General features: G+C 55.9%; 2 protein-coding genes and 1 long non-coding RNA gene across 6 annotated transcripts in view; 2 read left to right on the top strand and 1 right to left on the bottom strand.

Annotated features, from left to right (window-relative positions):
• Positions 1-22,796: 22,796 nt before the first annotated feature.
• On the top strand, positions 22,797-23,783 carry Ins (insulin). The gene is made up of 2 exons (XM_076847778.1): positions 22,797-22,983; positions 23,638-23,783. The coding sequence occupies exons 1-2, from the start codon at positions 22,797-22,799 to the stop codon at positions 23,781-23,783; spliced, it is 333 nt and encodes a 110-aa protein (XP_076703893.1).
• A 14,106-nt stretch (positions 23,784-37,889) lies between these two features.
• Positions 37,890-55,102, top strand: Igf2 (insulin like growth factor 2). Of its 4 annotated transcripts, none has more exons than XM_076847776.1 (4): positions 37,890-38,014; positions 49,793-49,955; positions 51,381-51,529; positions 51,711-55,102. In XM_076847776.1, exons 2-4 carry the CDS (start codon positions 49,799-49,801, stop codon positions 51,945-51,947), a joined length of 543 nt encoding a protein of 180 aa, XP_076703891.1. In that variant the 5' UTR covers positions 37,890-38,014; positions 49,793-49,798; the 3' UTR covers positions 51,948-55,102. The 4 variants fall into 4 exon arrangements, with proteins under 4 accessions (XP_076703891.1, XP_076703890.1, XP_076703889.1 ...); XM_076847775.1 differs by lacking the exon at positions 37,890-38,014 and adding an exon at positions 47,169-47,246; XM_076847774.1 differs by lacking the exon at positions 37,890-38,014 and adding an exon at positions 48,115-48,183.
• A 13,161-nt stretch (positions 55,103-68,263) lies between these two features.
• Positions 68,264-69,168, bottom strand: part of LOC143641400 (uncharacterized) — a 2,548-nt gene continuing 1,643 nt past the window's right edge. Inside the window, exon 3 of the long non-coding RNA XR_013155322.1 lies at positions 68,264-68,444. This is a non-coding gene — a long non-coding RNA (uncharacterized LOC143641400). The remainder of the gene's footprint in view (positions 68,445-69,168) is intronic.

Below are 69,168 nucleotides of genomic sequence, written 5' to 3' on the forward strand. Positions count from 1 at the left end.
TGTAGGAAAAGGTATTGCCATCACATATGGCTGCACATGAGTGATGATTTGTGTTGGATTGGAAGGGGCAGAGCATTGTGACCACAGGGAGCTCTTAGACACCCATTCATTATTGCCTCCTATGTCCCAAACCAGAGTTGCCCTTTGAAGGGGCCAGGTATGAGGCCATACCAAAAAAGGTATGACAGTGACATTAGCACCTGTGTCCAATAATCCCATAATTGGTTTTTCATGTAAGTAAAAAGTCAATTTAGGTCTACTTTCAGTGACCAGTAAACATGCTCCCATGACAGTAGACCAAACCTTGCATTTCCTCTTTTGTTTAAAGGCTGTTGAGCTGTAACCTAGGGAATCACAATTAATTGAACAATAGAGGATCCTTTGGGGAGGCTTAAGAGCATATGGTATCACATTAGGACATATATTATACTGGTATAAACAGAATCAATTACCTCTGGGATAACAAATTTTCCTCTTTAATACTATGAGAATGGGGGAGGGGGGGAATCCAAAAGCATTTTTGGGTAAAGTCTTCTGAATTTTTTAAATTGCTTTTATTTTTTAAATACATGACAGTGGAATGCACCACAATTCTTATTACACATATAGAACACAATTTTTCATCTCTGTTTGTATATAATGTCTGTTCACACCAATTTATGTCTTCATACATGTTCTTTGGATAATGCTGTCCATCACTTTCCACCATCATTGCCAACCCCCTGCCTCCTCCCTGCCCCTCCCACCCCTCTGCCCTATCTAGAGTTTGTCTATTCCTCCCGAGTTCCCTCTCCCTACCCCACCATGAGTCAGTCACCTTATATCAGAGAAAACATTTGCCATTTGATTTTTTGGGATTGGCTAAGTTCACTTAGCATTATCTTCTCCAACTACATCCATTTACCTGCAAATGCCATGATTTTATTCTCTTCTATTGCTGAGTGATATTCCATTGTGTATACATGCCACACTTTTTAAATTCTTTCATCTACTGAAGTCTCCTGAATTTGAGTGGCAATTTTATACACCTCCCCAGGAAGCCACACCAGGCTTCTTCAGTAGTAATTAAATCTATGCCAGTGCTCCCTCTAGGGGCATGAAAGGATTTCTGGAAGGATGCTGTGTTTGAACTGGCAGAGAAGGCTGTGTCTGGACTAGGGACATTTGTGTCATGGGATCTTGAGGGGACTGGAAAACTGGACTCCCCTCCTTTTTCCACTTTCCAAAACAGTACATAAAAATTCTTATTTGTTTATTTTTTAATTTATGTATTTATTTTAATTAGGTAAATATGAAAGCAGAATGCATTTTGATTCACTGTACACAATTGCAGCACAACTTTACATTTCTCTGGTTGTACACGACATAGCCTTGCACCGTATGTGCAGTCATACATGTACCTAGGGTAATGATGTCCATCTCATTCCCCCAGCAGCTCTTTTTTAAAAAATTTTAAACTGTTTTAATTAGTTATACATGAATGTATAACTAATAGAATGTACTTATGTAGCAAAAGGAAATTGCTTATGCTCTGGCTGGCCAGTGGGATTTACCCCAATAGGACAAACAGCTAAGGTGTGAGTTTCTCTCTCCTCCTTCACTTGCCATAAAAAATTTAGCCAAACAAGATCTAACCAGTGGTGGTGGTGGAAGAGAAGGAGGTGGTGAAGGCAGAGGGAACACCTCCATAAAGAATGTCTGGATCACAAGTGGCAGCTGGGTGGTAGCAGACAGAGGGGGAGGTGTTCGCTGGGAGACAAATAGCATTGGACAAGGATGACAAGCATGTAATGGGAGCTCCCAACTTCTCATGAGCTTCTTACCTTCATCTTCCCAATCTTCTCCACTTAAATAACCACTTTCTGGGTACCAAGTGCAACGAGAACTTACTTCTGCCAGCAAAGCAGCAAGGTCAGCATTACATATGGCATGACCAGCCTTGTAAAATAAATAGGAGAGCTCAGCCCAATGACATCGTTGAGGGTCAGATAGGTAATTTCCCATAGCTTACCAATGGGGATCAGTACCAGCTGATGAAAGACATGCATCAGCCTGCTCCAGGTGATAAGCTACTCCCTTCCCCATTAACACATCCAGAAGGGTTCCTGTTTCAGATGTTCAGACACCACATGGGCACCAGCTGTAAGAAAACAAATGAAAATGAAAGCAAGATGCAGATTCAAAATGGCTGCATGTCTAAGCAGCTGTCTTTATTTATACCATTAGGTTACAGTAGCTCACTGCACCATTAGTACATTATTGTTCATTATATCACTAAGTTGGATGCACTGGGTTATAATGTAAGATGTTCTCGTTAATGATCAGATAGGAGTTCTGGCCAAGCATGCATTAGTTATCTTAATAGTTTCTGGAAGAAACTGCAGAACGTTCCAGCTGTGAGAAATAAGACACCTAGTATTCTCTGGGAGTTTGTTCACCAGGCAAATTTTCTGTCTTTACATTTCCACAGTCAGAACCCTTACATGAGACTCAGCAAGAGTCTTCAGAGGCACCAGGTCCCTAGGAAATGGCCTGAGTCTCAGTAAGATGCTGGGGAGGCCCCAAGAAACACTGTGACCCTGGGAATGACACTAAACTCAACTGAGAACCTGGGAAAAGTGCTGAGGGTTACTGAGACCCTGGCATAACCCTGAATCCAGTGTGTCCTTGGGGAACTATCTGAGCTCCACTGAGACCCTGGCAATAGCACTGGACATGACTGAGACACTGCAAACGGCCCTGAGAGAAAGAGAAATCTTGGTAAAGGCCATTTTCATGCCCATCCAGAGTGGAAGACTGAACTAAGGTCCTTTGTGTGAATTTGGGGTGATGTAAAATAAAACACAGACACAAGCTTCAGTATGGCTTTCCCCAGCTCTCAGCCTCAAGCTCCCCGAAAGGGAGAGCAAGAGAAAATTACCAGAGGCTGCAGAGAGAGGGGGAAGCAGGTTGGGAAGTGGACTTTTATTTGGGGGATGCTGTTTTCAGAATTCTATCCAAAAAAGGGCAGAAGGGGTAGGACTGCCAGGGAGCAGGTGAGTGTGCCTCCACCTTAGCGGGTGTAGCTATAACTGAAGCCATGCCTTGCTCTCTGAGGAGGGACAACACCCAAGTCACTGTGAAATGTAGTCACTGGTCAGAGCCCCCTGCCTCAGGACTGGACGGTGTGTCCATTCAGAGGGACTTCCCACAGGCCATGAGTCCCACTGAGGCCCTGGGCAAAACCAGCAGCTTCTTGAAAACCTGGAATATCCTGAACCACACTGAGATGCTAGGGATGTCCAAGAATTCCACTGAATGCCCAGGAAAAGGAAGGAAAACACTAAACTCATGGGAATCATATTTTTGAGACCAGAGAAGACCCTGAAGCTTATTGAGTCCCTTGGCAAGGCCCCACAATCCATGAAATCAGTACAAGAGACTGAGCCTCATTAGGGGCCTGGAGAATCCCTGAAGCCCAATGGTACACTGAAAAAAGAACAGAACACAACTTAGAAACCCTGGAAGCCCTGAAACCCAAGAGACACTCTTGAAGACCTTCTCATGAAAATGATGTGAACACACCTGAATTATGGTGGACCACCCTGAGCCTCAGTGAAATCCTGGGAAAGGTCCTGAGACCTGCTGATATCTTGGGGAAAGTACTAAGGCCCACAAAGAAAATACAGAAAAGCCATGAAACAATCTATTGATTTGGAAAGCCGTGGAACACAACATAAACTGTGAAAAATCTACAGTTTAACATAGACACTGGTGGAGGCCCTAAAACCCATGAGGAGATAACGAAGACCTTCAGCCCAGCAGAAGCTCTCTGGGGGAATCTGAGACACAATCATACCTAAGAACCCCCCACCCTAAACCCACCGCCCAAAAAAAAGACGCTAGAGGATACCCTGAGCCACTCTTCACCAATAGGGAAAGCACTGGAGCAGACTAGGACCCTGGAGAAAGCCCTGAGTTTACCCTCAGAAACTTGGGCTGGCCCTGAGGGCTGCTGACACAGAAGGGAAGACCCAGAGCTCCACTGTGACAATGGGAATGTCCCTGAGTTTCGACGACACACTGAGCAAGGTACTATTCCCCTTTGAGACACTAGAGAAGGCCATTATTTTCTCAGAATACTGTGGGAGAATCTAAGCACCACTGGATACTTTGCAAAGTCCTTAAACCACTGAAATAATAGGCTAAGCCCTAGGCCTATTCAAGTCTCTTGGGAAGACCCTGACACAAAATCACACTCTGGGGACGATGCTGAGGAACACAGTCATGTGGGGGGAGGGCACTGAGCTCCACAGACCCTGGGCAAGGCCTGGGATTCAGTGAGAAACCCTGAAAGGCCCTGAAACCACTATTTTGTTGGGAGCAGCTCAGAGGCTAGCTCTGAGTCTAGGAGAAGAAGAGAGCATTACTGAGACTCTAAGAATAGCACTGAGCCTCATTGGAGAAGCTGGAAATGAGCCTGAAGACAAGAAGACTCTGAGGATGGAACAGAAACTCAGTGAGCCTCTAGAAAAAAGTAAAAAGACCTGTTGAGAGCCTCAGGAAAGTCCAAGTACTTGCTGACCTTGGGAATGGAGCTGAGATGCACAGAGATCCTGAGAATAAAATGAGACCACTAAGACTCTTGAGAATGTTGTGCAAACATTTGTCAACCTAAGGAAGGTCCTTGGATTTCTGAAGACTCTGAAGAAGATTTTGAATATCATTGAGACAATTGTGAATGAACTTAACCACTCTGACACCGTTACTGAGGACCTTGGTCTCTTAAATACTGTGGAATATGTTAATGACCACAAACACCATGTGGAACTTTCTAAACAAGACTGAAATTCTGGGGAAAGCCTCTAGCCCTCCTGAGACTCTAAGGTAGGACTGAGCCCCACTGACAATAGGAAAAACCCCTGAAACCCTCTAATGCCCTGAAGAAGGACTTCAGGATCACTAAGACTCTGGGGAAAGCCCTGATCACCAGTAGAACCTGAAAGAATATGATTTTAGTGAGTGCCAGGAAGGCTGGGAAGCCACTAAGATACTGGAGAAGGCCTTGGCACCATTGTGGCCCTGTGGGATGCCCTAAGACTCAGTAACTATTAAATATAGAAAAAGAAATACCCACAAAGAAAATAAAATAGGAAAAGAAATAGGAAAGAAATCCATACACTGATGACTTTCTTCTGTCCCATGATAAATCCTTCCCAGACACTGATTACAGGAAGAGAGAGAGTCGCAGCAAACCTAGAAGTGATAGTCTCTAGGAAACAATGATTTCCTTTAATACAACTCCTCTCCCAGTACTGGCTACCAACACTCCAGCACAAGGATTCAATCCCTAGTGCCCACACTGACATGCTTACTAAATCACCCACGACCTATAGAAGCCCATTTCCCTCCTGTGTAGCTCATGTTCCACCAGTAAAGTGGGTGCATTTTCATTGGTGAAGTCCTGTTCCTGAATAAGGGATAAAATGATCTGGGAAGATTGCCTCCAGCATAGTCTCTTTGTTCTAACAATAAGGGTCTGGGTTGGCCCTGAGCAGCACTGTGACCCTGGGTATGACAATGATCTCCGATGACAACATGGGGAAGGTGCTAAGATATTTCTGAGACCATGGCAGGAACCCTGAATCGAGTGTGTCCTTGGGGAGCTATCTACTCCAAGCTGACCCTCTGGGAATAGCACTGAACATGACTGAGACACTGGAAAAGGCCCTGAGATAAATGGAGAGCCTGACCATGGCCATGAGTTCCACAGAGGCCCTTGGCAAGGCCTTTGGCTCTTTGAAAACCTGGGGAATATGCTGAACCTCACTGAGGAGCTGGGGATGTCCAAGAGCTCAACTGAACGCAGGAGGAAGGGAAGGAAAACACGGAGACACTGGGGGATGACCCTGAGCACAACTGTGAGACAGGAGGAGACCATGAAGCTCAGTGAGACCCTGGGCAAGGACCCACAATCCACTGAATCCGTACCACAGTTCCTGAGCCTCCTTAGTGACCTACAAACCCCTGAAATCCAGCTACACACTGAGAAAGTCCTGAACACCAGTTAGACACCAGGGAGGTCCCTGGATGCCAACAGGCACTTTTGAAGACCTTTGAATCACACAAACTCCTGGAAAGCATCTGAACTCCAATGAAATACTATGGGCAGCCCTCAGCCACACTGAAACCCTGGAGCTGGTCCTGAGAACTACAGATACACCCTGGAAGCACTGAGGCCCACGGAAGCCCATGGGAAAGCCTTGAGGTCATTGTTGAGCTGGAAAAGCACCGAGACACAAGGATATTCAGGGAAGGGTCCACGAGCCTGCTTAGACCCTGGTGGAAGACCCAAAACACACTGAGAAGCTTTTGAAGGCCTTCGGTCTCACCAAAGTTCTACAGAGAAATCTGAGGCCCAATCAAACCTGAGATCACAAAAAATAACCTAGAGAATTCCCTGAGACTCTCTGAGCCTTTGGGGAGAGCTCTGAGCCAGACTGCAACCCTGGAGGAAGCCCTGAGCTTACACTCAGAAACATGGGTTGGCCTTGACTGCTGCTGACAGAGGAAGAGTCCCTGAGCACCATTATGACAATGGGAGTAACCCCGAGTTTCAATGACAACTGTGCAAGGCACTATTTATTCTCCTTTGAGAATCTAGTGAAGGCCATTGTTTTCCCAGAATACTGCAGGAGAATCTCAGCACCACATGTAGAGAGCAGAGTTCTTAAACCCACTGAAATAGAAAAGTAGGCCCTAGGACTAACTAGAACTCTTGGGAAGTACCTGACACAACAATCCAACTCTTGGGAAGTTGCTGAGCATTGATGACCTGGAAAATCCCTGAGACCCAGCGAGGTACTGGGAATGGCCTTGAGCCCAATTTAGATCCCAGGAAAGGTCCTGAAGCCCACTTAGACTCTAGTAAAAGGCCTTCAGTGTCACGAAAACACTATGAGAAAGTCTATGCCCCGTTAGGGTTCCATGAGAGCTCCTAGTCTGACTGAAGATATTGGGAAGGCCCTTGAGCCCCACTGATACTCAGAAAAAAATCCTCATTACCAGTGAGACCCTAGGGAATGCCATGAGCCTCCATAAGACTTATGAAAAGTCCAGAGCCAGCAGAGATCCTGGGGAATGCACTGAGCACCAGTAGATTCTAGTGAAGGCGTTAGCCCTCTGGACACCCTGAGGAAGTTCTGACCCTTGCTAGATTTTGTAGAGAGCCCCAAGCTTACTGAAATTCTGGAGAAGGCCTTGAGACCCACTCATATCCTAGGAAGGCCTTGAACTGACTGAAAACCTTGGCTAAGAGCCCCACTGATGACCTAGAAAATCCCTGAGACCCAGTGAGACACTGGGAAGTACTAATTGAAACTCAGCGAAGGCCATGAACACAACAGGCCCTCTAGTGAGTGCCTTTAGCTTTGGGGATAAGAATTCCAGCCCCACTGACATCCTGTGGACAACCTGGGCCTCACAGAAATTGTGCAAAATGTCCCCAGCCACAATGCTACTCTTGGGGGAGGTCCTGTATTCAACGACAGTCCAGGAAATGTCCTGCGCCCCTGTGAGAACTTGGGGAAGGCCCTGAGCCCCACGGAGACAGAGGTTAGAAACATGAGCCCCACTTAAAACCGCTGGACACCATGGTCTCCACTGAAAACCTGAAAGACCTAATGAGCTTCAGTGGAACCACAAGAAAGGCTACAAACTTCCTGAAATGTCGAGAAAGCCCTGAGCCCCAGAGACCACAGGCAAAGCCCACAGACTCACTGAGACCAATGAAGGTCCCGAAGCCACCGAGAGACTAGGCAAGCACCTGAGACCCACTGAGACCCTGGACAAGGAACTGAGCCACTCTGACACCCTGGAGTAGACTCAGAACCACCTCTGATGCCCTGCTGAAGGCACTGAGCCACTGCGACCTGGGAACGGTGCCAGGCTCCGCTGAGAACCTGGGCAAGGCCTGTGATTCACTGATACACTGGATAAGTCCTTAAACCCAGTGAGTGTCTGGCAAAGTTTCTGAGCCTCCCTGAGCATCACCGAAAAACTGTAAAATTTCCTGAGAAAATCTGAGACCACGGGGATTGGCTTGAGTCCCACTGAGACCATGGGATTCACTGAGACCCTGGCAATGTCCTGAACCCAGTGGTTCCTTGGGGAATATTCTGGAGTCCACTGAGAAACTGGGACTAGCCCTGAGCCTCACTGAGACACTGGGCAAGGCCCTGATCTCCTTTGACAGGCTGGACAAGGCCATCTGACACACTGAGAACCCGGGGAAGTGGTTCAGCCTGAGGGAGATTCTGGGGAAGGCCCTGGATCCCGTAGACACTATTTCAGAACGTGAGCCTCACTGAAACTATGGAAAATACGCCGAGCTTCACTGAGACCACGGGGAAGGCCATAAAACGTCCTGAGCCCCAGTGAGACTCTGGGCCAGGCCCTTAGACCCAACGGTGCATTAGGCAAGGCCGTAAGACCAACTGAGATGCTGGGCAAGGAAATGAGCCACACTGAGACCCTGGGGGAGACAGAGAATCACCATGGACACCCTGAGGAAGGCCCTGACACCCCGTCATATACTGGGGAAGGCCTTAGCCCCCACTGTGACCTGAAAATGGTGCTTGTCTCCAAAGCCTACCTGGCCAAGGTCCTGGGAGTCACTGAGACACTGAAAAAGGACCTGGACCCGGTTCCGAGCCTGAGATTCTAGGAAGAGCACTGAGCCACGTTGAAACACTGAAAAATATCCTGAGGTGAACCAAGACTCTGTAGGTGGCTGCAAGTCTCACCGAGACCCTGGGCCAATTACCGAGACACTTTGAGGACCTAGGGAATGTTCTGAACCCAGTAAGGACTGAGAATTACCATGAGCCTCACTGAGGTCCTATGGAAGACTGAGTCTACTACAAAAACACTGGGGAAGATCTAACCCCTGCTAAGATTTTGTAGAAAGCCCTAATGCCTGCTGAAATTCTGGAGAAGGCCTTGAGCCAGTTCATACCTTAGGAAGGCACAGAGCCCCACTGATGGGCTAGAAAAGCCCTGAGACTCAATGGGACAATGGGAAAGTCCTGAAACCCATTGAGAACCCAGTGAAGGCCATGAACACCACGGACGTTCTAATGGAGATTTTTAGCCTCATAAAAACACTGCAAAAGAATTGAAGCCCCACTAACCTCCTGTGGACAATCCTGAGCCTCACAGAAATTCTGCAAATGGTGCCTAGCCCGAGTGATGCTCTTGGGGGAAGTCCTGTATTCAATGACAGCCCAGGGAATGGCTTCAGGCCCTGTGAGTTCTTCAAGGAGGCCCTGAGCCCCACAGAGACAGAGGTTAGGAATATAGCCCCACTGACCACTTCTGGACGCCCTGAACCTCACTGGAAATTAAGGAAAGTTCATGAGCTCTGACAAGATCATGGAAATGGCTGGGGCAGTGGGGAAGGCCCTGAGCACAGTGAGACTCTGAGCAAGACCCTGTGACCCAACAAACATCTAGGCGGGCCCCGAGCACTGCTGAAATGCTGGGGAGGCACTTCAGTAGTGCTCAGGGAAGGCCTGCTGAGACACTGGGCAAGGCCCTGAGTCCCACTGGGAACCTGAGCAAGGAAATGAGCAACACAGAGACCGACTGTTGCTTATCACCTGCAGGTGGCCCTGAGCTCCATGATAGATGGGAAAGCCCTGAGACTCACAAAGGTTCTAGGTCCCTAAGCATCACTGAGACCCCGGGGAAGGCCCTGAGCAACACTGATACCCTGGGGAAGGCCCTGGGACCAACTGTGAACTGGAAATTGTTCTAGGCTACACTAAAAACCTGGGCAAGGTTCTGGGACTCACTGAAACACCAGTGAACTCCCTTACAGATGCAGGTTTGGGGCTGAGATTCTGTGAGCAGCACTGAGCCACATTGAAACACTGGGAAATTCCATGCAAATATCAGACCCCGAGGATGGCCATGACACCCTGGGCCAGGCTCTGTGGCCCACTGAGTACCTATGAAATGTCCTGAAACCCCTGAGACACAGAATGACCATGAAATCCTGGTTGCCTGGGAAGGCTCAGTCTACTACACTTCTAGAGCGGGCCCTGAGCACCACTGTCACCATGGGGGAGATCATAAACACACTGAAACACTTGGAAGGACCACGAGGGCCAGAGCATGGTGGTACATACCTGTGATTCCTGTGGCTCGGGAGGCTGAGATAGGAGAATCACAAGATCAAAGCCAGCCTCAGTGAGGCCCTGACTCTAAATAAAATACCAAAAAAAAAAAGGCTTAGGGTGTGTTTCAGTAGTTAAGTGCCCCTGGGTTCAATCCCCGGTACCAAAAAGGAAGGAAGGAAGGAAGGGAAGGAGGAAGGGAGGGAGAGAATAAAAGACCATAAGGCCCACTGCTGTCCAGAAAAAGCTCTGACACACGAGTCTGAGATCCTGGATAAGGCCCTGAGTCCCGGTGAGATTCTGGGGAAGTCTTGCATCCCACAGAGATACTTCTTGAAAATATGAGCCCCACTAAGAACTTCTGGACACCTTCAGCCTCATGAAACTAAGGGGAATATCATGAGCTCCACTGAGACCATGGGGAAACTATGAAAATTCCAGAGATACGGGGAGAAAAACTGAGCATCACTGAACACCTGGGCAAGCTCTAGGACCTACCCAACCCCTGGAGGGCCCTGAGCCACACTGAAATTTTGGAGAAGTAACTGAGCCCCAGTGAGAACCTGGGCAAAACTCTGAGAAACTGTGATATACTGCGAGAGACACTGAATCCTTACCAATAGCCTGGAGGAGGCCATGAGCCCCACTGTGAGCCTGGGGAAGGCCACGAGCCCCACTGTGAGCCTGGGGAAGGCCACGAGCCCCACTGTGAGCCTGGGGAAGGCCACGAGCCCCACTGTGAGCCTGGGGAAGGCCACGAGCCCCACTGTGAGCGTGGGGAAGGCCACGAGCCCCACTGTGAGCCTGGGGAAGGCCACGAGCCCCACTGTGAGCCTGGGGAAGGCCACGAGCCCCACTGTGAGCCTGGGGAAGGCCACGAGCCCCACTGTGAGCCTGGGGAAGGCCACGAGCCCCACTGTGAGCCTGGGGAAGGCCACGAGCCCCACTGTGAGCCTGGAGAAGGCCACGAGCCCCACTGTGAGCCTGGGAAGGCCATGAGCCCCACTGTGAGCCTGGGGAAGGCTATGAGCCCCACTGTGAGCCTGGGGAAGGCCATGAGCCCCACTGTGAGCCTGGAGAAGGCCATGAGCCCCACTGTGAGCCTGGGGAAGGCCATGAGCCCCACTGTGAGCCTGGGGAAGGCCATGAGCCCCACTGTGAGCCTGGAGAAGGCCATGAGCCCCACTGTGAGCCTGGAGAAGGCCATGAGCCCCACTGTGAGCCTGGGAAGGCCATGAGCCCCACTGTGAGCCTGGGGAAGGTCATGAGCCCCACTGTGAGCCTGGGGAAGGTCATGAGCCCCACTGTGAGCCTGGGAAGGCCATGAGCCCCACTGTGAGCCTGGGGAAGGTCATGAGCCCCACTGTGAGCCTGGGGAAGGCTATGAGCCCCACTGTGAGCCTGGGGAAGGCCATGAGGCCCACTGTGAGCCTGGGAAGGCCATGAGCCCCACTGTGAGCCTGGGGAAGGTCATGAGCCCCACTGTGAGCCTGGGGAAGGTCATGAGCCCCACTGTGAGCCTGGGAAGGCCATGAGGCCCACTGTGAGCCTGGGGAAGGTCATGAGCCCCACTGTGAGCCTGGGGAAGGTCATGAGCCCCACTGTGAGCCTGGGGAAGGCTATGAGCCCCACTGTGAGCCTGGGGAAGGCCATGAGGCCCACTGTGAGCCTGGGGAAGGCCATGAGGCCCACTGTGAGCCTGGGGAAGGCCATGAGCCCCACTGTGAGCCTGGGGAAGGCCATGAGCCCCACTGTGAGCCTGGGGAAGGCCATGAGCCCCACTGTGAGCCTGGGGAAGGCCATGAGCCCCACTGTGAGCCTGGGAAGGCCATGAGGCCCACTGTGAGCCTGGGGAAGGCCATGAGCCCCACTGTGAGCCTGGGAAGGCCATGAGGCCCACTGTGAGCCTGGAGAAGGCCATGAGCCCCACTGTGAGCCTGGGAAGGCCATGAGGCCCACTGTGAGCCTGGGGAAGGTCATGAGCTCCACTGTGAGCCTGGGAAGGCCATGAGGCCCACTGTGAGCTTGGGGAAGGCCATGAGGCCCACTGTGAGCCTGGGAAGGCCATGAGGCCCACTGTGAGCCTGGGGAAGGCCATGAGCCCCACTGTGAGCCTGGGAAGGCCATGAGGCCCACTGTGAGCCTGGAGAAGGCCATGAGCCCCACTGTGAGCCTGGGAAGGCCATGAGGCCCACTGTGAGCCTGGGGAAGGTCATGAGCTCCACTGTGAGCCTGGGAAGGCCATGAGCCCCACTGTGAGCCTGGGGAAGACCATGAGCCCCACTGTGAGCCTGGGGAAGGCCATGAGCCCCACTGTGAGCCTGGGAAGGCCATGAGGCCCACTGTGAGCCTGGAGAAGGCCATGAGCCCCACTGTGAGCCTGGGAAGGCCATGAGGCCCACTGTGAGCTTGGGGAAGGCCATGAGCCCCACTGTGAGCCTGGGAAGGCCATGAGGCCCACTGTGAGCCTGGAGAAGGCCATGAGCCCCACTGTGAGCCTGGAGAAGGCCATGAGCCCCACTGTGAGCCTGGGAAGGCCATGAGGCCCACTGTGAGCTTGGGGAAGGCCATGAGCCCCACTGTGAGCCTGGGAAGGCCATGAGCCCCACTGTGAGCCTGGGGAAGGCCATGAGGCCCACTGTGAGCCTGGGAAGGCCATGAGCCCCACTGTGAGCCTGGGGAAGGTCATGAGCCCCACTGTGAGCCTGGGGAAGGTCATGAGCCCCACTGTGAGCCTGGGAAGGCCATGAGGCCCACTGTGAGCCTGGGGAAGGTCATGAGCCCCACTGTGAGCCTGGGGAAGGTCATGAGCCCCACTGTGAGCCTGGGGAAGGCTATGAGCCCCACTGTGAGCCTGGGGAAGGCCATGAGGCCCACTGTGAGCCTGGGGAAGGCCATGAGGCCCACTGTGAGCCTGGGGAAGGCCATGAGCCCCACTGTGAGCCTGGGGAAGGCCATGAGCCCCACTGTGAGCCTGGGGAAGGCCATGAGCCCCACTGTGAGCCTGGGGAAGGCCATGAGCCCCACTGTGAGCCTGGGAAGGCCATGAGGCCCACTGTGAGCCTGGGGAAGGCCATGAGCCCCACTGTGAGCCTGGGAAGGCCATGAGGCCCACTGTGAGCCTGGAGAAGGCCATGAGCCCCACTGTGAGCCTGGGAAGGCCATGAGGCCCACTGTGAGCCTGGGGAAGGTCATGAGCTCCACTGTGAGCCTGGGAAGGCCATGAGGCCCACTGTGAGCCTGGGGAAGGCCATGAGGCCCACTGTGAGCCTGGGAAGGCCATGAGGCCCACTGTGAGCCTGGGGAAGGCCATGAGCCCCACTGTGAGCCTGGGAAGGCCATGAGGCCCACTGTGAGCCTGGAGAAGGCCATGAGCCCCACTGTGAGCCTGGGGAAGGCCATGAGGCCCACTGTGAGCCTGGGGAAGGTCATGAGCTCCACTGTGAGCCTGGGAAGGCCATGAGCCCCACTGTGAGCCTGGAGAAGGCCATGAGCCCCACTGTGAGCCTGGGGAAGGCCATGAGCCCCACTGTGAGCCTGGGAAGGCCATGAGGCCCACTGTGAGCCTGGAGAAGGCCATGAGCCCCACTGTGAGCCTGGGAAGGCCATGAGGCCCACTGTGAGCTTGGGGAAGGCCATGAGCCCCACTGTGAGCCTGGAGAAGGCCATGAGCCCCACTGTGAGCCTGGAGAAGGCCATGAGCCCCACTGTGAGCCTGGAGAAGGCCATGAGCCCCACTGTGAGCCTGGGAAGGCCATGAGGCCCACTGTGAGCCTGGAGAAGGCCATGAGCCCCACTGTGAGCCTGGGAAGGCCATGAGGCCCACTGTGAGCTTGGGGAAGGCCATGAGCCCCACTGTGAGCCTGGGAAGGCCATGAGCCCCACTGTGAGCCTGGGGAAGGCCATGAGCCCCACTGTGAGCCTGGGGAAGGCCATGAGCCCCACTGTGAGCCTGGGGAAGGCCATGAGCCCCACTGTGAGCCTGGGGAAGGCCATGAGCCCCACTGTGAGCCTGGGGAAGGCCATGAGCCCCACTGTGAGCCTGGGGAAGGTCATGAGCCCCACTGTGAGCCTGGGAAGGCCATGAGGCCCACTGTGAGCCTGGGGAAGGCCATGAGCCCCACTGTGAGCCTGGGGAAGGCCATGAGCCCCACTGTGAGCCTGGGGAAGGCCATGAGCCCCACTGTGAGCCTGGGGAAGGCCATGAGCCCCACTGTGAGCCTGGGGAAGGCCATGAGCCCCACTGTGAGCCTGGGGAAGGCCATGAGCCCCACTGTGAGCCTGGGGAAGGTCATGAGCCACACTGTGAGCCTGGGGAAGGCCATGAGGCCCACTGTGAGCCTGGGGAAGGCCATGAGCCCCACTGTGAGCTTGGAGAAGGCTATGAGCCCCACTTAGGGCCTGGGGAAGACCATGAGGCCCACTGTGAGCCTGGAGAAGGCTATGAGCCCCACTGAGGGCCTGGGGAAGACCATGAGGCCCACTGAAAGACTTGGAAATTTCACAAGAACCATTGATGACCTGCAAGAGTCCTGAGACCCAGGGATACTGGGAAAGGCCCTAAACCCAAGGTACACCTCAGTGAAGTCCCCAAATACCACTGAGATGCTAGTGAAGGCCTTTGGCTTCCCAGAAACACTGGGGAAGGTTCTGTGCCCAACTAAGATCTTGTAGGCAAACCAAGTCCCACTGAAAATGTGGGGAAGGTCCTGAATCCCAGTGATACTTAGAGGAAGGTCTTGATCTACAGTGAGAACCTAGGAACACCATGAACCCCTATGAGACCTTGTGGAAGACCCTGGAAAAGGCCCTGAGCACTGCTGTGACACTGGAGATGACCCTGAACCTCACTGAAACCCAGTGAGGGTTTCATGACCCCAATGATATCCTGGAAAATCTCTGAGATCAATGAGATGCTGTGAAAAGCCCTGAAACCAATTTAGGTCCCAATGAAGGCCCTGAACCCCACCAAGACAATAGTGAAGGCTTTTAGCTGCACAGAATAACTGGGAAGATTCTGAGACTCTCAATAATTTTTTTGGACAGCTCTGATATCTATTAAAATTCTGGGGAAGGTCTTAATCCTAGTAATAGCCATGAGCCCCATTAATGACATAGAAAAGCCCTGAAACCCAATGAGAAACTGAGAAATGCCCTGGAATCCATTTAGACCCCAGTGAAGGCCAAAGACAACTGACACGCTAGTGAAGACTTTAGCACAGAAACATTGGAAAATAATTTCACCCCATGAACATCCTGTGGACAATAGTGAGCCTCATTAAAATTTCTCATAAACCCCCAAATCCCAGTAATAATTTGGGGAAAATCTAGTACTTATTGACACTCTAGAGAATGTTCTGATCCTCTATGAGAGCTGGGGCAAGGCTCAGAGCTCCAGTAAGACACTGGGCAAGATCCTGAGCTCAACTTAGACACTGTGCAAGGGAATGAGCCCCATTCAGACACTGAAGAAGGTCCTGAGCATCACCGTAACACAGGGGATGGCCCTGAGTTCCAATACGGCTCTGGGCAGGGGGTGGGATTTACTTAGACTCTGGCAAGCTTTGGAATCCAGTAGCTGCTTTGGGAATTTTATGAACCCATGGACACTGAGAATAGTACAGAGCCCCTAGGAACGGCCTTGAGATACCACGTGACACTGGGGAAGGACCTGAGCCCATTCAGTTCCTGAGGAAGGTCATCAACCCCACTGACGAGCTGGACAAGGTGGTGAGACCTGCTGAGAACTTGAGGAAGCTCTGAGTTCCACAGAGACACTGGTTAAGAATATGAAGCCAGCTGGGAACTTCTAGGCATCCGGAGTCCCACTGAGATCATGGAAAACGTTTAAAACTTGCTGAAATAATGGAGAGATCCCTGAGCATCAGTGAGACTTTAGGCAAGTCCTTGAGATTCCACTGAGAACCTAGGAAGGGCCTGAGCCCACCTGAAATGCTAGGGAAGGCTCGGAGTCTGCTGAAACCCTAGGCAAGGCTCTGGGCCTCACTGAGACTCTAGGAAAAAAGAAAAGAAACCCTTTAGGAGACCCAGAGCCTTCAGTGAAATTCTGGGAAGGCCCTAGACCCCACCGATACCCTGAGGAAGGCCTAGAGCCTCACTGAGACTGTAGGGAAGACCCTGAGCTCAACTGTGACCCTGGGAACAGTGCTGGGCCCACTGAGAAACTGAACAAGGTCCTGCTAGCAAAGGCCTTGAATCCATGGGCTTGGGACAAAGCTTCTGGGCTCCCCTGAGATTCTGTGAAGCACTGAACCACATTGAAAGGCGAGAATATTTACTGAGAAGACTTGAGATTCTCAGGATGGCAAAGGAAAGGAAGCACTGCTGGGAAAAGCTCTGAGCCCCATAGAAGACCTAAGGGGTGCCCCGAACTCCACTGAGACAGAATGGCCCTGAGCCCACTGGGTGCTCCTAAGAAGGCTAAGTCCACTAAGATGCTAGAGAAGGCCCTGAGCACTACTGTGACCCTGGGGAAGGCCATGAACCCACTGAACACTCAGAGCCCATGAAACTTACCGATGACATGGGAAAGCCCTCGGATCCAGTGAGGCACTGGGAAAGGCCCTGATGTCCACCGAGAACACTGTGAAGTCCAGGAACACCACTGACCTTCTAGTGAAGGCCTTAGGCCTCACAGAAACACGAGAAGACAATCTGGATCCCACCAAAATCCTGTGACAGCTCCAAGCCTCACTCAATTCTGCATAAAGTCCTGAGCCATAGCGATACTCTGGGGAGTATCCTGAACTCTGTGACACCCTGGGGAAGTCCTGAGATGGTGAGAGATCTTGGGGAAAGCCCTTAGCACCACTGAGACCCTGCGGAAGGCCCTGAGGTTTACTGAGACACGGGATAAGGGACACTCAGACCCTAAGAAAGGCCATGAGCCCCCAAAAGACAATGGAGAATTTCCTGAGCCCCGCCAAGTACCTGGGGATGCTATGAATTAATAGGCTTCTAGGAAAGGCCACTGTGGCCCTGGGGAAGAGCCTGTGCCCCACTGAAACACTTGGAAAAGCTATGAGCCCCAGTGAGAAATGGAGAACTTCTTCAGCCCCACTAGTACCTGCGGAAGACCATTAGTTCACAAGGTTCTAGAGAAGACCGTGAGAACCGCTGACACCTGTGGGCCATTGACCCCCTGAATGGCCAAGAGCCCCAGTGCTCACCTGAAAAAGCCGTGAGACACACTGACACCCTGGGAAAGGCCATGAACCCATTTAGACCTCAGTGAAGGCCCTGAACCCCACGGAGGCTCTAGTGAAGGCCTTTGCCCCACAGAAACACTTGGAAAGGATCTCAGCCCCTCCGAGATTCTGTGGACAGTTCTGATTTCCACTGAAATTATGGGGATAGCCTTGAGCCCCACTGATACCCTGGGAAAGGCCATGAACCCCAGTGATGACCTGGGAAATCCCTGAGACCCAGTGAGACTATGGGAAAGGCTCTGAGCCCCAGTGAGACTCTGAGAGAGGAATTGAGATCCATTAAGATCAAGGGGAAGGCCCTGAGTCCCAGTGAGATTCGGAGGAACTCCCTGAGTCCAGAGACACCTCTTGAGAATATGAGCCCCACCAAGAACTTCTCGACTCCCTGAGCCCCACTAAAACTAGGGAAGTGTCATGAGCTCCACTGAAACCTTGAGAAAAGCTGCATAACTGTCTGACACGCAGGGGGAAAGCCTGGGCACCCGTGAGACTCCAAGCAAGGCTCTAGGACCCACTAAGACCCTTGGAGGGCCCTACGCCCCACTAAGATGTTTAGGCAGTTACTCATCCCCCACTGAAAACCTGGGCGCCATGATCCCCACTGTGGGCCCAGGGAACTTGAAAAATCTGTGCCAACCATTGATGACCTGCAAGAGTGCTAAGACCCAGTGAAATAGTGGGAAAGGCCCTGAACCCAAGGTACACCCCAGTGAAGACCTTGATCCCCACTGAGGATCTAATGAAGGCCTTTAGGCTCACAGAAACTCTGGGTAAGAAATACGTGTCCCACCAAGATCCTGTGGGAAACCAAGCCTTACTGAAAATCCTGGGAAGGCCCTGAGTCCAGTGAAACTCTTGGCAAGGTTCTGATCCCCAGTGAGACCCGAGAGGAAGCCTGGACCTCAAGGAGAACGTATGGAAGGCCCTGAGCCTGACTGAAACCTTGGAGAATGTTCTAGGACGACTGTGATCCTGGGTGAAGCCCTGAGCCACACTGAACCACTTGGGAAGGCCATGAGCTGCAGTGATGACCTGAGAAACCCCCGAGACCCAGTGAGAAGCAGGGGAAGGCCCTGGACCCCATTTAGACCCCAATGAAGGCCCTGAACACTACTGACAGTCCAGTGAGGGCCTTTAGCCTCACAGAGACGCTGGGAAAGGATCCCAGCCCCACCAAGACCCTGTGAACATCCCAGAGCCTCACCAAAAATTTGCAGAAGGCCCTGAGCCCCAGTGACGCTCTGGGGAACATCCTAAACTCAGAGACACCCTAGGGCAAGCCCTGAACTTCTATGAGAGCTTTGTGAATTCCCAGAACCCAGGAAGACCCTGCAAAAGGTTTTTAGGTCAGCTGGGGTATTGGGGAAGGCCCTGAGCAGCACCTGAAAGGGGCTAACCTGAACCACTCCCATCCTGGAGAAGACCCTGACCCTCACTGTGACCCTGGGAATGGCACTGAGCAACTCAGAACTTGGACAAGGCCCCTGAAGTCACCAAGACCCTGGCCTAGGCTTTGAACCCTCTGGGACCTTGGGAAAGTTTCTGAACCCCACTGAGACTTTGGGAATAGCACTGAGCCCTACTGAGGTGCTGGGGAAAGTCCTGAGCACCCCGGGGAAGATACTGGGTCCCTCTGAGACCCTTGGGAAGAAGCTCAGCCACACTGAGATTCTGGGGAATGTCTTAGTCTGACTGGCATCCTGAGCAACACTGAGAAACTGGGGAGGTCCCCAAGCTTCACGAGATCTTAGGGTGGGCTGTCTGAGCCACTGAAAGGTCCTGTGTCCCAACAAGTCCTGGAAGAAGGACATGAGCCCTACTAAAGTTTGGGGGCATGAGACCCTGGTGAAGGCTCTTAGGCCTAGGGAGACCCTGGGAATTTCTGTAAGCCCCATTGAGTCCCTGGGTCAGGCTTTGAGCCCTATTGGACCCAGAGGAAGAGGTGAATCTCACTGAAAATCTGGAGAAGACCCTGAGAAACACCAAGAATTTGCAAATGGCTGAGACTCTCACTGAGACTCTGGGAAATGCTGCAGGCACCAGTGAGAAAATGGCATTAGTTTTGTGCTATTCTAAAGCACTTGGGAAGAACGTGAGTTTCACTGAGGCCCTTGGCATGGCCAGGAGTCACAGTGAGGGCCTCAGGAGGTCTTAAAACCAACTAAAACCCCATGGGAAGGGCAAGAGAACCTCTGGGACCCTGGAGTAGGATATAAACCCCATTGAGACCCTAGGAAAGCCCTGAGCCCCAGTGAGGCCTGGGAAAGGCTCTGAGTTCCACTGTGTGGAGAGCAGTCTGCACTTTTTCTGAGTGACTCCATGGTGTGTGGAACAGCAGTCCTCAGGCTGTGCCTGCCCTGAGTGACTCCATGGTGTGTGGAACAGCAGTCCTCAGGCTGTGCCTGCCCTAGTGACTCCATGGTGTGCAGGACAGCAGTCCTCAGGCTGTGCCTGCCCTGAGTGACTCCACGGTGTGTGGAACAGCAGTCCTCAGGCTGTGCCTGCCCTGAGTGACTCCATGGTGTGTAGAACAGCAGTCCTCAGGCTGTGCCTGTCCTAGTGACTCCATGGTGTGTAGAACAGCAGTCCTCAGGCTGTGCCTGCCCTAGTGACTCCATGGTGTGTAGAACAGCAGTCCTCAGGCTGTGCCTGCCCTAGTGACTCCATGGTGTGTGGAACAGCAGTCCTCAGGCTGCACCTGCCCTAGTGACTCCATGGTTTGCAGAAAAGCAGTCCTCAGTCTGCACCTGCCCTGAGTGACTCCATGGTGTGCAGAACAGCAGTCCTCAGGCTGCGCCTGCCCTAGTGACTCCATGGTGGACAGGTCAGCAGCTCTCAGACTGTTTGCCCCCAGTCACTCCACATTGTAATGCAGTAATTTGCCTTGAGCTTCTCCACTTTGAGTTTAAGTGCTGAGGTGGATGATTCTACACCTTGTTTGTACAATTAAACAACCACCATCTGCCTGGCACAACTGTAAGGCACAAACTGATAAATAAATTAAATGTGCTAATTAAAATGACCACCTGTGGACTTGCCAAATTAATCAGAAGCATGTGGTGGATGGATGGGCATATTCAGCTCATCAGGAAAACTGGGCCCACACACTTATCAAGCCCACCAGACACCGAATGAAGCAACCTCTTCCCTTAAACCCCCAAAAGAAGGGGCATCATGACTGGACACAGTGGCACCCTGGCCCCATCATCTAGTCACTTGTCACAATCCTTGCCCAAGAGAATCGCCCCAGGAACAAACCTCCAAATCCCTGTCCTTGGGCTTCACAGGAGTGGGGTTTCTCCTGTCCATGATGACCACCCTCGGCCCACTTCCAGCTGTCACCTGGAGTTCCATTCCAGGCTGATGCTGTGAAACTGGAACTACTATTGTGGACCCTGTGCTTTCACAACTCGGGACTGTGTAGTCACCTACCTGCTGGTCACCTGCAGTGGCTGGGCTCCTATCCCTTTTTCCTTGTGCTCCTGGCTCAGCACCTGAAACCCTGTGGTCTTAGATCTTTCTTCGTGTTCTGTGATCTCCTTATATGTCACTGAGTGAAGTCTGACGTGTGACTTGAGCATTATCAATATGAGAAATTGATATTGGAATAAAAAACCCTGTGACGGTCTGACTTACGACTACCAGGTGGCCCACGAGTGAACTGCCAGGTGGAAGTGGGGAAGCCTGTGAATTTATTGCTATTCAATAAATTCTGACACTGCAGAAAGACACAGATGGGTGTGGTCTATGTTAAGGTCATAGCTCCCTAATGACACACTGGGATCCTGGGGATGGCCTTGAAGGAGATCTGAGGCCCACTGAGACCCTGATGATGTCCCTGAGCCCCACTTGACCCTGGGGATGGACCTGTGCCTCACTGAGACACCAAGGAAGACCATGAACCCTATTGAGAAACTGGGAGCATCTCATTCTTTTGGAGACTCCTGGGTATACAGCAAACTGAACTGAGACCAAAAGCCTTAAGCTCCTCTGAGACCCTCAGGAAGGCCTTCAGTGCCCTTGAGACCCTGGGATAGGGTCTGAGCTTCACTGAGAAAGCTATGCACCCCATTTAGACCCTTGGGAAAGCTCCAGGCTCCACTGAGCTCCTGGGGACAACCCTGAACCCTTAGGAGCTCCAGCCGACTGTGAGCCCAGTGAGGTCCTGGGCAAGGCTCGTGTTCCTCCTGCCTCCCTGGTCCTCCCTGTCTGACGGCCCCTCTCCCCACTGCAGCAGGCACACCGAGCACCAAGTGTCCTCAGTGGCTAGGTCAGGAATGCCACAGCACTACAGAGCCCCCACAGAGAGCGCCACCTGGTGGAGGCTGAGGCTCATGACCAAGGTGGGGCTGGGGAAGAGGGATCAGTGCTGAGGCAGGGGCAGCAGGGTCAGGAGGTAGGACATGGGATGCCCCAACTCTTTAGGCTGTGCAGACTGTGAGGGAAAAGTGTGTCCTGCAGCAAAAGAGGTGTGCAGACAGCAGGCAGAGGGCCTCAGGGTCAGTAGAGTCTGGCTGAGTCTCTTTGGGGTTGGGCACTGCATGGGGGTGCACCACAAGGTCTCAGCCCAGCTGAGCTCCAAGGGAGCGATGGGGCAGTAGCCTGGCCTGAAGGGGAAGTCAGGCAGGGGCTCTCGAAGGAGGGGGATGGGGAAAAGGGGCCTGGGCTGGGCCGGCGGGGGCTCTGCTGCCCTCACATTGAAGATGGGCAACGGGCCCCACCCCAGGGCCATGCTGCTGGGTTCTAAGGGGCTGGGGGCCTTAGTCCTAGGGTGGGGTGAGGAGTGGGCAGGCAGCATGGAGTGGACACTCCTGGCTCCCCCATCCCCATGACCCTGGCCACCCACTGGGGACTAAACAGGAGTTCCAGGGCAAAGGCACAGGCCCTCAGCAGCTGCCAGCCCTCCTGAACCAGTGTGGAAAACACTCAGCCTGGTCCCCTGGGCGCTGCTCTCTGGAGGCCTCGGCCCCCAGCTGCGCGCAGGGCCAGCTGCGCCATCACGCCCTCGTTAAGACTAATGAACCCAGGGCCTGAGCGGAGGTGCTGGTGATCAAAGAGCTCTTCCTGCAGACCCAGCACCAGGGAAATGATCCAGAAGTTGCAACCTCAGCCCCCTCCCGGCCATCTGCCGACCTCCCTGCACCCCTAATGGGCCAGGTGGCAGGGGCAGGGGACAGGGGAGGTGAACTTGGGGCTATAAAGCAGGAAGGGAGCCAGCCATCCTCACCCCTGCAGGAGCAGCTGCATTCTGAGGCGGCCAGTCACCAGGTCCGTGTCCCCCATGCTGGGCCCAGAGCTGCCTAACTGGGGCTCCAGGGTGGCTAGGAGGGTGAGGGCTTCCTTCTTGCACTGGGGGGGTCCCTCGGCCTGCCTTAACGTTGCCTGTCCCCCAGGTCATCGTCTCTCCACCATGGCCCTGTGGACACGCCTGCTGCCCCTGCTGGCCCTGCTGGCCCTCTTGGGGCCTGACCCTGCCCAGGCCTTTGTCAACCAGCACCTCTGCGGCTCTCACCTGGTGGAGGCACTCTACCTGGTGTGCGGGGAGCGCGGCTTCTTCTACACACCCAAGTCCCGCCGAGAGGTGGAAGAGCAGCAGGGTGAGCCCCCGTCGCACTCCTGTTGACCCTGCCCTGGTAGGACAGAGGAGGGCAGAAAGCTGCTGTCCAGGGGGTGTCCGTGGACTTGCTGGAAGGAAAGAGGAGGCTCTCCCGGTCCCTTCCTAGAGGGAACCAGCTCGTTGCGGAAGGCTCAGGGTGGAGGAGTGCTGACCAAGGCCTTTGGGCCACACGTCTCCCCTGCTCCTCAGGTGAACGTGCACCCACAGCCCCTTGCTCGGCCCTTCTAAGACGATGTCAGCTCCGGGACAAATTTTATTGACTAGATCATATCCTGGGAGCTGAGGTCTCAGGGGGCCTGGAGGGTGTGGAGTGCCCGTCCACCTGTCTGCAAGCCCCAACCCTTGGGCTTATACAGGAGTCCTGCCCCAGGGCCCCTGGGCTGTGGGGACTCAGGATGTGTGGGCAGGCCCTGGGCGGGAACCCAGGGGTAGGCCTGTGTGCCACTGCCCCGGGACCAGAGAACAGCTGCAGAATGTGTAGACTCCCGAACCCTGTGTCCATACCCAGAGGCCTGGGCCCAGCTCAGGTGGGGATGGGGTGACCCAGGGGTGGGGCGGGCAGGCACGCTGCTGCTTCTGACTGGGTGGTCCTGGGTCTTTCTCACCTCACTGCTGCCTCTGCTGCCCCTGACAGGAGGACAAATGGAGCTGGGCGGGGGTCCCGGGGCAGGCCTCCCACAACCCTTGGCGCTGGAGGTGGCCCTGCAGAAGCGCGGCATCGTGGAGCAGTGCTGCACCAGCATCTGCTCCCTCTACCAGCTGGAGAACTACTGCAACTAGGGCTGCCGACCGCCCGCCCGCTGCCCGCCTGCACCTTCCAATAAACCTGCAACGAGCCCTGAGTGTCCGTGTGTCGGGGACCCGGCTGGCGGGGTGGGTACGCGCGGCGTGCCTGGGCCGTGGTGGCCTCTGGGGGCTTACTGGTGTTCTCAGCAGAGCCTCTTCCCAAGCTTTGTCCTTGCTCACTGGGCATCAACAGGGGTCCACGCTGGCCCAGGCCCAGGGCAGTGATGTCCCTCCCCCTGTGGCCTAGGTGTAGGAGGAGCACCCCTCCTCCCCTGTGGGACGTCTGGGAGGCAGAGGTGATGGGCAGCAAGGAGCTGCCTCCTCCTGGCTATATAGCCTGGGACCTCGAGGTCCCCAGACAGCATCTAGAAGAAAGAAGTCCAGGACATTCTGCTCCACTAGCCCTCCCAGGCTGTTTTCAGAGACATTTTGGATGAAGTCCCTGTGAAGGAAAGCAGTTGGGCTGGGGCTGGGGTCCTGCAGAGTGAGGGTAGACAGGGTCAAAAAGCTATAGAGGCCAGGCCTGGTGGTGCACACCTGTAATCCCAGGGCTCGGGAGGCTGAGGCAGGAGGATCGCGAGTTCAAAGCCAGCCTCAGCAAAAGCAACTCAGTGAGACCCGGTCTCTAAACAAAATACAAAATAGGGCTGGGGCTGGGGCTCAGAGGTTGCTGGCCCTGAGTTCAATCTTGACACCAAAAACAAATAAGAGGTTGTAGAGGCTGGGCCTCCCTCTGGACACCATCAGGCACCCTAAGGGAGACCCCAAAGCCTTGGAGGGAGCAGGGCGAGCCAGGTGGCCCCACGGGCCAAGGACAGACTGAAGGACCTCGTGGCACCAGGCAGCGCCTCAGAAGCCTACTCAGTGAGGTGTCCCCACTGCAAGGCCATGAGATGGCCTGCCCCTGGCCATGCTTCCTCTGAGGACACCAGGGCATGCACAGCCCTGGCAGTCACCCCTAGAAGCACCCCCAGGCCCCAAGGACAAGGCCACCCTGGCTTCAGGTTTTCCAGGGCCCTCCTCAGAACCCTCAGTACCACGGGCTCCATCAGACTTCCGGTCTGGGTGCCACCTATTGGTCAGATAAGAACCTAGGGGCTGCTGGGTCTGGCAGTGTCCTGGAAGGTCAGCTGGTGTCCCTGGCCACCCGAAGGCCTGGAGAGCCTGCCTGCCACCCAGGCCAAACCAATCTGTACCTGACCTGGGAGCTCCGCCCAGCAGGCTCAGATGGCTGGGCCTGGGCCTCTGGCTGCAGACCACCTGGGGGCCGGCCGCAGGGCTGGGAGCAGACCCTCCACAGTGCCGGGCCTGCTAGCTCCTCCCCCGGCAGCCCTGAGGATCCTTCCCAGGTGGTCCTTCTCTTCATGACCCCACCAGCATCCCCACCTAGAGGAGACATCCTGGGCCCCCAGCAAGCCCCGCCCCTGGAGTGGGAGCCAGGACTGGACAGGCGGGTGGACGGCTGGACACTGGACCCGGAAGAGGAGGGGAGGAGGAGGCTGGGATCTGTCCGTGGGAATACCCTGCTGTCCCGTTCGCACGGCTAGAGGCAGGGGCGTCCTGCTGGAGTCGAGGTATGCGGGGTGGCTGCTGGGGCGGGCAGCCAAAGCTGGACAGGAAGGGGGCTGGCTGAGTGTGCCTGCTCTCCAGCCAGCCCCTGGTCATGTTGGCCTGGACCTTGAGGGTTGATGGGCAGATGCCCCCACCTCCCTAGAGGGGATATGAGTCAGGTGCAGAGAACCCTGAGGGTGCCAGGTCTCCTGGGGCCAGTCCAGCTCTGTGGGGTACATATGTGGCCAGTCCCAGGTGGATGCCAGGCTCAGAAACCTGGTTTCAGGGCCCAGATGTCCTGCGACCTGGGTGCCACCTGGGGGGACTCTGGTCTGAGGCCTCAATTCCCATGTGGTGCGCGACCCTCAGCCCGGCCTGAGCTGGCCATGGCCCTCTCCCTTCCTGAAACCTGCCCCATCTCCAAGACACAGGACCGTCCTCCCTGAGGCCTGCCACCCAGCCCCTTGCTCCCTGAGTGTGCCCTTGAAAAGTCGAGGAGGGAGACCAGACAGAGGAGCAGGCACCTCCCGACCCCGCCCTGGGCATGAATGGGAAATTTCTACCCAAGGTGACCCAGGGTCCAGGTGGCAGAGGCAAGATCAGACCACGCTCTTCAGCACCATCCTGGGGGCTGACCCAGACGTCCCATCTGGGGGCAGGGGGTATGGACACTCCCTGGAGCCCCCAGGTCAATCCAACTAGGCCAAGACCTCAGACCTGGGCTTCACAGTTCCATGGGGCCTTGTGCCTCTAGGAACCTGGGCTCCTGGCAGGGGTGGTCAGCTGCGTCCAGCCTTAGTGTCAGCTTGGCTTTGGGGTTTAGGTCAGCCCAAATGCTCCTCAACTGGGGTCCCCACCTTGCTGGCCCCCTGACCCCCTAGCAGCCTCTTCCAGTGCCACCAAGAGCAGCCCACACACCTGCCCGGTACTCAGCCTGGTCTGATTGGTGTCCCACCTGCCCACACTCCGGTGGGAACGGTTGTACATGCTCTGAGAGGGGAGACTGAGGCCTGGAGCCGCACAGGTGGCCCTGCGTGGGCACAGCGCCGTCCTTCCCCACCAGGGGCCTTCCGTCAGTGCGGCTGCCTTCAAGCTTGCTCCCAGATTGCGTCTGCTCCTGGCACAGACTGGCTGGCACCTCTGCCTGGCCCCGGGGCAGTATTTGCCTTCTCCTGTCAGCAGTAAATATTTACTGTCCTCTCTGCTATCCAGGCCTGAGCAGACCCTGAGGGGCACAAGACATGGACACAGGGAGGCCAAGGTGGACCCCTTGCCCTGAGGTTCCTGTGCCCAATCAGGGTCCTGCCAAGATCAAGGATCCCGTCAGGACCAGGCGGCCTTTGAACCTGGGCTTCCAGAAGAGGCCCGAATTCTTACCAGGGCCAAAGGCTGGGCAAAAAATCTTCAGACAGCCTGAGAGGGGAGGGGCGGGCGCTGCCCTCAGACCCTGCAGGGCCGCCCACACCCTGGTAGCTCTTCCCCTGCAGAAACCTGTGGGCTCTGAACAATGTGGCCAGGAGCAGTCATTTGCAGACACAGCCAGCAGATGGCGCCAAAGCCTCATTTTTTGAGGTGCTCTGGTCTGCAGGTCTCACTTCTGTCCACTGAGTTTGGGGGCTGGTTTCCGCTTGGACACCACCTGGCAAGGGGTTCCCTGGCAGGCTTGCCACCCTGGACTCTGGGGCATGAGGTATAGCGGGGCGAGAGGCTTCGGCTGGGGCTGGGGTACAGCCCCAGCCCCCAGGGGCAGCTCCAGCTTGGCCATCCAGATGCACAGGGAGCAGCTGAGAAAATATCAAGGTCTCCAATATTCTGAAGATGCCTCCTGATAGAGTCTGGCCCCCGTTTCCTGCCCCCCAGAGTCTTGGAGACCTAGAGGAGACTTCAGGATGTCGCCTTCCACCCACACCCCCATGTCGAGGCTGAGTGAACCAGTGGGGTGGGGGGCGAACTGTGCACGCCCAGCTAGGTCCTTTGTGGAGGGTCTCCAGGGACCTGGGGGAGGCTGGGGACTAGTGGGGGTTACATGTCCCTGTCAGTCAGTGGTCCTTCTTTGGAGCCTCCTTGGCCACTGAAGCCTGAAGGCTGTGTCCTTGTTCACATGGAGGTGGGGGCTTCAGGGACCCCAGGGTGCAGGAGGCCTCAAGCGGGGCCAGCTGGGTCAGGGCAGTCCTTTCCCATGTCCACACTCCGCCCAGTGCTGAGAGGAGAGGGAGGTCAACTCCGGAAAGAACGTTTGGGGGTGGGGGTGGCCGGGTCTGGGAAAGCAGAGAGGACAGCCAGACGCAGTGCTGTCCCCTCCTGCTCCCACTATTGTTTCTGGCCTGGACTGCAGGACAGCAAGGCAGAGTCCTTCGAAAGTGCAGCCGGCCGGAGGCGGCCTCCCCATCGTCCCCGTGTGGCCCAGTCACGCTGTGCTGGCGCCAGGCACCCTGCAGGCCCTCCCACCCGCTCCTGGGCGTCCTTGGCTCCCTCCCCTACTTCCAGGTGGCCCCTCACCCCACCCCGCCTCGGTGCAGACTCCCCACTTCCTCCATCTGTGCCTATGGGACCCTGTTCCTGTCACCAGGCTGCCCCTGGCAGTTGGGCCTAGTCTGAGTCAAAGGGGCCCCACAAGCTCCACTGAGCAAGGAAGGGTGACAGAAGGGGTCTCAAGGTGCCCTGCGCTGGCAACCTGTCCCCAGAGCTGAGTGCCCTCCAGTCAGAGGCCCTCAGGTGGCAGTGCAGACCCCTCCTTCACCAGAGATGCTCAGACGTCTGGATCCAGGCGGCTGACCCCGGGCCAAGGTCACCAGAGCTGGCCAAGCCTCACTGCCACACCTGGCTCCCTCTTGTGCCCCTCTGAGGTGTCTTTCCCAGCCACAGGGAAAATCTCGAGGCTCCCCAGCCTGGGGGTCTGCAGACCCTCGGGCTTCTAGGAGGCCTGTGGCCCTTCACCCGGTGGAGGCCTCGGAACCTGGCCCAGCACCGGCCCACATTCCACACAGCCTCCTCTGACCTCCGCAGTCCATCTGTGTTTGTGGAAACAGCCGGAGCCGGCGGCCCAGGCGCCTGCGGCTATTCACGCTGAGAGTCAAGGCACAGCCCTCTGTTCTTCAAAGTCCACCCTCGCTCAGAACTCGGTCCCATTCCAGCCCAACCTCCAGCCCCTACCTCCTGCCCACCCCAAGGCCCAGCATGGCCCGGGTACCTGAGGGACTCTGGGAATCCCCTTACCCTCTGTGGGCTGCAGGTCCTTGGCACCAGTCAGCCACATATGGTGGCCCAGCGGTGGGTCCTGGGTGGACTGAGTTTCCTGAATCTAGCTCTGGCAATGGCTTCCCAGCCCTCCCAAGGCCTGACCTTGAAGGAAAGCGTCACCTGGCAGAGATGGGAGCAGCAGAAGGCAGTTTCCTCCGGCCATGGAGGGTCCCAGCCCAGGCCCTGCTGTGGGAATGTGGGACGGAGGCCATGCAGTGGGGGAACAGCTGGCCGAGAAACAGCTGGGCGCCAGCCGCGGATGCAGCAGAACTCAGGACCCAGGAGCAGAAATGGGTAGGCTGGGAAGCTTCCCTGGTCCCACAGGTCCCATGGCCTTAGGAACGTTGGGCCACACTGCAGGCCTAGCCAGGGGTCCCCGAGGGTCACTGTAGCCCATGCCACCCTCACCAGGACATAACAGAGCAGGGCTTATGTGGAGCTGTGTCCTTCTCCATGGCTGGGCACAAGCTGGACCTGACAAAAAGCAAGGGTGGCCACGGTCCAGGGGTCTGCCATGGGCTGTGTCCTGGGGTGCCAAGTGACAGGCCTCACCTCCCAGTGCACCCCAACATTCCTGGAGCCAGTAGTGTGTCCCCACTGGGCCAGTGCAGGGCTGAGGGCTGAGAGCTGGGGCAGGCGGGTGGGGCTGTCTTCCTGGCTCTGCTGCTCATGGCGGTGTGGCCTTGGGAAAGTGACTGGGGTCAGAAGGGGACAAAAGGAGGCCCTGGCCCCTGGCTGATCATGTCCAGGCTTGGGCATGGAGCCCCTGCAGGCCAGCACCATGGTCATCACAGGGCCCACCCTCTGTGCCCCTAGCATCCTCCTTGGGGGACCGGGGAGCCAAGCTTCAGCCCAGCCTCCCTTCCCACCCAGGCAGGACAGGGAGCGGCCACAGGGTAGGTCAGCCGGGTGTCCCCAGGAAGCTGGTTACCTTTCAGGTCTGGGCCTTGTCCCCAGAACTGTGTACCCCCTCCCTCCTGGACCTACCCAGAGAGCCTCAGGCCAGGAAGGTCCCTGGCACAGGGCTGTCCTCCCCAACTAGGGCCACACAACAGGGTCCTGTGGGCCCGTCCACCTGGGTAGGAGGAGGGCTTCACGTGTGTCTGGGGAGCAGGAGAGGGAGGCCGTCGCCCTTGCAGGCCCTGTCTGGGCCCTGTGCCCTTTTCCTGGGTGTCTCCAGCAAGCAGCCTTCCCTCTCTGGGCCTTGGCTGCGTGGGGACAGTGCCTCCAGTCCGGGTTCTGTCCGGCTTTGGCTTTGTCCATGCATCTTCCCTTCCCGGGCAGCAGCAGTCCCCACGGCTCCCAGGGAAGGCCAAGGGCAGGTGGGAGGCCAAGGTGGCCAAGCATGGAGGCCTAGGCAGGTGCTCAGTGAGGGTGGGCGGCCACCTGGGGAGGGCCTTCATGGCTCTTCATGGCACCCCGGGCCAGGGGAGACTCCCAGGACTCCCCGCAGAGCCCGTGCCCCCGAGCCTCACCACTCTCGGGCCTAGCTGGTCTTCCGTCAGAAAGCCCAGTGCCCTCTCAGGTGTCAGGTTCTACCTGAGCAGGTGGAGGAGACTTTGAGACAGGGCCCCAGGGCATGTGGCTGTGGTCGGTCCAGACTGTATTTCTGTCTTCTGCTGCAGCCACTGGGGGAGACAGGGCCAAAACAGCCTCCCAGCGAGCAGGGTGAAGTGGAGAGCTCATTAGCAGTCACTGGAGCCTGTGCTCCCCCTGGGGCTCTCACACCTCATGCTAGACCTGGACGGCCAGCAGGGAAAGAAGGCCACTGCCCAAGGTTCATTGCAAGAGCAGGGACTTTAACCAGGTCAGCTCCCAGCCCCTGGTCTGAAGGCCTAGTGGTGTGAGCTGACCAGAACTGGCCCCTGGGCCCTGCAGGAGAGGGCTTCCCAGGTCCTGTGCTGCGTCCTTGTATACCTAAGGGGACAGCCTCACTCCTGCCAGGATGCCACAGTGGAGGTCACTGGGCCATCTAGTACCCCAATGACTTGGGGTCCTAGGGAAAAGAAATTGGTTCATGCAGGAAGTAAGTACTAACCACTCCTCCTCTTCTCTCAATTCCCAAGGCTTGGTGAAGGGCCCTGCGGTCACACCAAGGACAATACAAATTTGGGGGAAAGCAAGACATTTAATGAAGCTTTGGGTGCAATTTATCAAATGGCCACAAGGTGGCAGGCTTGTGCCAGATTTAGAAATTCCCACTTTGTGTGTTTTTAATTTTTTGAATTTGTTCTAATTAGTTATACATGACAGTAAAATGCATTTGGACACATTGTACACAAATAGAGCACAACTTCTCGTTCCTCTGGTTGTACGTGGTGCAGAGTCACAGGAGTCTTGGAGTCATACACTTATATAGGGTAACAATGTCTGTCTCATTCTACCACCCCCCCATGCCCCCAGTCCCTCCCCTCCCCTCTCTCCCCTCTGTACAATCCCAACTTCCTTCATTCTTAGGTTTGGGGGAATTGGCTTATTGTATGATATTCTCTAGTTCCCTCCATTTACTTGCAAATGCCATAATTTCATTCTTCTTTAAGGCTGAATAATATTACATTGTATGTGTACCACATTTCCTTTATCCATTCTTCTGTTAAAGGGCATCTAGGTTGGCTCCATAGTTTAGCTATTGTGAAATGGGGTGCTATAAACATTGATGGATCTATGTCACCACTGTAGTGTGCTGATTTTAAGTCCTTATAAACTGAGGAGTAGGATAACTGAGTCAAATTGTGGTTCCATTCCAAGTTTTCTGAAGAGTCTCCATACAGCTTTCATACAGCACCAGTTTGCAGTCCCACCAGCAATGTATCCCCAAATCCTTGTCAACATTTATTATTGCCTGTATTCTTGATAAATGCCCTTCTGACTGGGTTGAGATAAAATTGTAGAGTAGTTTTTATTTTCATTTCTCTAATTGCTAGAGATGATGAACATTTTTTCATATGTTTGTTGATTGATTGTGTTTCTTCTTCTGTGAAGTGTCTGTTCAGTTCCTTGGCCCATTTGTTGATTTTTTGTTGTTGTTGTTGTTAAGTTTTTTTGAGTTTGTTTGTTTGGGTTTTGAGTTTTTGTTTTGTTTGTTTGTTTTTTGAAGGGGGGCTGTTTTTGTTTTTGTTTTTGTTACCAGGGATTGAACTCAGAGGAACTCAACCACTGAGCCACACCCTCAGCCCTATTTTGTATTTTATGTAGAATCAGGGTCTCACTGAGTTGCTTAGTGGCTTGCGTTCACTGAGGCTGGCTTTGAACTTGCGATCGTCCTGCCTCAGGCTCTCAAGCCGCTGGGATTACAGGTGTGCGCCACCAGGCCTGGCTTGAGTTCTTTATATATCTGGAGATTAGTGTTCTATCTGTGGTGCATACAGTAAAGATTCCCTCCCATTCTCTAGGCTGTCCTTCATGTTATTGATTGTTTTCTTTGCTGAGAAGAAGCTTTTTACATTGAATCCATCCCATTTATTGACTCTTAATGTTACTTCTTTCACTTTAGGACTCTTGTAAGGAAGTCAGACCCTAGGCTGACGTGGTGAAGACTGGGGCCTGCTTTTTCCTTCTATTAGGCACAGGGTCTCTGTTCTAGTGCCTAAGTCTTTGATCCACTTTGAGTTGATTTTTTGTGCAGGGTGAGAGTCAGAGGTTTAATCTCATTTTGCTACATAGGGATTTCTAGTTTTGCCATTTGTTGAATAGGAGACCTTTTCTCTAATGTCTGATTTTGGCGCCTTTGTCTAGTATGACATAACCGTATTTATGTGGGTTTGTCTGTGTTTTTATTTTGTACCACTGGTCTATGTGTCTGTTTTATGTCAATACCATGCCATTTTTGTTACTATAGCTCTGTAGCATAGTTTAAGGTCTGGTATTGTGATGCCTCCTGCTTCACTCTTCTTGCTGAGGACTGCCCTGGCTATTCTGGGTCATTCTCTTATTTTTCCAGATGAATTTCATGATTGCTTTTTCTAGTTCTATAAGGAATATCATTGGGATTGTAATAGGAATTGTATTAAATCTGTTTAAGAGTTTTGGTAGTAGGGCCATTTTGACAATATGGATTCTGCCTATCCAAGAGCATGGGAGGACTTTCCGTCTTCTAAGGTCTTCTTCAATTTCTGCCCTTAATGTTCTGCCCTCTTCATTGAAGAGGTCTTTCTCCTTTTCACCTCTTTTGTTAGATTAATTCCCAAGTTGTTTTTTTGTTTTTGTTTGTTTGTTTGTTGTTTTTGAGGCTACTGTGAATGGGGTAGTTTTTCTAATTTATCTTGCAGTGGATTCCTCACTATGCATAGAAATGCATTTGATATGTGGATATTGATTTTATATTCTGCTATTTTGATGAATTCATTTATTAGTTCTAGAAATTTTCTGATGAAATTTTTGGGATTTTTCTAAATACAGAATCATGTCATCAGCAAATGGTGATAGTTTGAGTTCTTCTTTCCTATTTATATCCTTTTAATTTCTTTCAACTCTCTAATTGCTCTGGCTAGAGTTTTAAGGATTATGTTGAATTGATGTGGTGAGAGAGGGCATCTCTGTCTTATTCCAATGTTTTCAATTTTTTTTCCATTTGAAATGATGCTGGCCTTGGGTTTAGCATATATAGCTTTTACAATGTTGGGATGTGTTCCTACTATCCCTAGTTTTTCTAGTGTTTTGAACATGAAGGGTTAGGACAGGCTGCCACAGTGAAGGTTACTGAGCCACCTAATACCCCAGTGATTCGGGGTCCTAGGGACAAAATTGGTTCATGCAAAAAATGAGTATGGAGGACTCCTCCTCTTCTCTCAGCTCCCAAGGCTTGAGTGGTGGAGATCCCTGCAGTTACACCAAAAACAAGACAATTGGGGTGGGGGTGGAGCAAGATACTTCTATGCTAATGATGCAATTTCTGAAGTGTCCACAGGGTGACAGGCTTGCGCCAGATTTGGAAATTCCCATTTTGGAAATGGAACCTCACAAATGGGACCCTGCTTCTGAATGGAGGTTTCAACACTCAACTCCATGTCCTTTTGATAATATATCAAATTTTATTTTTATATAAACATAATAGATTTACCTCCCTCAGAACAAAATGGAGGCTTCAGGAAAGCATTTTAGTTTAATATGTGGCTCTGGGTGCCCGTGATGCCACCCCTGGGACAGGAGAACACCAAAAGGGAGTTGTCCCCACCCAAGTTCTGTGACGCCAGGAGAGCAGCAGAAAAGAGCCTCAGACCCAACACAAGGTTTCGGAGTCTACCCATACCACAACACTGCAGGGGTCTCTCTCCTGTCAGGGATAGGGTCCCAACTTCGCTCCCTGCCCACCAGCATCCTCCAAGAGCACTGTAACTTCCCACAAGGAAGAGGGTAAGAGCTTTGGGTTGTGCCATTGTAATTCTAAACAAGGCCACAAGGTGTCAGCATAAGGCCACTTAAACAGACAAATGGAGAAAATCTGGCACTGGGGATTTCTGGGCTACCTCAATTCTTTCCTGCATAAAAGAGGATCTGACCAGATTCCAGGATTGGCCTACTGTACCAGACCTGAGAGACAGAGACATAATGAGGTTTTGCCATGTCGTGTCCCTCAGCCCTGCATCCCAGTTTTTGTTCCTATGGTCCCTCCCACCTATGGGCCCTATAGACTTTGTCTCCTTGTGGAAGACCCATGGAATGTAGGGCTGGAAATCCCAGTCCTCACACCCAGCTCACCAATGTCCAATGCCTCTAGTACTATCTAAGTAGCACCATAGCTTAGCTGGTTTCAATTGGAACCTTCCTACCCTGGCTTCCTTTCCTTGCCCCGCTCTTGCTTAAACACCCTGGGTTACAAGATGCTGATGGAATAGAATGACCTTGAACTTGTCCAGGTGTGGGAATATACTTCAGGACACAGATGCACTCATTAGGGAGGCTCCATGTTTCCAGGGTTTTGACCTAAGGAATGTGGGCTCCTTTCCTTTCAAACCTTAGCAGCAGACCTCCTCAACTGAGGGCATCCCCTTTGGCAGTCCTACCATGGAATCTTGACTGGTTTGGGGTAAGTCCTTCAACCTCTCTATTCCTACTTCAGCTTGGAAAGTCTCAGTCAATATCAACAGATGACCCCGAAAGTAGCTCCTTGCAACTTTCAGCATTTTGCAGCAGACAGTAGGAGGAGGCACATGCTGCAGAGCCTCTAGCCCATAAAGTCCCAAAGCAGAGCAAGAGTCATCATGAAATAATGCCTGTTTCACCCTAATAAGTGTGGGATGCTTCATGCACATCACATGGGAACCTGAGGCCTCTATGTGCCCCAGACCTGAATCAGAGTCCCTAGCATCTCTGCAGCCCTCCTCATCCAAAACCTAATGGGAAGTCCCACCTGCCCTCCAACCATGGGATAGTTTTGCTCTAAAGAATCTATATCTTTTTGGGACCCCCTCCCATCACTTTTGAGTTATCCTCAAGTCTGAGTCTCTTCCCTGCTGAAAGCCCCATTCTCTCCACATATGTACTCTGTCCTTCCCATTTAAAAAGGAGTCCAGGCAAGGGCTTGGAAAGATAAAGGGAGAGGGGAGAATTAAGTCCCAACATGAGCTAAAAAATTGGGGTAAAATAAATACCCAAGGAGTGAGGGACTGGACTGTTGGAGTGTAGGGAGGGCGGACTGGTGGCTCTCTGGGGAGTGCATATGTCTTTACCTCTTTGGAAGTCTTTGCTCTGCTTCCTGCTCTCCATCAAGGCTATAAGCAGAGGTTTCAAGTTCCCACTGAGATTTAGTCTAATCAGGCAGAATATCTATCTGAACTCTACCCCTGCTGCCAGCTCTGAGTTGGTGCTGTGATTGGTGTTTCATCCAGGCTTAAAAGGCTGTGAGTCTGGCAAGTCATCCTACCCAGAAGTCCCTGTGAGTGGCCAGTGCTGACAGCATGTCACTTGCAGCCATGTGCTTAGTGCCTAGCACCATATATGGGGGGTAGGGGGTAGGTTAAATATGACCAGTGAATGTGAAAAAAAAAACCCATATGAGTCCTCTGCCAAAATAATATGAAAAAAAAATGACTACACTGTGCCACACGTGTGCTGGGAACGATTGGAAAGTCATTTTATTATCTTTTTTTTTTTAACCTTTTTTTTTTCACTTAGGCCACGCCCCCTTTTTACCAGTGCCACGCCCACGGACATTCCAGGGTGTCAAGTGACTGCCAACTGTCACTCCAGTCAAGCCACACCCCCTCCTCACCCCCTCCACGCAGTCTCCACCTTCTAGCTAAAAAGGAGCACTTCCGGCTTATGCCCACACCCACATACGTCCTTCCATCCTTCCACTGGGTCAGGGATGGGCCAAAGTCCCACCCCCCAATGCACCCATGCCCTAGTGTGGACAAGTGCCATAGTCAGCTGCCCCAATACTACTGAGCTGGCGCAAGGATTCCCAAATTTGGAGGGGCTTGGACAAAGGCGTGGAGGGGACGAGGAGGTGAGGGCAAAGCCAGTTTCAGTTGAGCAGGCACCGTGCTCAACAGTGGAGAGGCTACCCCACTCCTAGGGGCTCCTTTATCATGCACTCTCTAAAAAAGCGCTTCACCGTTTCTCCAGCCTCAGCCTCGTCCCCTTCCACCTCCTCCTCCACGTCGACCCGGCTGGAGGGTCTGGGCACCACAACCAGAGCACCCCCTGCTTTGGCGGCGACTGCTAATATTGGCCCAGCCAGCGGATCATCGTCCGGGCAGTTTCGGCAGAGAGTCTTGGGCACCAGTGATTCCCCGGTCCTCTTTATCCACCGTCCGGGAGCTGCGGGGACTACGCAGCGACTAGAGTACAGGTAACTGGCCTTCCCTCCCTTGTGCTGCACCTTCTGTGTGGGGGAAAGCTGCATTTGTAAGGTGCAGGCATGGGTGGGCTGGGGGCTTGAGACCGCCAGGAGCCTAGTCTCTGAAAGAGGGAAGACCCTTTGACTGGAGGGCCCAGCAGAGCAAGCTTCCTAAGAGTAGCCTCAACTTTGGAGAGGACAGGAGAAACAGTTGGAGAGGGGACTCTTAGAAGGCTGCACAAAGGCATAGAGCCTTTTGCTGGAAAATCGGTCTTCCTACTAATCTTCCAGGCCAGGCAGGAGGGGCAGGGGAGGAAGGCAGTGCCGCTCTTCCAGCAGGGATGCACAACTGTTTCTCCCAGTGTAAAAGGCAGGGTTCTTCTGTGTGAGTTTTCTCTCGCCGAATCCTCCCACCCCACGTGTAGTCCCAAAGACCACCAGGACACTGTGTGGAGGGGCCAGGTCCTGAGGTTCTGAAGCTGTTTCTCTTTTTTATACCACTTTAAAGTTAAGCTTCCCTCTGTTTGCTCCCTACACCTCTGAACCGCCACGGAGAACTTGGAGAGAGAAGGGCCCTGAAAGGACAATGCCCTCTATCTCCCCAAAAAGGAAAGCTGCTTTATCCTGGTGGCATGTCCAGCTCCCCTGCCACCCTCAGCCTCCCCTGCCCAGTCAGTGTGGGGCGTGTTCGTGTGTGAAGTCTTGCCCCTGTAGGCTGGACCCCAGGAAACTCAATCCACCCAGGGTGGTGTTTATGGGAAGGGGGTTCATTTCCCCAGAGAAGCCCAGACCTCCCCCACCAGGTCCCCCCCCCCACCTTCCCAGAAGTCCCCTTCTCCTCCCCTAGTGGCCCTTCAAATGCAGAGCCTTGGTCCTTCAAGTTTTGCCCCCTCATGGTTGGGGGTCTTCACTTCCATTCAAGTGGTTGTGTGGGAAGTGGAGGGGACCTTCACGTTCTGTGTTGTGGCCTCTCAAGGCAGATCCTGTGTGTGCAGCCCCCAGCCAGTGCCCAGGCAGAAGCCTACCCACAGCCGGGAACTGGGCTGCCCACCCAGCAGGGGGGTCTCCTGCTTTTCCATCACAGTTGACAGACTTGGCAAAGTTTCCTCTTGCCACTTTCTCCCTCCCTTGTGCTTTGAAAAGGGGGAGATAGACAGCCAAAGGGACAGGAGGGAGAGACAGTGATCGAACCCTCACAAGGTGACCCTCAGCCACCCCCCACCCTGCAGCCGCCAGGGCAGAAGAAGGGGCCCCATGCTCTGGCTAGAGAAAGATTTGCAAATATAAACAGTAAAAAGGGCTGGGGTAGAGCTCAGAGGTACAGCATAACTGAGTTCACTACCTAGCACTTAGGGGGAAGAGTCATCTCAAAAATATCATTTTGCTTTTCTCTAGGGGCCGAATAATCACCACTGAGCTGGTGAGGGAGGAGGCGGATCCCAGCCCCCAGCCCCAGGATCCCAGTCCCCAGCCCCAGGAACCTGCATCTCCTCCGGCTGTGCCCCCTGCTCAGCCTACCCCTCAGCCTGAGCCCCAGCCGGCCAGGGCAGCCAGACAGCCCAGTCCAGAGGTGAGCTGCTGTGGCCTCTGGTCCAGGAGATCTCCTCGCTCCCAGAACTGAAGCCAGCCGGCTGCCAGCACCAGCCCCTAAGAGGTGAGTGTGCTGGCATCTTGGGTAGGGCAGAGGCGTCCACTGGTACAGCTCTCCTTATATCAGGGGTCCCCTTGAAGAGCTGCACCCCCAGGCACAGATGTGAATCCCCCCATTTCACAGTCAGTCAAGGTTGGAAGGTCCATTCAAAGTCACACTGTTGGTGTCTGGAAGTCAGGTGGTGGTAGGCTCCAGGTGCCTCTCTGCCTTGGGAGCTCAGGTGTGGGCAAAGCAGGTTCCCCGCAGTCTCTGTAGCAGGCTCTGTAGCAGGCTCTGCAGCACGGAGGTCCTTGGAGACTCCTGAGAAGAGAATGGCAAAAGTGGGCAGGAGTCAGAGGGAGAGGGCAGGCAGCACAGGGGCAGGCAGGGTTCCAAGTGAGCCCAGATTTGAGAAGGGGGAAGAAAACTGAAGGGGAAAAAGAAAAAATCTCCAGATGGGAGATAGTGGGAGAGCCAAGGAAAGCTGGGGGTGATAGGCCAGTGTTCTGCCACTTGGAGCTGCCAGGCTGTAGGGCCACCAGCAGTGGCTTGACCTCTCTCTACCCACTGGTCAAAGTATACTTCCAGCCTCCTGGCTGCATGGTGAACAGCAAATGAGACAATGAGCAGAGGCACTCTGAGCACCCCAGGGGCCTTACAAATGGCAGTGTCATGATCCCATTGTGTTCTGGAGGCCAGCAGGGCTTCCTGTGAGTGAGCCGGGGCTGGGGGGCGGGTGGCTAGAAACAGCTTGGGGCCAGAGCCGCCTCTGACTCTGCCGGAGAAAGCTGGGTGGTGGCCACCACTTCATTGTTCAGGTATTGGGGTGGGTGGTGGGGGAAGGGCCTGGGTCCTGGGCACCATTGGAGGTGGGGGGCACAAGGGTCTGTGTCCTTGTGCCTGATTGGCAAGGGACACAGGCCTCCTTCCAGAGCCTGCAGGGAGGGACCCAGCCAGTGACCCCTTCCAGGCCGCTTTGCCCATCTCAGAGAGAAGCCAAGAATGTTCTTTTAAAGGTATCAGTTCAGACACTACATGAAATAGTCACAAGTGGTATAGCAGGCCCTTCCCCAGAGCACTGCTCCCTCCCGGCAGCCCCAGCCCTGGCCACCCCACACAGACCCAGACCTACCCTAGTGGGGCTTCAGCTTTTGTCTTGTAGATCAGCTGCTGGGTGGCTGGTCCCAGGTGTTGATGGTTCCGTGGGCCTGGGTCCCTGGGCCAGGCTGGCAGGGGTGACACGCAGAAGGTCTGCGCCTGTGCCCTGTGCCGGCACCCTGCAGGGATGAGGGAGGGCGCTCAGGGGACCCTGGAGATCCGAGGAGCTGGGTTTGTAAAATGCTGGGCTTAGTCCCAGGGCGAAGGGGAGCAGGCACCTCAGAGCTTGAGCCGGGAAGAAACCGGGGAGTGAGAAAGGCCCACAGCAGGCCGGCAGGAGCGCGGGGGCCTGGCAGCACCGAGCCAGTAGAGCCGCAGGCAGAGGACACCAGCCGGGCTCAGGCTTGGTGGGCTGAGTGGAATCTGTGAGCCCAGGAGACCAGCCCTGCTTTGGTGCCTGAGCAGTCGCAGGTGGGGGTCGCCTCTGGGGGCTGAAGTTACTGCTGGCCACACTCTTCTGGTACCAGGATATTCTCAGGCTGCTGGTTGGACCCTTCCTACCTTGGGGAGCCGGAAGTAGGGGCAAGGAGAGGGCTGTAGGGGAGAACCCAGTTGCTGTCCTAGCTGGGGGCAGGGCTGGCGATCTTTTTGAGCTCCAGGGTGACCCGGCCTCCCGCCTGTCCCTTCAACCACACTTTTGACTAAATAAGGCTAGGCAGAGGCTCTCTGAGCAGCCCCGTGGGGGAGGGAGAGCTTGCGTGCCCCCCCCTGGCCTGGCATGGCCCCAGGGCCCTGGTGGCTCTACAGTGGGCATCCCAAGGTGACCTCAGCTTCCTTCCTACCTCTGAAAAGTCCGAGCTGCGCGTTTGAGTGCGGTGGGTGGCTCCTCCAACAGGCACTTCTGCCAGGGCAGAAAGCAGAGGGTCTCCAAATGCACCACTGATGTGACTGTCCCCCAAGCATACCCCAAAAGGAAGAAAGCCCACCTCTGAAATGGAGTTTCACCCCAGAGCCTTGCCTATTCCCAACTTGGGAAGCAGGCCTGAGGAATGGTGAAAAGCCCCTAGCGGAGCCCTGGGTTTGTCCTTGATAGAGACCCTCAGCAAGGATTTGAAATCCAGTTTGATCTTGCAGGGATTGGGGAGCGCAAAGAGACTTTTTAAAAAATGCTCCCCATCCCCAAATTTACAAGTCTGTCTGGAGTGGGGAACTTTCCGGCATGCAGCAGCACCGGGCATGCTCAGCTGGAGGCTCCCTCCTGTCTATAGGCACACCCGTGACAGGCCAGAAGGCCTGGGACGGGAGACAGCAGGAGGCTGGTGGGAAGGGGAAGGGGGGCAGTGGTGGGTGGGGGGAGACAGGCCAGATGTTCCTGGAATGGGACACAGGGGTGATTGATGTGGACTGGAATCTGAAAGGGGAACATTCCCCACGTGCCTCGTGCTCTGCGTGGAAATGGGCTGCCTTTCTTGGGGGGTGGGGGCCTCCCTGTCTTGCCAAGCTTATGTGAAGATGCCTAGGCCCTGCCTGGGTCCCTACACCAGTCCGGTGTCATTAACCCCTGCCTCCCCCGAGTGTCAGGCTTTGGGATGCCCCCCTCTCTATTCCGGGTCTTTCAGCAGGGTGACAGTAGGTAGGAGAAACGCCTGCTGTTCTGGCACCCAGGATTCCTACATCCTGCTGCCCCCAGCCGTGCACCCACTCTGGCACCCCCACCAACAAGCCCCGCTAGGGTCTCTGCCCCTCACTTCCAACATGGCCCAGTGCTGAGGGAGTGGCCTTGTTCCCAGCAGCACCATGTACCTGCGTGTGGGTTCAATATTTGCCTGTAAGGAGCTGGACTCTTCCCAGCCGGGGTGAGAGGCTTGTGAAAATTCTCTTTGAGAAAACGAAAGGAGAGCTCTAGCTCTCCCAGCCACCGTACAGTTCTGCGCCCCCCTGCTCTTCCCCCCATTTTCTCCTTTGCTTCCCCGTTTTCTCTCCTCTTTCTCGTTGCCCAAACAAAGCTGGTTTCGCCCTTGTTCGGGGGCTGGCGAAGGCCGAACGGCGCGCGCGGAGCGCCGGGGCAGGAGGGGGGTGAACGCCTGGGGTGCTCCGGGGCCCCCAAGCCGAGCCAGGGACGAGCCTGCCCCCGCGGCGGCCGGGCCGCGGCTTCGCCTAGGCTCGCAGCGCGGAAGCGCGTGGGGCGCAGTGGTGGCGGGGAGCCTGCAGGCCTCCTCCGCGGCGGCCGAGCCGGGAGCCGGGAGCCCTGGGAGCACGCGGGGAGCCGCGCCCCGGCCGCTCGTCCGCAGCCCTCGAGGTTCTCCGTTTCACACAGTCTCGGGCTCAGATCAGGCGCCACGGAAGCCCTCTCCGTGACGAGAAGCGAAAAGAACGAAAAGCTCATTCCCTCGGCCGTGCGTTCCAGGGCGCCCAGGGCTACCTGCCCGCGCCACCCGCGCCCGGGTTCCCGAGCCGCCGCGGTGCGGCCGGCGCTCGCGTCCCCCCCGGGAGGGCGCCACTGCTCCGCGCGCGCGTCCCTGGGCGCGGTGGGTCGGGCCGCGCTCCTTCCCGCGCCGAAGCTTGGCTTCTCAGATGCAGCCTCAGATCTCCAGGGTCCCAATGCTCGGAACAATTTTCCTGCTTTCCCCGAACTCCACCATTACTTTTTCTGGGATCCTCCAAATTTAAGCATTGCTCCCCGGGGCCTGTAGATTCAGCGTTTTCACAGCTCACAATAATTTTTTGAACTTTAATTTCCAAACATTAAAAAAAAAAAAAGACCCTGCTGGCTTCCCCAGAGGTACACTACGTGGTTGAAGCCCCAAAATTTGTTTTCTCTGAGGTTCTTAACAATTTTACATACACCCGCCCCAAGATCCTAGAGCAACCCGGATCCCCCAAATTTCAACTGGAACCCCTTGGTCCTGTGGTAATGCTGACAAAATCTCCTGACCCTCCAGGATATGGACAGCATTCTCCCAAAACAAGTAGAATGTTTCCGTGTCCCTAAATTTTGAAATATTAATTCTAGGGTTTCCTAAATTGACTGTTCTGACTTCCCTGCATTTCAGCCCTATTCCTAATTCACTATGGTCTGGAACACTATCCACCAAATTCTACAATCTTTTGTCCCCAACCTTTTCCCCTAACTTTTACACGTGGAATCTCAGGTCTACTCAACCCTCTGAGCAATTTTCCTAAACCCCTCAAAGATTAAATATTGTTTCCTATGCCTTCTCCCAAGTTTAGGCATCATTCCCAAAGCTCCTTCTGAATAATCTAATTCTGATTTCCTGAACTCCATAAAATTAAAAAACGCTTTCACCAATAATCCCCCAGACTCACTGAGCAGCACCCTCCCCCACACCACCACCACCACCATGGGCCCCAAGGATTTGGGACCTTCATTTCCAAGGCTATACAAGCTTCCTGGCCACTAATCAGGTTCTTTGCAATGTAGCCACTGTGACCCAGGCACCAAAAAACAGGCTGAATGATTACCTAAGATGTGATCAAGTGTGAAAGAGGGTCTTCTACCCTCTCCCAAATCCCAAATACGTGGAGGCCCACCTATTGTGGTCACAATGTGTATAAAATCAACCTTGAGCAGAGCCTATTTCTTGTTCTTCCAGGCTTTCTTGAATGTCCCTGTTACCCAAATATTCTGAGCTTTCTCTCTGCATCCACATTTTAAATATTAAAAAAAAAAAAAAAAAAATCCCTGGGTCCTCCTGGTTTACTGACAACAATCGGGTTTTCTAAAACTCCAATACCAATCCCAAATCCCAGGGTGATACTGGACCCTTTTCCTCATGTTTACACATTCTGAGCTCCCTCAAATATTAGGTGATGCCCTCCAGCCCCCAAACACACTCAGTATTATCCTTGAGTTACAGGAAAGTATAGATCTCCCGGCTGAAAAGTATCCATATTTAAGCAATAATTTCAGCAAACGCACTGCACACTGCCTACAGATCACAAGTTTTGGACATCAATTCTCCAGGCTCTATAATTTAGAATTTCTTAATCCCTGTTCCTCAAATCAGATATTGACCCCCAAGTCGTCCAAGGATCCTGAGCAACTTCTGTGAATTATTGGATTGAAAACTTATTTTCCAAAGATCTCCAAATTGAAGTACTTAAAACAAATTGAGATTTTTTTTTACCTTCGCAGAACAACTGAGATTTTTATTAAATTTTAATAAACTTTATGCCCCATGCCCTGAGTCCTCCTAAGTTTAAGCAATGTTCCATGGGCCCCCAAAGCACACCAGAAAATATCCCTGGTCCCACAAATCCTAGAATTCAGAGGTCTGTGTTGTATAAGTTTTCTAACTACTAACTTGGTTACCTGAAATTTAGATATCAGGTAACCAAATTATCAGAATTTAGATAGTTTCCATTGGGTAATGTCCACGGATCCCCACATTTGGACTATTTTATTGGGGCTCCCCAAATGCAAACATGGTCCAGGAAAACATATAGCATTCCCCCACCTTGTTCAACAAAAATAAACTAAGTAAAGTCTATTTTGCAAATTAAAATATAAAATGACATTGATTCTCTGCATTTCTCAAATATACTGCTTACAACCCGGGTTCCCCCAAATTTAGAAAATGTTTCCCAAGTGGTTAAAGAACTTTGAGGATTTTCCACAAAGCCGCAGTGATTAGGAAGGTTATAGTGCTGTGAGTATCCAGGCCACTGACCTGCATTCTTAAAATGTGGACATTAATCCCAGCTTTCTCCTCTGACCCATTAAGAATTTGCCCAGATCCCCAAAATGCATCTGTTTTTCATCCCTAAAATCTTAGGCAATGTGCCTCTTAGATTCCCCCAAATTTCATGTAGAGAAAGTTATTCGATTCAACCAAAAAACCTCGCCCCCTTCTATTGATCTGGGATTTCGTGGGTCCTCTAGTTGCTAAAATGCTGAGTTCCCCCATTTCAGACTCGGGATCACTACGACCCCCGTTGCATGGAGGAATTTCCTTCACTCCCCAAACTTGGACCCTTTTTTTTTTTTTTTTTGAGTCTCAAATTTAGCCATTAATCATGGTTCCCCCCACTAATGAGTCTCCTCTGGGTTCCTCTGCTTCAGGACACTCATTCTCTGGGCTGCAAATAAGACAGAGCTCTGATTTCCGATCCCCGAAATTTGGGCATTGTTCCCGGCCCCGCCAGTCGCCCTAGGCTTCCTCAATCCTTCAAGCAGTGGGCACTGATTTCTGGCCTCTTCTCGGCTCCTACGGAATCCCCAGAGCAACTTCGGGTTTGGGAAATTTCTGTGTGTGCGGCAAACACACTTAGGACGGCCGTGCGACCTCCAGGACGTGGGCAGTGCTTCTCCCGCGTCCAGGAAAACGACTGGGCATTGCCCCCAGTTTCCCCCAAATTTGGGCATTGTCCCCGGGTCTTCCAACGGACTGGGCGTTGCCCCCGGACATTGGGGACTGCCCCCGGGGTCTTGCTCACCTTCAGCAGAGTCCACTGCTCGCCACAGAGCGCTCGCCCGCCTGCTGCCTCGGCTCCTCGTGCACCCGCGGACACAGCCTCCAGCTTCGCGGTGAGCTCCCCTCTGTGTTGGTCCCGCCGCTCTGCGGCCCCAGCCGTTCTCCTACCCGCACCCGCTGCCCCTCCTGGTGCTTGTCTACGGCGGCAGCCCCAGGCTGATGAGAGGAGCGGGAACCCGCTGCGTGCTTCCCGCTCAGCGGCCGCAATCCCTCGGGCTGAGCGCCCCAAAACTGGCGCCACTTTTGTTGACTCTTTGCAAAGATCACAATTGTTGGAAAGCGGCGTGGATCCCCCGAACCGGTGTGGGCAGGGCGCTGGGTCGGTGGGATGGGGAGGAGAAGCGCTCCCCATCCCGGCGGCGCGGCGCCTCCAGGCCGCGGGGCCAAGGACTTGGGGAGGCGCGCGCGGAGCGCGGGCGCAGTGATTGATGGCGGAGCAAGGGGGCTAGCTGGCGCGCGGGTTTCCGCCGCCCGCGGCCCCTTCCTCTCGGCGAGGCGCGGGCAGCGCGGGCTGCGGGGGGCGGGCGGAGTGCAGGGGCTTGTGAATGGTTTTCACTTGGCAAAAATCACAATGCCTTCTTACATCGTCCAAACTCTCCAGGAGATGGTTTTCCCAGACCCCCAAATTATCGTGGTGGCCCCTGGGGCCGAACCCGAGTCTACGCAAGTCCAACGCACTGAGGACGGGGGAACCATTATCCGGATATTTTGGGTGGGTCCCAAAGGCGAGCTGCTTAGACGCACCCCGGTGAGCTCGGTCATGCAGGTAGGATTTGAGCTACTTTTCCCGCCCTGCTTTTTTCTCTCCTGACGGGCGCAGCCTCCGCAGACAAGTTCCACGCCTGGCCCAGATTTGGCCGGGCCCAACTGGCCTGCACCGTGTCCCGCACCTTGCAGCCGCCTTGGCTGCTCGGGGCTCCCGCGCAGCACCGCGGCACCGGGGGGCGCTCCGGATCCGGCTGCGACTCGAGGTGCTTCAGAGCCCGCTCTGCCTGCTTGGGCAGGTGGCGGCTGTGCGCCCCACCCGAGCCTGGGGTTTCTCCCCTCTCCTGGCATCTCCCAGCTGGGACCCCAAACCCAGAGCTGGGCCACCTGCGCCGGGACTCTGACGGGACGCCCCGCCACGTAGAACCCTGACAAGGCACCGGGACCCCCACTACCTAGGGTCGGGGATGCTCGTCCCACGCCCGCTCCGCACAAATGCAGGGTGCCCTAGCACCCCGGAAACCAGGGATGAGGCCCCAAATTCTGTCGAACGGGGATTCGATATTTGGTTCAACTTTTGCGGCTCCCAGCCCCCCACTCCGGCTTCGCGTCCGCGCACCCCACGACCCCCCCAACCGTCGCCCCCCGGGCCCGGGGCCCCCAGCCCGCGTTCCCTCCGGTGGCTCGAGTTGCGGGGGCGGTCCCGGGGCGGGGCAAGGGCCCTGCGGGCGCCCATTGGCGCGGGCGCTTGGCCAGCGGGGCCCGAGCGGGCGCCGAGCCGCGGGGTGGCGCGGCTATAAGAGCCGGCGTTGGCGCCCGCAGTTCGCCTGCTCTCCGGCGGAGCTGCGTGAGGCCAGGCCGGCCCCCGGCCCCCCCCTTCCGGCCGCCCCCGCCTCCTGGCCCACGCCCGCCCGCGCTCGGCCCGCCAGCGCCTCCATCCGGGCTGGCGGCCCCGCGTCGACGCCGTCCGTCGCCTCGCTGCTAACTCCCGTACCGGGCGCCGTCGGCGGGGCCGCGCTCCGTCGGGCCTGCGGATTCCCCGCCGCCTCCTCCTCCATCTACCTCAACACCCCGTCCCCGCTTCGCCGGAGGAGGCGGTCCCCCCCGCAGGCAGTCCGGCTTGCAGGCCGCCGGCGTTGTCATCCCCCGCGCTCCCCCCCAGCCCTCCCCCGGCGCGCAGCCCGGCCGCTCCCCCTTCCGCGCTGCGTCCCGAGCGGCCCCCGGCGCCGCCACCGCCTGCCCCCCCCCAGAGGCCCGGGCTTGCGACGGCCGAGGGCTCCGTCGGCCCATACCGAGCTGGGCGCCCGCGGCCTGGGTGACGCCTCCTCTCCGCCCCGTTCAGCACCGTCCCCGGCCCTCGACGTTGCGCTCTTCCCTTGGCTTCTCCGCCCCGCTCTCTCTCCGCGCCTGGCGCGGCCCCGCTCTCCCACCGCCACCTTTCCCGGGCTCCCTGCCGCCCCCCCCAGATCCTTGCCTCCAACTCCCTCCCCCCTCAAGCCCGCCCTCTGCCTTCGCCTACCAAAGTGGATTAATTATACGCTTTCTGTTTCTCTCCGTGCTGTTCTCTCCCGCTGCGAGCCTGCCCGCCTCTCGCTGTCCTCTCTCCCTCTCGCCCTCTCTCTGGCCCCCCCCTTTCACGTTCACTCTGTCTCTCTGACTATCTCTGCCCCCCTCTATCCTTGGTACAACAGCTGACCTCATTTCCCGATACCCTTTCCCCCCCGAAAGTACAACATCTGGCCCGCCCCAGCCCGAAGACAGCCCGTCCTCCCTAAAGAAGCAGAAGAGTCCCCCCCCCAAAAAAAAGCCATCCCCCCGTTCTGCCCCGTCGCACATTCGGCCCCAGCGACTCGGCCAGAGCGGCGCTGGCAGAGGAGTGTCCGGCAGGAGGGCCTTCGCCCGCTGTTCGGCTTGCGCTAAAGCAGCAGGGAGGTGGGCGGCAGCTTCGCGGCTTCCAGGTAAGCGCGGGCCGCGGCCGGGAGGGCAGGCGCGGGCGCGCGGGACGCCTGGCCCTTCCTCCCGCGGGGTTCGGCGGGGAATGGCCCGCCAGGGACAGAGGTGGGGCGGGGGTCCCTTTCGCTCTCCGTCGCGCTGCTGAGTGGGGGAGGGGGAAGGGGCGTCGGGCTGCGCCGGGGAGGTGTGAGCCGTCTGCTCAGGCGACTTCCTGGTTGGCCTGTGGGTCCAAGGGGTTGCTGAAAATGTACTATTGTGCCGTGCGGGACCCTGTTGCTTCAGGGTGCTGGGTAATGAGGAGGGGGGCAACGTCCCAGAAGCCCACCCTGGCGTGTTGACTTGGTGCCAGCAAGACTGAGAGGAAAACTGGGTGGGTGGGGCCAGGAGGGGCGCCGAGTTGGCAAAACAGTCATGCCAGGCGCCACATTTGCAAAAGATTCTCCCCACACCCCCTATCTCTGCCCCCAACATTTCCAGGGGAGAATCTGGGGAGAGGGGCCGGTTTGAATCTCAGAAGGACAGGGGTGTCCTACTCAGAGACGGGTAACTTGTCCTACCCTTGGGCAGCATGGAAGTTTCCATACAAGGAGGTGGAAAGGAGCCCCCCGCCCCCATTGCCCTGTGCAGAAATGGTCTGGGGGTGCTGACTGAGCCCCCCTCGTGGTACTCTGAGGAGGGATGGACCAGGGCTGGCGTTTGGGGGGGGGTGTAGGAGAGATGGGACTGGCTGGAAGGAGGGAGGGGGCGGGTGCAAAGGGGGCGGGGGGAGTGGTCAGCAGGGAGGGGGTGGGATAGGGTGGAGCCGGGGCTGGGCGGAGCCGACTCAGACATAAAAGCCGAGGCACTGACCAGCTTGCAAACTGGACATTAGCTTCTCCTGAGAGAGACTTCCAGCCTCCTCCTCTTCCTCCTCCAGCTTCGGCGAGCCCTGTCCAGAAGCAGGTAACAGGCCTGTGGAAGAGGCCCTGCTGCCATCCTGCTCGGCCTGCTTGGTGGCCCAGGGTACTGCCCAGCCTCAGGCCTGGGCCCTGCAGCGGGCCTGCTGCTCTCACAGGCCCTCCTCTCCCCAGCCTCTGCCCTGTGCTCCCACCTGTTTCCCTGCCTCCTCACCTGCTCCTTTCTCTTCCTTCCTTCCCCTCTGCTTCCCTCCTCCAAAAACTTTTGGGCTTTTTCCCAGCCCTCACCTGTCTAGCACCTCCACATGCCTCTTGGCCAGTCCCCTGCTTTCTGCTGATACCCTGGGCTGGACCTGGATCTAGAGTGGTCGGGTGTGCGGAGGGTATTCACGGGTAGCAGGATGGAGCTGCCCCTCGACTCACTGCAGCCGAGTGGCCAGCCACTGTTTGCTGCTAGAATTTAGAAGGGGCGGTTGAGGGAGGCTGGCCGGGGTCCTATGGAGGAGGTGGGCAAGGTGACTTTTAGATCCTCCTGCAGAACTGGCTAGTGCTCCTCAGGGAGCTTAAAGAGATGGTTTCTCATTTCCCGCTCCGTCCTGCATATGATTTATTGCATCAAGAAACCCCTGGGCCTGCGGAGAGAGGGCTGGGGCTGCCGGCCTGGAGGGCTCCACCTTCCGCAGGAGCCAGGGCAGCTTGCGTGTTTTCCCAGCCTCCCACCAGTAACCCTTGCCCTCAAAGCCTTGGGCTTGGAGGGGGTGTGTCCTGCAATGAGCCACCCCTTCCAGGTTGGGCCTGGAGGGTCCTGGTGTCTGGCCTCCCAAGTGGCCTGACCCGCTCCCTCCAGCTCCCTCCGTGGAGTTTGTATTCCAGTCGGGAGATGCTCTGATGGTTCTGGAGGGACTCGGGTCCCTGGCACTGGGTGGTGTGAGTAGAGACCTGGAAAGGGGATTTTTGGCTTTCTCGTGAGTTTGGGGGCGCCCGTGACGGGCTGCATTGGGGCTGTGTGATCTGAGAGCAGTGCTCTCTGAGTGTGGGCGGCATGGTGGCTCTAACCATTGGGTCCTTGACCTGAGCTTTGCTAGTGCAGCCTGGAAGGGAGAGGGCAGGAGGGGCTAGCCCAGCAGGACATGCCTGCGGCTAGGGAGGGATGGTCCGCCTGGATCCCCCTGTCCTGCTGGGGGGTGGGGAAGACAGGGACCAGTCAGTCCTCTTGGAGGCACATGCTCCACAGTGGGGTGGAGCCATCTGCCATCTTGGCAGGCCTTGGAAGGGAGCAGTGGTGACGTGACCTTGGGTTGGCCCCACCCCCACGATGTCACAGGAGGGAGGCCAGTGTCCAGCACAGCCCCTGTGGCTGTGGGTGTGGCTCAGCTCCTGCAATTCTGACCACGGTCTGGTGGTCCCCACACAAATTTGCTGCCATTTCCTGCAACTCAAAGCCGTGGAGCGCTTGCGTGGCTCCCAGAATCTCTCCCTTTTCCAGGCGGCCTAACCCTTCAAGCATGTGTGTTGTTTTTGAAATTAAAATAATGGCATCAAGAAAGCTGGGCTTTTGGATTTCAATGACTTTCAGCTTAAGGAGGGGGGCACCTCTGGCGGGGAGGGGCCTGGACCCCGGGTGTGGCCGGCGCTCACTGTGGTTTCTCCCGCAGATACCAATGGGGATCCCAATGGGGAAGTCGATGCTGGTGCTTCTCACCTTCTTGGCCTTCGCCTCGTGCTGCATTGCTGCTTACCGCCCCAGTGAGACCCTGTGTGGCGGGGAGCTGGTGGATACCCTCCAGTTTGTCTGTGGGGACCGCGGCTTTTACTTCAGTAAGTAGCTCGAAGGGGTGGGGCGGGTGGGGGGTGTCCACAGCAGGCACTTAATCAGTCCATGGGGTACAGCCCCCTCCCCGCTGGCCTGCGGTGGAGGGGCCCCGCCCTGACTCTGGCCCCTCTAGCATGTACTGAGCCACAGTGCAAGCAGGGGCTCCCCTGGGGAGGTGGCTGGGGGTCCAGGCTCATGCGGGGAATGGGGGCGCTTGCCTTTTTCCCTGCACCATTTTAACGGGGCACATGTGCTTTTGGATGATCAGATGTCAAATCTGACAGATTTCAAATCAATAAAGAATTAAGCAAACGTGGTTGGGGGCAGGGCTGTTTGTACTCAGCTTGGGAGTAGGGAAAATAGCTGCACTCCCGGGGAACCTGGGGCTCTAGGGCTGCACTGTGGGGTGCCCACCTGCCTTGACTACTGCTCACTCATGCTTCTCTCTCTTCATTTTCCAGCCTTGGGGAACTGGGGGACACTTGGGTGGGGCTGGAGGGGAGGGGCCTCAGGAATGTGACTCCTCTTGCCGGCATGGACTGCCTGTCTACCCCCTGGCACTGGCCAGGTGGTCTCTTCCTCTGCAGCCTCTACTTATCTACTTGTGAAACGGGCTCACAGAATGTACCTGCATTTCAAAGCTTCTCTCTGAAAGGCGCTGCTGCTGCTGGATACCCTTGAAGCCCCTGCTGCCTGGCCCCTCTCTTGCTCCCTCTCGCCTGCCTCCTTGGGGGGGCAGGATGTGGCACTGCGGGGGGCCTTGGTCCTTGCTCTGGGAGTTGCTTCCCTGCACTGGGCTTTCCTAAGCAGAGAGCTGGGCCGAGCCCCTCGTGGGTCCCCGAGATGGGGCTCCCTGTCCCTACCCCCACAGATGACGCCTGCCCTTTGGCGCTCCAAGGTGAAGTCCCCAGCGAGCCTCGGACCTGAGTGCCGTGGGGGAGAGGGGGAAGACGGGAGATGAGAAGAGAGCGGTTATGCGGCTCCTCACTCCTCCCCTCCCGTCTTGTTCTCTCCTGCCCGATCCTCCTGGTCTCAGCGCTTGGGGGACTCCAGGCTCTGAAGCCAAGCCTGGCCAGAGCCCCGAGACCTGGGGCCACACTCATGTGCACTCTATGGGGCTGTGCCCCTCGCTGGGCTCATACCTGACCCGTTTTCAAACCACCTGCACGTGGGCTGTGCCTGATTCAGACAGGAGGCAGGAGGCACCAGAGGCCAGGGGCTGGTCCCGCAGCAGCCTCTTTTATCTCTCCTTTCTGGGCTCTTCTTCCTGCCCGACTCTCGACTCTCGCTTTTCTCCCCCCTCCCCGCAGGGTGATGGAATGTCCGGGCCTAGCCTGAGGACAGGGGTGGCTGCCTCTTTCTGCAGCCTTCTCTGGGGGGGGGGTTCTGATGGGTGTTAACCTCCACTCTTCGTCCTGTGGGTCTTCCAGGCAGGCCCGCAAGCCGTGTGAACCGCCGCAGCCGTGGCATCGTCGAGGAGTGCTGCTTTCGCAGCTGTGACCTGGCCCTCCTGGAGACCTACTGTGCCACCCCCGCCAAGTCCGAGAGGGACGTGTCTACCTCTACGACCGTGCTTCCGGTGAGCCTGGCACCTCTGCTTACCCAGAGACAGGGACAGGACGTTAGGTATTTGTTTTAGCAGCTGGGACTTTTTAGCCAAGGGACAGGGGTGCAAGGGACAGGGGTGGGGCAGGGGCATGGATAGGTCAGGGGGAGCCAAGTTTGGAGCTGACACCCACCACCAGCCCCTTTCTTCTCAGGACAACTTCCCCAGATACCCCGTGGGCAAGTTTTTCCAATATGACACCTGGAGACAGTCCGCCCAACGCCTGCGCAGAGGCCTGCCTGCCCTCCTGCGTGCCCGCCGGGGTCGCATGCTAGCCAAGGAGCTTGAAGCGTTCAGAGAGGCCAAGCGTCACCGTCCCCTGATCGCCATGTCCTCCAAAGATCCGGCCCACGGGGGTGCCTCTTCGGAGATGTCCAGCAATCAGAAGTGAGCCAAATTGTCGTGATTCTGCAGTGTGTACCATCAGCTCTGTGACCTCCTCTTGACCAGGGACATTTCCATCTCGTCCCACCACTCAGACCTCTCTGTTCCATTTCTGCCCTAGGGTTTCTCCCACCCAGCCCCCATGCCCCGCCTCCCCACATCAGGCGACTCCTCAGCCCCCCTCCACCGGGCTGAGGGAATGACACCACCTTCAAAAAACAAAACCAATTGGCTTTCAACATCTTCCACCGAGACCCTTCCCCCAAATTATACATCCACAACTAAAACTTGAAAATTTAAACCCCTAAATTGTTATCTCACACACACTATGTAGCCCCACTTAAAATTCAATTGACTTGTTCAGAAACACTAATTACCTTTTTTTAAAAAACTACTAAAAACTACTAAAAAAAAAAAAATCAATTGGCTGAAAAAAATACTAAAAAATTAATTGGCTTAGAAACAATTGGCAAAATAAAAGATTTGGCACGCCCCCCCCCCTTCCTTCTCTTCCCCTTTGGACCTTGAGTCAAATTGGCTTGGACTTGGGTCCCTAGACCATCCAGAGAAAGGAAGGGGCCCTGCTGCACCATCTCCCACAGCAACCCCCAGGCTCGTCCTTCACTCGACTTACCATCACGGGTCACCAGGGAACTGGGCGAGGGACCCAGTGAGACCGCAGCACACGAAGGGAGCATGAAAACCTAAACCTCACAAATAAATTTAATTGGCACAACCCCCTCCCCCCAAAATCTCACATCTCATCCCCTGCCTCAGAAGGCACACAGCAGCCCCCAGCCACACACACTGAACACTACCCTCAGCACATTGCATACACACACACTCACACACACCCTCACTCACACTCACACACACATTCACACACACTCACACCCTCACACACACACACCCTCACACACACACACACTCTCACACACGCACCCTCACACCCTCACTCACACACACTCACACACACACACCCCCTCACACACACACACACTCACACACACACGCAGCCTCACACCCCCACAAAACCAGATGAAGCGGTGAGAATCGCTCACCAGAGCCCCTTGCACAGATCAGGCCTAGGTCCATCCCAAATTCTCTGAACTGTTTTCATGGCCCGAGCTCCCTTCCTGCCCACGGCTTTCGGGGCCAGTGCTGTGGGGCATTACATCTGCCTGGGGCGCACTGTAGGGTGGGAGATGGTGCGGCCCAGGCCCAGGCAAACGGTTCCATCTTTCCCCCTGAGGGAGGTGCCTGTCCCCACGGCCCCGCTGCAGCGTGAGCCATCATGGTCCCCAGACCCCACCAACGTCCATGCCCTGTCCTTGTGTGTCAGCCTGGCCGGAGTGAGGGGCGACCCTGGCCAGATGGAGATGTGGAAGTCAGCAGTCATGCTCCCAGAGTAGCCAGGCCTGGGCGTGCATCTGGAGAGACCTGGGGGGACCCCCGGCATGCCCAGGAGACTGGCCCTGATGTGGGGAGTGTGGGAAGTCTGGCGGTTGGAGGGGTGGGTGGGGGGCAGTGGGGGCTGGGTGGGGGGAGCTCTGGGGTAAGAAGTGGTCCCGGGAGGTTTTGGCTGGATGTCAGGAGGAAAAGCAGTTGAACTTGCAGAATTACCAAGAGAAATTAGATCCCAAATTTTATGTCAATTGATCTTTTCCCCCCTTTGTTTCTTGGGGCATATTTTCCTTTTTTTTTTTGATCCCTCCTTAGCTTTTCATGCGCTCATCAATTAAATTACACCCCTTCCCCATAACAGGGGAGCAGTGACAAAGTATGGAGCCCTACCACCGGCACCGACACCTCCTGCTCCCCGCCATTTATCACCCTTGATTTGATTTTTTTTTTTTTAATCTGTCCCTTTTGCTTGGGTTGAGTTGGGAGTGGAGCCTTCATGGGGTTCTGGCCACTGTGCCCCATGGAGAAGCCAGAGGGGAATTGAGAAGGCCGCTTCCCGGTCTGGCATCCGGGGACTGTGGCTGGTCCCCGGAGGTTCTGAGGGGCGGAGGAGGGCTGGGGCAGTGTCTCCTCAGGTGTCAGGAGGGTGCTCGGAGGCCACCGGGATGGGGCCCCCGGCTGGCCTGTGGCTGGCTGGGGGGGAAGGGGCTGCAGATGTGTAAGCAGAAGGGCTCCATCAGGCGGGAGCAGGTGGCCGCCTTCCGCACACTTGGGGAACACTCCCCGCCCTCTGTGACACTGTGCCCGCTCCTCAGCACCCCACCTTGTCCACAGGAGGTCCAGAGCTCTGTGGAGTCTCCTTTGGTCAGGGTGGGGTGAGGCCAGGGAGCAGGGGAGGTCAGAAGGCTCTGAGCCCGCAGAGCAGGAGAGCTGGCCATCAATGGGGTCGCTTGGGCCCTGAGGCCCGCGGGTCTGGCAGTGCTGTGGCAGCCACCCACAGCGCCTAGGACTGTGGCAGGGACCTCGGGCGGCTGGAGGCCTACCTCACCCCCACTCCTGCCTCCAGTGCAGTCCCCCTGCACAGCAGTCTGACTAGCAATCTAGGGGCCTGAGGCTTTTGGGCCCTAGCGACAGGACTGGCATGACCCTGGGGGCGGTCCGTGCCAGCCCGACCTCAGCACAGAGGGTCCCTCAGCAGGTGCCTGGCGAATGGGCCATTCGGAACATTGGACAGAAACCAAAGCGCAAAGTTGTTTTGATTGAAGAGTCGGATTGGCCTGAGATCCAAAACACTGCGAGGCACCCCAAATTCCCTGCCCATTCAGTGGGACACCCTCCCACAAACAGTGTTATGTTTTGCCTCGCTGGGATGGGTGCTCCTGGGGTACTTGCACTCTGCCCTCTGTGTCCCCTAATGTATGGCTCTCCCTGGGTCGCTGGCCATCCTGACCCGGGCACCCACCTGGCCTCCCGTGCCCTAGTGTGGTCCTCCATCTTGTCTCTTCCCCCACATCCCCCCCCCCCCAACTGTCTTCAGCAGGACCCCCTCTTGGGTCCCTCCCTTTGCCATCACCTGAAGACCCCCCACGCGACGAACACCTGTGTCACCTTGCCGCCTGTGTTGGTCCATCATGCAGCGGCCCTGTGTTTGCCTCAACTTGACCCCTTTAACATGCTAATATTTCTGGCAAAATCCAGTGCTTGGGTTTTGTCTCTAACTTGTTATCGCTCGCAATCCCAATAAAGCATTTAAAATTATTTTCTGAGTTCTTCCCTTTTTTACTGGGGAGGGGAGGGGAGGGAAGGGAAGGGCAAGGATGATTGGGGAGGAACAGGGCAGGGGGTTTGGAGGGGAGGGAAGGCCTCAGAGGTGTGAACCTCTTGGTCCCCCCCAATCACACAAGGACAGGGTGGGACTCCCCCTGAAGCTGGAGGCTGGGACCGTGTCAGGCACCCACTGCTCAAAGCAGAGGTACTACGAAGTGGGAGAGGGCTGTGGGGTGTTACAAGGGAAGAGTCAAGGGTCATCATGCGAACCCCAGGGTTGGGGGCGGGGCTGCTTCCTAAAGGTTCCAGACTCAAAGGGTCCCTGGACCCAAGGACTCGGGGCTAATCACCTGGAAGGGCTTCCCTGCCTATTCCTCTTCTGGACCCCATCCCACCACACAAAAGGGGGCAGACCCCAAGCTCAGAAGGAGGTTGTAGCCGGCATCAGATGCTTGAAGGCTGGATGGCCTCTACCCCCCATGGTGGGAGAGGGGCTGGGCAGCCTTGAGAGGGGTTCCACAGTGAGAAGGAGCCTCCCTATTCTCGAGTGTCTGGTTGGTGTGGCCTCACACCCTGGCCCTGGGGACTCCACTGCTTTTCTTACTGACTGGGTGCTGAGCTGGCACCCAGCTGCGAGGGTTTGCCATGGCATGCACACTGCCCAGGAACTCCTCTCAGACCCCCTTGGGGTGAGCAGTGGTCAGAGGGTCTGCCTGGAGGGGTCAGGGTCAGCCTTGAGGGTGGGGAGGACTGGGGGTGGGATCTAGAAGGCAGCAGGCCCCTCTTGAGGCAGCCCCAACCAGGCAGAGGAGAAGCTGGCGTGGACCCTGCTCTCTGGGCCGAGGTGGTATTAGCCCAGCTCCCATAGTTGCCTCTGAGACCCTTCTGGGTCTGGTGGGGTGGAGGCCCAGCCCTGAGCTGCCCTGAAGCCACTGGCAGATTTTCCCCACTAGCCCCACACCACAACCTTCTGAGGCCCACTTTAGTCCTGACTATACCATCGTCCTCGGCCCCTGAGCTGCCTAGGCCTGAGTGGAACGGCGGTCAGGGTCTCTGGGCTCCAACCCCTGGCCATTTTTCCCCAGGCCTGCTTCTCCTGGCCCTGCGGCCCTGGGTCAGCTCAATACTGGCATTTGCTGCACCCCATGCCCTCTCTAGCTGCCCCTGCCCCATCCCAGGGGCTCCCCTGGCAGCTTCCTCACTCCTTCCCCCACCCCTGTTGGCCCTGACTTCCTCAAGACCCCATGACGTCCCCCGGCCTCCCCCGAATCCTAGGGGTAACCCACCCCTTTGCCCAGTTTCCCTGGGTCAGTCCCGTCTCTCAGCAGCGTCCTCTAGGCTCACCCTGCCCTCACCTCCTGGGCTTGGCCCAGCCCCTCCAAGGGCGTCTAGGACTGCCTAGGGCCCTCTGTCTCTTCTCTGCAAATTCTTGGTTTTATCCAGAATCTGCACCCACCCATCCCCCACCTGCCTATCTATCCATTCACTCACCACCCACTCACCCATCTACATATCCACCTATCCACCCACCCATGCACCCACCATCCATTCATTCACCCCCCTATCCACCAAACCATCCACCCCGCCAGTCACCTATCTACTGTCCTCCCTCCCTCCCTCCCTCCCTCCTTCTGTCTGTCCATCCACCCTTCCATCCAACCAGCCATCCAAGCATCTAGCTAGCTAACCATGGTCCACCCATCCGCACAAACAGATGGGCACCCCTCTCTGCAGGACACTCCAGGCTGGGAGATGAGCAGGTGCTCTGGAGGGGCCCGGGGGCTCTTTTGAGCTGGGCTGGCCCTGAGGAGAAGCTGACCCTGGAGAAGAGACCTGAGAGGTGAGGAGGTGTGTGCAGTGTGGGAGGGTGTGACGTGGGTGGGTCTGGAGTGTCAGAGCAGCACTGGGGCAGGGAGGGGCTGCAGCAGAGGAGGGGTCCAGTGTAGGTGGTGAGGTCCAGTTGGAACAGGGGCCAGGGGCCAATGCCATCAACCCAGCAAACACAGACCACTCCCACAGTGAGCTGTCTGGCAGCCTCAGAAAGACACACACACATCCTGACTCTGGGTCCCATGAAGGTGACCTTATTTAGAGGAAGGGTCTTTGCAGAAGGATCTTGTGATGAGGTCTTCTTGGATTTAGAGAGGGCCCAACTCAAATGACAGGCATCCTTGGGCCACAAGAGGGGAGGTTCACACAGGAAGGAGCATGGCCACATGAAGCCAGAGGCAAAGGCTGGAGTGATTCTGCCCAGCCAAGGGGTCCTGGGGTCCCACAGGCTCAGAGAGGCAGGACAGACCTAGAGCCTTCCAAGGGAGGACGTCCCTGCTGACACCTTGGCCTCAGACTTGTGGTGCCCAGACTGTGAGAGGTGCATTTATGTGCCGTAATCCCCCAGCTTGTGGTCATTTGGGAAAATAATTATACTAGGCAGGATACACCTACTCTGTCCTAGCCCTGTCCCAGGCACAAGGATTCAACCATGAGCTCCTGAGCAGTTTCTGTGCCCAGGATGTCCACAGACCAGTGTCCCCAAGCCTACACCCCACCTGCTCTGGGGTCCTCGGCCCTCCTCCTCACTCCACCCTGAGCTGGTCAACAAGGCTCCACCAGCCAGTCTGGCTGTGCTCCACCTGGGACCAGAGTCATATGTCCAGAGCCTGCCACTCTCCCCTTGAACTCTCCATAGCTCCCGTGGGCCCCTGGGTGAAGTCCGGACCCTGGCCAGGCCCTCTGGCCCACAGGAGCCCGCCTGCCTCATTCCTCAGCTACATCCCATCCTCCCTCCACCTCTTGCCCCTCACGGCCCTCACATCCCCACTCCCCTGTGTCACAGGGCCCTCTCTCCAGGCCCTCTGGACGGTCCTCACCCTGCTAACTCCACACACCCTCTGCTGCTCTTGAAGTTCTGCTCCCTGCCAGGCATCCGGCATTTACCCCCTGCCCCTGTCCCCCAGAGATGCTGGTACCCATGGGTAGAGGAAACCTGCTGTCAGGTGGTCCCTGAAATGTCGGAGCTCTCCCTGCAGCCCCCAAAGTAGAGCTGGTCAGAGAGGATGCCTCCAGGAGCCCCGTGGTGCCAGCCACTGAGGCCTGCTCACTCGGGTCCTCTTGCTGCCGTCTGCCGACACCTCATCTGTGAATGCTCTCCTGGCCTCAGGCACCAGGCCTCATCCTCAAGCCACCTGTGTGTGTTCACCTGTCTGACTGACCCCGACTCTCAGGGTCCCCACTCCTTCCAGCTGCCCAGGCCTGCCCACCAGGCTGGTACTTCTGCACAGGTGCACCCAGGCTGGGGGCATCTGGGCCTGGCGTGTGGGCCACAGTCCACAGCTCCCTTGATCCTGGCCTCTACCTGCTCCATAGGGCCCTGGCCCTGCCCAGCCCCCTCCTGGCCCAGAGGCCACAGCCTCAGGCCTCATTAGTGCAGCCTCCAGCCTCTCTCCCCTCCCAGCCCAGCCAGCCCAGGCCTCCACCGGCCAGAAACCAAAGAGAAAATGCCTGTTTATGCCAGTTATGCCGAAAGCAAAACAGTTGTGGTTTGTGACCCAAATTTTTTGCCTTTTTTTCAGAACATAACAAAGCCCAAGACAACTCCCTCCCGCCCCTGCCCTCCCCCAGGCAGACAGAAGCGATCTGTTTACACTGGCTGCAGCACATTCCCGGCCAGCCCTCTCCTCAGTGCAGTGCCCTTGCACTGGGCGCTGGGCACCCGGTGGAAGCGTTGCTGAGCCTGGCCGAAGTGGAGGAGGAGGGGCTGGCAGGGGGAGACCTGCTTCTTCTGGAGACCCAGAAGCAAATTGGGGTACACATCCATCTAGAAGCTAGAGCAGGAACTCAACCCACCCTGGACAGGGAAAGACAGCCGGACCTCTACGGTCCCCCGTTGTCCTCCACCAAGGGACCCCCTTTACAGGTCTGCTTGGCCCAAGCAGCCACCTCCACTTTACAAGGACAGGTGCCTAGAGCCATGGGGTGATGGGACACCTCCCCACTGACTGGTCTCTCTCCTCTGCCCCCTCACCCCTTTCTCCCCTCCTGGTCACCCTAGGCTGAAATACCCACTCAGTCCAGCATGGAGCCCAGAGTGGGCACCTCCTCTGCCAGGGGGCTGGCAGCTCTAGAAGATCTTGGGTCTGTGTTGCAGCTTGGCACTGGCTTCCCCAGTGCCAGGAGCTGGCTGCGGTGGGGGACTTGGACCTTGTTGGAGTCCAGTGGGGGGGGGCAGGCAGGACCCCAAGGTGCCCTGGACAGTGAGAGGGGCTGGGCAGCCTCCCCGTCTGCAGACTACCTGTACGGCCAGCCCTCCAGGGAGGTTGGAACATGGAGAAAACCTTTGCCTTCCCGCTGCACTTGGTGCAGGGCCTCGCCCCTCCCAGCCCCCTGTGCCCTCTCTTCCTGACCTCTCCCTGTGTCCTCCCCTCCGTCACTTCCCCCTGCTGCCTTGGATGCTGAGAACCCAGGACCTCAGAAGAAGGGCCTCCTGGGCCAAGGGGCCCTAGGCGTCATGGGGGCGAGAAGTGAGTGGGCCTGGGTCTGAAGGGTGTGCAGGGGTCCGTGAGACGCAGGGCAGAAGAGCATCTGGGCAGAGGGAAGTGCCTGGAGGGCCAGGGCCCCAGTGCAGAGCCAAGAGGCAGAGCTTGACCCTTGGAGGACTCTGAGCAATGGGCAAGGGCTTTCAGGGGCCGAGTGAACCGCTCAGAGGCAGGTTCTAGGAAGGTGTTTGGGTGCGGGGCACAACAGAGCTAAGAAGACTGGGGTGTTGGTGGGTGGAGGAGGGGTGCGAGGTGGGAGCAGGGGGCGCTCCTGGGGGGAGGTGCTCCTGTGCCCAGCATCACTGCAGGCCTGCAGTGGGGGGTCTCTCCAGCCCTCCCCAACCCAGGAGGGCAGGCCTGGCTCCCAGCTGGGGGAGGGGAAGAGAGGCAGCACTCCTGCCTCAGGCCCTGGAGGCCGTCCGGGCAGCCCACTGCCAGGCTGGTAGCCCCCTGCGCCTGGCGGGGAGCACATTTGGGAAAGGTCTGGCCGCACCTCTGCTCCCCCTCCCCTGCCTTGTCATCCCGGGCCTCCCCTCGATCAGGAACAGATGTGCCTCGGAGCTGGAATTCTAGCTATTTGGTTAGCCAGCCACTCACTGGGAGTTTCTGATAAGGCAGATTGGTTCTCCGCAGAGTTGGTGGAGGGGGAGGAGAAAGCACAGTGGTGCCCACCCCCATCTTTCTCCTGCCTAGAATTCCCCCCAGCTAGGCCCCTGGCCAGCTCCAGAGGCTTCTGGTGTAGCCCCTGGAATGACCCCTGGGTCTGCTTGTGCCCAGCAGGTATGGACAGGCTGAGGCTGGACCCGGGTGTAGAGCTGGGTGGGAGAGAAAAAACTCAGACCAGAGCCCTCTGAGAAGCCCTGCTGCCCTCCCCAGCCCTCCCCAGCCCTCAGCCTCTCCATTCTGTGTCCAGTTTGGTGTGGGCACTCCCCACAACATCCAGGACTGAAAGCTCATTGCTTCCTGACCATGGGTCTGTCCTTCTCTCATCCCTTATCCAGGTCAGTCCTACAGGAACCCCTAGGGCCATGAAAAGGAATCAGGCTCCACTGTGGCCCTTGGGTCACCCATAGTGAACTCAGAGATGGTTCATCAGCACAATGAGGAGGTTCCCAGGCCAACACTCACGGAGTCCTGCCCTGGGCCTCTCCCCCGAGGTCTTTCCACTCCAGGCTCCTCTCCACAGGCATTAGCTGAGCACCCACTGCTGCGTGGGTGAGCTCTCCGTGGGCACCCCTGCTTGGAGCTTGGGGGCACACCTGAGAATTCTTCACTCAGATCTGCCGGTATGGATGCCCGGTTCACTGCATCCAGAACAGCATCTTATGTTCTTTTCTGTCAATGGCCTTAGCCTGCTGGGGCATTGGTTCTCCGCAGAGTTGGTGGAGGGGCAGGAGAAAGGACAGTGGTGCCCACCCCCACCTTTCTCCTGCCTAGAATTCCCCCCAGCTAGGCCCCTGGCCAGCTCCAGAGGCTTCTGGTGTAGCCCCTGGAAAGACCCCTGGGTCTGCTTGTGCCCAGCAGGTATGGACAGGCTGAGGCTGGGAGAGCTTCCCCACCCCTGGACCAAATCTCAATTTGGTCTTTAGCACTTGGCTTATAGCTCCCAGTCTTGGATCCTCAATAGCTAGAATAGAACCTAGTACAGAGACTTCCACGAATGGATGGGTGGAAATTGGGAGGATGGATGTATGAATGTGTGAATGAATTGACAGATGGGTGGATAAATGTGTGGACTGATGGGTGAGTCAATGGCTAGGTGGATGAGTGGAGGGACGAATGGAAAGATGTATGGGTAGGTGATGGGTGCGTGTCAACTGTGCATCAGCAAATATCTACCTGGGTTCTCATTGGAGATAGTCCTAGTAGGGAATGAGGGAAGAAAGCAAAATGACCATAACTTATTGAGTGCTCATTCTCATAGAAAGTCCATATGCTAATTCAGGTTGTAGTATTTCCTGTTTCTAAGGTCTGGCACATTTGAAAGATATTTGTTGATTAAATGGAATTTAAAGTGAATATCTATCTGGAACTTGTCTCCAGAGGACCTAGAAGATAAAATGTTAATATCCAGGTTGTCAACTGAAATTTATAAAATCCTGCCCCACAAAAGGCAAGAGTCCAGAGAATTTTCTGGGAAAGTTTTTTAAACTCTCCTGATCATTCCTATATTGTGCAAAATGTTTCAAGCATAGAAGAAGGACACAATTCTAATGGATTTTATGTTAGCATAATCCTGATACCAAAACCTAATAATTATAGCACAAAGGTAGAAAATCCTCAGTCCCAGGTCACACGTAAAGATAGATGCAAAAATTGTCAATAAAGGAATTAGCAAATTAAATCCAGCAGTGTATTGAATGAAAGCAATAATACACTGTGACCAAGTAGAAACTTTGTCTCCAGGAATGCAAGAGTGACTCAACATAAAGAAATCCATTAATATCATCACGTTAATAGGCCAAAGGAAGAAAAGCCATATGATAATATTGACAACATACCTAACAAAATCTAAAATGCACTCCCAGTTATAATGCTATTTAATGGTGTAGGAGTAAAAAGAGACTTTCCTTAACCCAAGAGAAGATTTCAGTCCTCAGTCTCCCATCACCCCCTGAGAAACATCCCTCGTGTCCACCACCATACTTCTTGTAGCCAAATTCAATGGACATTCGTTTTCTTTCCCAGACTTGACTTCTCAGCAGCATTTGCTGCTATTGATCCTCCCACCCCACCCAGAAATTTCTCTGGGTTTCACTTCCAGTATGAGCTAGTCAACTTCTAACAAAACAGCACTCCTGCAGATAGTGATGATAAACAAGCAAACAAAAAGCTACCCAAGGACTCTAGAAAACAAGCAAAGCAGGTTGATTTTAAGGATGAGTCAGGGTTTCTATTGGGAATTCAACGTGGGTATCAGATTTCCTATAGAAATCCTGCCATTTTTCTTCTGGCAACAGAAACCAGAAAAAGGATCCTAGGGCAATCAAAGTGGTTGGAGAGTGAGATGCGAATCCCAAACTTGGCCAGAGAAGGGGGACATCCCAAGTTCCTGGCATGGGATGGTCTGAGAGCAGTCTGAGCTGAGGTGGCACAGTTTGCAATTGGAGCCTGACCAAGTTCACTTGCGGGCTGAAGCAAAACTCCAGTGCCTGCCAGAGAAGAGCCGCACCAGCGACAGTCTCAGCAACATGACCGTCACACGTGCAGGAGATATCCCACACCACACAGCATATGTGAGGGCCAGAACGTATACTTTATTCTCAAGGGAAAAGACAACTGAGGTCAACTCTGATGCTGGAATTATCAAAAAAGGATCTTAAGACAACCCTTATGACTATGTTCATGAAGATAAAGGAAAACATATTTACAATGAATGAAAAGACAGGGCATTTCAGTAGACAAGTAAGACACAGTACACATATCTAAATGGATGTTTAGAAGTGAAAATACAATTTATGAAATTAAGAACTTACTAGAAGGGATTAGCCACAGAATGCAGGCAGAAGGAAGGGTCTCTGAATGTGAAGTTCAATACAATGTCCCCAATGTGAAGAAAGGAGAAAATATTCTAAAAACATGAACAGAGACTCCGGGACATATAGAATAATTTAGCATTTGGGTAACTGGAGAGGAGAAAGAGAAAGAAGCAAAAAAACATTAAAGACATAATGACTAAAAACTTCCCAAATTGGTTAAAAACACACACTTACAGATTCAAGTAGTTCATTGAAATTAAAGTAGAGTCTGTTTGAAGAAAATCGTGGCTGAGTGAATCAAAGTCAAACGGATGAAATGAAAATTCAAAAGGAAAATCTTGAAGGAAGAAAATGGCACATGACATAATGGGAAGGATGACTCAGTGATCCCAGACTTCTCCTTGGAGACCGTGGGGACCAGGAGACGGTGGCACACACCTGCTGGAGCCTAGAACTGGCTTTCCCTCCTCTGTTGTGGCCAGGGGTTCAGTTTTCCTGTCCCGTCTTCTCAAGTTTCCTTTTGGCTCCCCCTTTCCCTAAGGGCCAGTGGGCCTCATATGGACCAGGCACCCTCTACCTTTCCCGTTCCCTTTCCAGCCCCATGCTCACTTTTGGGCAATGTCCCCACCATGAACACAGAGGTGGCCAGCACCTGTTGCCCAGTTCCCCAGGCCCTCCCAGACTCCTTGTGTGAGGAGGATTTATCATCACATTTTCCCAGCCTCTGGGTGAGGTCACCTGCTCCCACAGCTTCAGTGATGGAGTACATCCTGGAAACCCCAAATGCAGGCCTCCTGCTCCAAGGTTGTGCGTTGGTGCAGAGACCCCGGCCTGCTCACCTTGCCGGCAGTACCTGAGGCCTTCTGCGTTGGCACCTGCTCTTCCTCCAGGGCTCCCCGCTCAGGGAGTGACTGTCCAGCAGCCCACGTGTCGGAGCCAGGATTCTGGGAGCCAGTGCTCTCCTTCTCTCTCGCCTCCCGTCACATCCGTCCATCCGTCCAGCCTTACTTACCACAAACAATGTCTATTCACCTGGAGGTTTCCATGGATGGAGAGCCACACTGTGCTACCTGCTGCACATCTGTTCCGTCACTTCGTCCCCAAACAGAGCTAATCCTCCCCATTTTGTTGATGGTCAACTGAGAAAGTGACTTGTCAACGGTCACTTAGTTGTTCTTGAGCACCCCGGGTCAGGCACTGGGCTGGGCATCAGTCCCGTAGAGGAGGACAGGCGGGCAGGCTGCCTGCCCCTGCAAACACCGTCTGGAGGGAGACGCTGGCAGCTAACAAGGACTTTAATGAGCTGATTACATAATTATGGGCTGCAGAGAATAACAGGGCCATGGATCTGCCGACTGCAATGCTCCCCACTCCTCCTGTGGTTGAGGGGTGGTGCCCAAATCCTCTTGCCTCCCAAGGCCAAGGCCAGAGATGTTTGTGGACCTGTGCTGTCCAGGCAGTCCTCTCCCTGGCTCCTAGGCATCTCCTCCCCACCTCCTCCACCAGCTGTGGCTCCCAGTTACAGGTGGAGTGGGGCAGGCAACCCCGCTGGCCAGGCAGCCTCAGAAAGGTGCTCTGAGGGGGATCCCCAGACTGGCACCAGGTTCTCGTGTGTTGACCTAAAGCCAAGGGAGAGCTGTTCTAAGGCTTGGGAGCTCAGGCTCCTGCCCCAGAACCGCCCTTGGGTCTCCAGAGAGCTTTGGGGGTGGGGGTCCAGCCCCATGCTCACTTTCGGGCAGTGTCTCCACCATGAACACAGAGGTGGCCAGCACCTGTCGCCCAGTTCCCCAGGCCCTCCCAGACTCCTTGTGTGAGGAGGATTTATCATCACATTTTCCCAGGTGATCCCAGGGTGAGAAGCCCTCCGTGTGCACCCCCATAATGCTCTGGACACTCCTGGGGCAGGCTCCGTGCCCACCAGCCCCATCCCCCAGGTGAGAAGACTGAGGCTCCCGCAGGACACGGGCAAGCTTAGGGTCCCTCAGGGTGCCTGCCAGCTGCTATGTCTCTTCCCCGGCTTCTCTGACCCTGGTGCCCCCACCCCCTGCCACCAGGCAGCTCCTCGACTCTGGCCCAGGAGACACTGCCTCGAGTGGGAAGTGCTGCAGGAAGGGAAGGGAGGCTGGCAGGACGGCAGCTGTGCCTGTGTCGGCTCCGTCCTCAGGAGTCGCTGCTGGCAGCCTCCCCCACGGGGCAGAAGGGTGAAAGAAGAGGTTCTGAGAAAGGGGTGCTTGGTGGCCCGAATGCCTGCCCTGAGCAGGCCGCAGGCCCACATCTTCTCTCCTCTTAGCTGGACAAGGCCCTCCCACCAGGTCTGGGGCCCTATCTGGACCCTCATAGGGGTCAGGCCTTGTGCGCCCAAGGTGCCTGGGGTCCCCTGAGCTCAGCAGGTGTCAGGCCCTGTGTGCATCCTCTTGGGGGTGAGGATGAGTGGAACTTTGGGCTCCTGGGCTTGACTCTGGCAGCACAGCCAGCAGGATGGGAGAAGCTGCTCAGGGGGACCTGGCCTGGGACACAGCGTCCCCTGCTGTGCTGTGCCCCCTGGAAAGCACAGGAAGGAGAGAGGAAGCTCAGGGCTGCCCCCTATTCCTGGTAACTCTTGCCCACTGCAGGCTCCAGGGAACGCCTTGCAGCAGCACGGGAATCTGGAGGCTGATTCCTGTGGCGTTCCAGGGAGCTGGAGGCCACCGCTGAGAGCTGCTCCGGAGAAAGCGCCTGGTCCGCCCCCGCAGCTAGGGTGGCGGCTCCTGCTCGCTCTGCTGGCCATCAGCAGGGCATCAGGTTTGCACGGGGGTGGGCAGTGCTCTGGACCCAGATCTGGGGAAGAGAGGGGCATGGCACGGGAATAGGCACGTGAGATGGGCTGCCGGGGGACCTCCAGCCTGGGTGAACCGGAGACAAACAGCTTCCAGGTAAAAGGGTGAGCCCTGGAGTAGGGGCTCTGCTGCAGAGAGATCCACACCCTGCCTGGAGGGCTCCAGATAGGGCAGAGAGAGCTGGCGAGCCCCCTGAGAGGTGGAGTTCAACCTGGGCAAGTGGGGAGGATGCAGAGAGCACAGGTCCATGGGGCAGGACATGTTCCCACCAAGGCCACCTGACAAATGGCAGTGGCTATGTGGGGGTCCAGGAGCAAGTGTGGCAGTCTCCAGGGCCGTGGGGTTCACCCTGAGAAGCAGGCCCAGGCATTGGCTGGCCTCACTGGTGGAGCATCAAACGATCAATCCCTTGAAACCTGGACCCCGCGGAGCGTTTTGTCCGTATTCTGTGTGGGGAGGCTCCCCTGTGCGGGGGGCGTGTGGAGGCTTGAGTCACAAGCTCAACTGACCCACGCGACACTCGGATGGCAAGGACGCCGGAGAAGGGCGGACTCCCCAGCTCCTGGAAGTCGGGGCCATGGAGTCCGCGGTGGTGGTAGCTTTTGAGACTTCAAGCAGAACTCAGGCACCCGCCTGCCCCACCCGGACCCAGGCCTTTCCCAGTCCCTGCAGACCTGTCTGAGAAGTCCATGTCGAGACGGTGACGAAGGGAGTTTTCCTGGACTCTGCACATCGCTGGAGGGAGCAGCGTGTTTCCACGATGACCCTTTCACGTGGCGATCATTTCAGACTTAGACAAGCTGTCCCCACCGAGCCCGGAGCTCCTGGGCCTCCTCACCCGGGTCTCCACTGTAGCACCTTGCCTGGCCGACCATGAGGAAAAGCCCAGGCTGCAGGTGGTCGGCACCTCAGCTTCTGTCCCTGTCCTCTTGCCACCTAGGACCCTGCCAGCGCCAGGTGCATTCAGGCATCTTTGTTCTCTCTTGAACTGGTGGATTTTAACATCACAGAGTCTGAGAAGAGGGCCCAGGGCCCGCAGTGCGGCTCATCGCTGCTGCACTGTGATCTACCAGCGTCTGAAAACACCAGGAAAGCATCCCTCCCACTGCCGCCCGCAGAAGTTCCCACGTCCTCACGTGCGATCTCCTGCAGGTCGAGCGCACACCGCCGAAGGCAGAGGCAGCATAGGCATCTGCGCGCCCAGCAAGCCACAGAGACCTGCAGAACGTGGAGCGATGCCATCGTCCCCTGCACTTGTTGGGTTTCGAAAAGCCTCGTTATTTCCATCAAGATGATACTATGCAGTGGGTTTTTGTTTGAATTTAAATGAGTTCATTTATCCTGCTTTAAGTTTTTCTTTAAATGTATGACTTAAATGTCCCGATTGTGACTTCTAACATGGTATATAGTAATGGGTACAATCTCACATCAACAAAAGGCCTCTTTCTGGATCCTCAGTAGATTCTAGGACTGTCAAGGGGTCCTGAGGCCAGAATATCTGAGAGCTGAGGCCTCAGAGCCTGGGCTCCAGGGCCACCAGCTCTGCCGCGGGGCCTGCTTTCAGTGTTCTCAATCCTGGCGTGCTGCCCGGCTCCCCCATGCCTCAGCGTTCCTTGTGTGACAGAGACCCCAGGAGCACAGGGTCACGCAGGATGAGCAGTGGGAAGAGCCTGGGGCCACGCAGGACAGTCCTTAGGCAAGGGCAGAAGCTGTTAGGGCCACAGAACACTGCCCAGAAAGTCCAGAGCTCCCAGGACCCCCTCCTCACCCAGGCCCAGCTTCCTTGTGGCCATTGTGCCCCTAGGTGGGAACCAGTGGGTGGGTGCGGCTGACTGAAGCCCAGAGTCCCGAAGGGCATGTTCTGTGCACAGGACAGATGTGTGATGGCGGGTACCCAGCACCACAGGAGCATGCAAAGTAGCTTCCCTGTCCTCTGGCTGAACCTGTCCATTCCCCCATCCTAGGCCCTGGCCCTACCTATCTTTTACTGTCCCCTTGGTGGCCTTCTGTGGACCATAGAACGAGACTCAAATGGCCTTTTTATCAGATTGGCTTCTTGCACTGGGTACCACGCACTTAGGGACCCCAGGCCATTTACGGTTGAGAACTAACTTCTTCTCAGCCCTAAACGGCCTGCCCCACATGGACATCCCACGAAAGGCATCCGGGCTGCTTCCCCATTTGGGTGATTATGAATAAAGCCGCCACAAACATCTGTGCGCAGGTTTTGGTGTGAATATTAGTTTTCTCACTAGTCTAATTTTATTTCAAATTTATGAACAAGTCATCTCAAGATGATTCTGATTTGCAAGACAACTCCCCTTGGTTCCTCCGAAGATCTTCTTGGGTCCGAGCTGACCGGCGAAGCGTGCCGTGCCCATGGGCCCTGCTGCGCTGCTGCTGTTCCCCGTGTGGACAGTCGGGTCCGTTTCCAGGCTTTTCTCCCGGTTGACCTACATCTCCAGCTCTGCACTGTGACCCAGCAGTCCTGACCGTCGCAGGCCTGGAACACAGCATTTACTGTTCTAACTGCCTTCTGTTTATAACATCCTGATGAAACTGGCCCGACTTCTTTAACCCCCCACCCACCCACTCCTGGCTCAGACCCTGCTTGTCGTGAGCCCACCTGAACCTGAGATTCGGAGCAGGGCCGACCTGGCATCATCACCCATTGGAGCAGATCCTACACTTCCGTGTTCCCCCTGTGACTGGCACTGAGCCCGCTGCAGCTGAGGGGCTCTGGCTTCAAGAGGGGCCATGGGGGCTCCCGCCTGGTCCCTGCAGAGCTGTCAGCCTGGTACTCTGCTTGGGGCCTCTCTTGGCCGGCCACCATTGCCAAGGCACACAGCTGCCACTTGCCCTGGCTGGGCTCCCCTCCTGAGATCCCTCCTGTCCCCTTCCTATCAGCTGACTGGGACTCCTGTGGCCGTGCCCTGCTGGGCTGGGCTGGACGAGTCCTGACCTACAAGGTCCTGCCTCAGGCCTTCTTCCCTCCTCCTGTTCCCAGTTTCAGTCTCAGCGTCCCTCCACAGTTGGGCCTGATGAGGCACTGACCACTGCCTAGACCTCAGGCGGGAGGCAGAAACCCACCTCTTCCATGTCCAGGGTCCGGTCAACAGTGGGGCTGAGGGCAGGAGGGAGAGGCTGCTGGGGCCTTCACACAGGCTTCCCCTGCAGGCCCAGGTCTCCTGGCTGCAGCCTCCTCACTGGGAAGGTCTGCCCAGGTC

This window comes from Callospermophilus lateralis, chromosome 2 (genome assembly GCF_048772815.1).
Source record: "Callospermophilus lateralis isolate mCalLat2 chromosome 2, mCalLat2.hap1, whole genome shotgun sequence".
In the NCBI taxonomy this organism is placed as follows: domain Eukaryota; kingdom Metazoa; phylum Chordata; class Mammalia; order Rodentia; family Sciuridae; genus Callospermophilus; species Callospermophilus lateralis.

What these genes read in the sequence shown, in the direction of transcription:
- Ins (XM_076847778.1), top strand. Translation starts at nt 22,797, where the DNA reads ATGGCCCTGTGGACACGCCTGCTGCCCCTGCTGGCCCTGCTGGCCCTC. An exon ending in AGAGGTGGAAGAGCAGCAGG is followed by an intron (nt 22,984 to 23,637) that starts GTGAGCCCCCGT and finishes TGCCCCTGACAG; the next exon opens with GAGGACAAATGGAGCTGGGC.
- Igf2 (XM_076847776.1), top strand. Translation starts at nt 49,799, where the DNA reads ATGGGGATCCCAATGGGGAAGTCGATGCTGGTGCTTCTCACCTTCTTG. An exon ending in GGACCGCGGCTTTTACTTCA is followed by an intron (nt 49,956 to 51,380) that starts GTAAGTAGCTCG and finishes TGGGTCTTCCAG; the next exon opens with GCAGGCCCGCAAGCCGTGTG. An exon ending in CCTCTACGACCGTGCTTCCG is followed by an intron (nt 51,530 to 51,710) that starts GTGAGCCTGGCA and finishes CTTTCTTCTCAG; the next exon opens with GACAACTTCCCCAGATACCC.